This window comes from Arachis stenosperma, chromosome 9, assembly GCF_014773155.1.
Source record: "Arachis stenosperma cultivar V10309 chromosome 9, arast.V10309.gnm1.PFL2, whole genome shotgun sequence".
NCBI lineage: Eukaryota > Viridiplantae > Streptophyta > Magnoliopsida > Fabales > Fabaceae > Arachis > Arachis stenosperma.
In genome coordinates this window covers 159,051,272-159,123,360 of record NC_080385.1, presented here as the reverse complement: position 1 = coordinate 159,123,360, position 72,089 = coordinate 159,051,272, and the positions used below count along the sequence as shown (strand labels likewise).

The 72,089-nt window shown below is 32.8% G+C and overlaps 6 protein-coding genes and 1 pseudogene across 6 annotated transcripts; 5 read left to right on the top strand and 2 right to left on the bottom strand.

Moving 5' to 3' along the window:
• The first annotated feature begins 17,567 nt into the window (after positions 1–17,567).
• LOC130951193 (F-box/kelch-repeat protein At3g23880-like) lies at positions 17,568–18,796 on the top strand. Its single transcript, XM_057879830.1, has one exon. It carries the CDS (start codon positions 17,601–17,603, stop codon positions 18,762–18,764), a length of 1,164 nt encoding a protein of 387 aa, XP_057735813.1. The 5' UTR covers positions 17,568–17,600; the 3' UTR covers positions 18,765–18,796.
• A 5,558-nt stretch (positions 18,797–24,354) lies between these two features.
• Positions 24,355–44,224, top strand: LOC130947545 (helicase-like transcription factor CHR28). Its single transcript, XM_057876241.1, is given in 12 exon segments — positions 24,355–24,396; positions 25,115–25,192; positions 25,278–26,109; positions 26,217–26,347; positions 27,265–27,364; positions 27,737–27,766; positions 36,007–36,049; positions 41,650–41,692; positions 42,367–42,825; positions 42,827–42,964; positions 43,202–43,399; positions 43,863–44,224. Coding segments are annotated over 11 exon segments (2,079 nt in total). The 5' UTR covers positions 24,355–24,369; the 3' UTR covers positions 43,863–44,224.
• Positions 35,671–36,872, top strand: LOC130947546 (F-box/kelch-repeat protein At3g23880-like). The gene has a single exon (XM_057876242.1). The coding sequence runs from the start codon at positions 35,689–35,691 to the stop codon at positions 36,865–36,867; it is 1,179 nt and encodes a 392-aa protein (XP_057732225.1). The 5' UTR covers positions 35,671–35,688; the 3' UTR covers positions 36,868–36,872.
• LOC130947547 (F-box/kelch-repeat protein At3g23880-like) lies at positions 39,642–41,626 on the top strand. Its single transcript, XM_057876243.1, has 2 exons — positions 39,642–40,906; positions 41,306–41,626. The coding sequence occupies exon 1, from the start codon at positions 39,696–39,698 to the stop codon at positions 40,857–40,859; it is 1,164 nt and encodes a 387-aa protein (XP_057732226.1). The 5' UTR covers positions 39,642–39,695; the 3' UTR covers positions 40,860–40,906; positions 41,306–41,626.
• A 189-nt stretch (positions 44,225–44,413) lies between the features above and the next one.
• Positions 44,414–47,233, bottom strand: LOC130947544 (protein ASPARTIC PROTEASE IN GUARD CELL 2-like). Its single transcript, XM_057876240.1, has one exon. The coding sequence runs from the start codon at positions 47,014–47,016 to the stop codon at positions 45,541–45,543; it is 1,476 nt and encodes a 491-aa protein (XP_057732223.1). The 5' UTR covers positions 47,017–47,233; the 3' UTR covers positions 44,414–45,540.
• A 22,505-nt stretch (positions 47,234–69,738) lies between these two features.
• Positions 69,739–70,654, bottom strand: LOC130948729 (probable glutathione S-transferase). Its single transcript, XM_057877583.1, has 2 exons — positions 70,234–70,654; positions 69,739–70,137 (listed from the first exon to the last, which is right to left on the bottom strand). The coding sequence occupies exons 1-2, from the start codon at positions 70,540–70,542 to the stop codon at positions 69,784–69,786; spliced, it is 663 nt and encodes a 220-aa protein (XP_057733566.1). The 5' UTR covers positions 70,543–70,654; the 3' UTR covers positions 69,739–69,783.
• A 568-nt stretch (positions 70,655–71,222) lies between these two features.
• LOC130948728 (uncharacterized) overlaps positions 71,223–72,089 on the top strand; it is a 2,363-nt pseudogene continuing 1,496 nt past the window's right edge.

The window sequence follows — 72,089 nt, the reverse complement described above, 5'->3', positions numbered from 1 at the left end:
TATTATTATTAGAAATAGGAAGATTACATCTAGAAATGACATTCTTGATTACATTAGATGAAGCATGACCTAATCTATCATGCCAAAGAGAAAATGAGGGACAATTAGCACTGAAACTTCTAGGAACAAATTGAGAACTACATTGATTATCTCTAGGAAAATGAACTTGCTGGTTTGAGTCAGATTCATTAGAAGTAGATGAAGTAATATCAATTCTTTGAAATTTATATATGTCATGCTTAGGTATGCCCGTTTCCTGTGATTTAACACCACAAAAAGTGGAATGAAATTCAAAGAAACAGTGGATATCTTCTGCAAATTTTTGAACACTGTGACATATCAAGTGCATGAATGATATTTCTTAGAAAAAAATTACCGATTTGTATACAAAGAAATGAGATAAGTGTGGCCAGTGTGTGCAATGAGAGTATCTGTTCCATTACCCAACAAAATGTGGTCAGAACCATTAAAGGTGATATGGTGAGATGCACCCGTATCTGGAAACCAGGAATTATTTGAAAATTTTGCAGCAGAAAGATAAGCTCTTGGATTGTAGTATGATGCCGGTGGAGGAATTGGTGGTGGACCTGAGTTTGAACTCGAAGAAGGTGAAGATGCTTGATAATTTTGATATTAGCGATGGAAATAGGTCAAGGCATTCCCATTCTGCTACAGACTTGACATTGAACTCTTGAAGATTATGAAGATTGAAATTTGTCACCTCTACCAAATCCACATTCTTGTCCACGGCCTCTTTTGCCAGAAAAACCTCTATATAGGCATCCAAAATGTTTGGTCATTCTACTAAAAATTATGCATTGTTCGGGTCTATTTGGTGCTTCTGTGTGATGTACTGGTGTGTGAACATTTCTAATTGATACCAGTGTAATAGTAGCTTGCTATTTAGGAAGGCATTGTCAAAATCGAATTGCCTTAAGGGTCATTCAAATGACACTGCTATAGACAAAATCACACACAGTACTTGGTCTAACCACTGGGCTATATAGTTGTTCATAGCCAACTCCTTCAGTTTGGGGAAAACCTTTGCCTTCGGAATCTTCCCATATTGATCTCTTTTGATAGCAAAAATCCACTTGGTGCGAATTATGATAGTTACATTTTTACATCAATTCCTTGTCATCCATTTTTCCAATTTGTTTCTTGTTTGTCTTGCCTAGGTATATGCAGTTGATGCCGACACCGATATTGCCGGGCAGGTAATCATCCAAAATCACAATCTTATTCTTTAAGTTTAGCTTGTTTCTAGTTAATTTCCTGTTACAAAAAATTGTTAAGAACCAGCTCTGTTTAAAGCTTAAACTTTCACATAAGTGTAGCTTGTTTCTTGGCTTCCACTTACTTTTACCCTTCTACAAGCAGATGACAAATATTGTTGCCGTAAATGATCTTTCAGATGTTATCATTGTACTGAATGGGGGCGATTTGAGATAGTTACTATGAATAATAAGTTTTAAACTTCGAAAGAGTTTTTGTACTTTTCTACTTTAAATTATGGTCTATACTTGCATCTAGTAAGTAGAATGACCAAACATTTTGGATGTGCGGTCTGAATTTGATTTCACTTTTATTTTTTGAATTGGATAACTAAATCAAATTGTCACTGGCTAAATCTTAATTTAAACAATTAAGAAGACTTTTTGGTTGCAAAAATCATTTTGGTTTTTTCAACTCCTTAAAAGTATATAAAATTTTTATTGAATTTTACTTGCTTTATGTTGATGAGTAGGATGTTCAAATAGAAGAAGGTGGATGTGATGGTTTCTGACTGGATGGGCCAGATGCTTATTGACAAGGTACTTAGTTTGTATTCTTTTAGTTGAATGTTGAACACAGTATTGTAAAATCATAAAAAATTTTAAAATGTAAGATGTAGTTTGTTTATTAAAATTTAAGTAAAATGAAACTCTCTTCTTCAGGACATGTTTTCATATTTGATCACTGCCAAAGATAACTGGCTCAGATCCATAAGTCTAATCCTTCTTTCAAGTGCAGCAGTAAATTTTTTTTGCAAATATATAAATATCTACTCAAATTTTCTCATGAAAAGTTATTTTGTTAGGTTTACGAACTTTAATTTTATTTTTATTTTTTACTCAATTTTATTTTGTAAACTATATTTATGAATAATGATAAATCATAAGAGAATAAAACTGCTTGAATGCAATTAGAAATTCAGCAAGATAATACTGATTTCTTAATCTAGCATGTAGTTGTAGGTGCCTCCTTTCACCAATCCTGAACGATACGGTGAAAGAGTTGATTGTTGGCTAAATGTTTCCGGAGTTAACTAAACTTTTAGCCAACAATCAACTCCGGAAACATTTAGCTAACAATCAACTCTTTCACCGTATCGTTTAGGATTGGTGAAAGGAGCCACGTACAACTACATGCATAGATCAAGAAAGCAGTATTATCTTGTTGAGTTTCTAATTGCATTTAAGCAGTTTTATTCTCTTATAATTTATCATTATTCATAAATACAGTTTACAAAATAAAATTTAGTAAAAAATAAAGATAAAATTAAAGCTTGTAAGCCTAACAAAATAACTTTTCATGAGAAAATTTGAGTAGATATTTATATATTTGCAAAAAAAAAATTACTGCTGCATTTGAAAGAAGGATTAGATTGAGCCAACTATCTCCGTAATGATGAAATATGAAACATGTCCTAAAGAAGAGAGTTTCATTTTACTTGAATTTTAGTAAATAAAGAACTACATCTAAAAACTTTTTATATATGATTTTACACTACTGTGTTTAACGTTCACTAAAAGAATACATATTAAGTACTTTGTCAATAAGCATCTGGCCTATCTAGTCAGAAACCATCACATCCACCTTCTCTTCTATTTGAACATCCTACTCATCAACATAAAGCAAGTAAAATTCATTAAAAATTTTATATACTTTAAGGAGTTGAAGAAACCAAAATGATTTTCGCAACCAAAAGGTCTTCTTAATTGTTTAAATTAAGATTTAGTCAGTAACAATTTGACTTAGTTATCCAATTCAAAAAATAAAAGTGAAATCAAATTCAGATCGCACATCCAAAATGTTTGGTCATGCTACATGCTAGATGCAAGTCTAGACCATCGTAATTTAAAGTAGAAAAGTACAAAAACTCTTTCGAAGTTTAAAATTTATTGTTCATAGTAACCTACCTCAAATCGCCCATTCAGTACAACGATAACATCTGAAAGATCATCTGCCGCAACAATATTTGTCACCTGCTTGTAGAAGGGTAAAAGTAGGTGGAAACCAAGAACACAAGCTACACTTATGTGATAGTTTAAGCTTTAAAAAGAGTTGGTTCTTAGCATTTTTTGTGATAGGAAATTAACTAGACACAAGCTAAACTTAAGAATAAGATTATGATTTTGGATGATTACCTGTCTGGCAATATCGGTGCCGGCATCAACTGCATATACCTAGGCAAGACAAAAAAGAAACAAATTGAAAGAAATGAATGAATAAACAAGGGACTGACTTAAAAATATAACTATCATAATTCGCAGCAAGTGGATTTTTACTATCAATATCGGAAGATTCCGAGATACAAGAAGACTTGTGGGCAGAGGTTTTCACCAAAGTGAGCGAGTGGGCTATGAACAAATATATAGCCCAGTGTGATTTTATCTATAGCAATGTCATTTGGATGACCCTTAAGGCAATTCGATTTTGACAATGCCTTCCTAAATGGCAAGCTAACTGAAACTGTATATAGGATGCAGCCACAGGGTTATTTTGTTACACTGGTACCAATCAGAAATGTTCACACATCAGTACACCACTTTATCTATAGCAATGTCATTTGGATGACCCTTAAGGCAATTCGATTTTGACCATGCCTTCCTAAATGGCAAGCTAACTGAAACTGTATATAGGATGCAGCCACAGGGTTATTTTGTTACACTGGTACCAATCAGAAATGTTCACACATCAGTACACCACACAGGCACGAAATAGACCCGAACAGGGCACAATTTTTAGTAGAATGACCAAACATTTTGGATGTACATAAGCTAGCCTATATAGAGGTTTTTCTGGTAGAACAAGAGTTCAATGTCAAGTCTGTGGCAGAATGGGACATTCTGTCTTTGACCTGTTCCATCGCTACAATCAAAATTATCAAGCATCTCCACCTTCTTCGAGTTCAAACTCAGGCCCACCAATTCCTCCACCGGAATCATACCACAATCCAAGAGTTATCTTTCTACTATCGCAAAATTTTCAAACAATTCCTAGTTTTCAGATACTGGTGCATTTCACCATATCAATCAAATCTCTTAACAGCATCTGAATTTAATGGTTTTGACCACATTTTGTTAGGTAATGGAGCAGGTACTCCCATTACACACTGGTCATACTTATCTCATTTCTTTAGATACAAATTTCTAAAAAATATCATTCATGTCCTTGACAGAAGTTAGTGTTCAAAAATATGATTCATTGTTTTTTTGAATTTCATCCCACTTTTTGTGGTGTTAAATCACAGGAAACTCAGTAGATACTCCTCCGGAGCATACCTAAGCATGGCATATATGGATTTCAAAGAATTGCTGTTACTTCATCTACTTCTAATGAATCTGTATCAGACCAGCAAGTTCATTTTCCTAGAAATAATCAATGTAGTTCTCAATTTGTTCCTAGAAGTTTCCATGCTAAGTGTCCCTCATTTTCTCTTTGGCTTGATAGAGATCAGATCATACTTCGTCCAATGTAATCAAGAATGTCATTTCTAAATGTAGTCTTCCTGTTTCTAATAATAATACAACGAACAATAAGGTTTGTGAATACTGTTGCATGGCAAAGATGCATGCTCTTCTATTTCAATCTGATTCTTTTCAATTTCATGCACCTTTAGAGATGATTTATCCTGACGTTTAGGTCCAGCACCCATGTTATCTTATCATGGTTTTTGATATTATGTTTCTTTTGTGGATGCATTTAATAGACTTACTTCAATCTTTTTACTTCAAACAAAATCACAAGTTTTACAGGCATTTATGCAATTTAAAAATCAAATGGAGAACCACATAGGTTTCAAGATTAAGTCCCTGTTCTTTTCTAACTATGCATGGTATTTTTCATAGATTCTCATGCCCTCACACCTATCAACAAAATGGGAGGGCTAAAAGAAAACATAGGCACATTGTAGAGATTGGTATGGTCTCGTAAAAGATGTGTTACACAAATCTTGCGGATTGATGCTAAGTCAGTCCCAACACGTATGATTACTTGCATATTTAGACTAATTTACAACGAGAAAGAACTGCTGCCCCTGCCTTAGCACAAAAAATGGATAGGATGCCTGTACCGCATCCAAGAACTAAAACCGTCTGAAAATGCATGCAATTAATAACAAAAGATGAAAAGAACAATAAGAATGGAAAAAAAAGTTTATAATTAATTACCTTGTCACGAATTTTACTGATAGAAGATGGCCTCGTGATAAGTACGGTTCCTTACTTTGTCCTTTCGTGAGAAAGAAAAAATAAAGAAATGTATAATTGCATAATCTTGAAAAAACACCATTTCATATGATCTATGGAAGCCTATTTCAATGTCACAAAATGTCTAGTTTTCGGGTTTTACACCGAAAAGGTTTAAACAATATTTATAGCTAGATGATGGTGTGTAATATCAGTCAGCCATAAACCGCCGGTTACTAGATTTAATCCTCTACAAAAAGTAAGAAAATCTGGCGTATTTTAACCAATTCAAGGTGAAATTGAAACAAAAATATTATTTGATTCGCCGATCCTAAAAAAAGAAAAAATATTTTTTTCTTTGTTCACTTTGATTTGAGGAGGGTAGCGTCGCCCGTAGTAATGGTCTTCGTTAAGAAATTCAACCTGAGCTTGACCGTCAGGTACACGGTCTCATGGGATGTTGGTCAGCCATTGTTGGTGGTTATGAGCCTAAAAATTATCAGCAATCTAAGTACAATATCATAGGTTTACAAGAACCCACGGTAAACCTCTCTAACCCAATAATTTAATAATTTTAACAATAATTATTCAACCCAGTGAAGTAACAACAACAAAGTTCAGTAGTTCACAGCACTAACAATAATTATTCACAATTATTCAACAAACAACAAAGTTCAGTAGTCAAGCCAGTTCGAGCTCGACTCGTTAATAGTTCGATAAGCTAAACTCGTGAGCTGGTGAGTTAAGGTTGAGCTCATAAATTAAATGAGTCTAGCTTGAATTTAGATAAGCTCAACAAATAAAGGATTTCTCATATTACAAGCATTTATTTGAAGTTCTATCATGCCAAGTGACTAGTACGAGTGATGATGTTTTGCAGCCTTCATTTGACAAGAAAGCATGCATCTTCTATAAAGAGAGACAGAGCAAAAGAGCATGAAGAGTGTGTCAGGGGTTAACCACTACAACACACAACTTCTCCGGATTTTGGATGGGGGTAGCAGTGTCACAGGCTCACATGACGGATGCACAGTAACATTAATTTCACACTATATATATAGTTGTAAGGGGCATGATTCTGAGGTTCACTTGTATTAGTATACGTCTGAGGTTGACATGCAAAAACTATCATAAACCAAACACAAATAAACAATGACAAAATCATATCAGTGAGGGCCCAGAAGCAATTATGATACATCAATTTTTTGCAAAGTGGTTGCATCTTGGTATGTTCTTCAATGTTTGCATACTTCAATTCACTTAAGGAGATCGTTTTATTTATTTTTTTTCATTCAGTTGATGGAAAAGAAAAAAAGAGAAAAAAAATCTTTATTTACAAAATGGTAAAGATCTAAATGCATACACATATTTTATTGGTGCTGATTTTGGGTTGGTAGATAAGATCAACTTTCAAGGCTCCTATGTCTTGCTTATTGATGGTTGTATCTAGCTGTTTAAATTTCAAGTAATATTTATTTAGTTTAGAAATTTAATTTTAATACACTAATAAATTAGTTTTAGCATTTTATACATACATTTAAATAATTATATTTTTAATGAAAAATGCTAGAAGATCATTAAAATTTATTGTTTTTGGCTATCAATTAGTCATCAATATTTAAAAATATTGAAACAAAAGTATGTCGTTGACTAATTGAAAATAAAAAAGAATAAACAGCTAAAAATAATTGTCAAAAATATAAATTCTAATAGTTTTAATCATTTCTCTTATTTTATTAACTATGTAAAAATGATCATTCAAAAAGAACAAATAAAATTAAATAATTTTGTAAAATATTTTATTCGATAGATGCATCAAAATTAAATTCTTAACTTATAACTAACACTCTCTTTTTATCTTTAATTTTTAAATTTTTCAAAAATTCATTTTAAATAATGATAATTTAATCATTTAAAGTTATTTAAAAAAATTTTCGTTGCCAAATACTTTACCTTATATATTCTTATTTCCTTTAACTAATTTAAAATAATAACAACAACAACAACAACAATAATAATAATAATAATAACTATGATCCTGGCAAACGTTAACCTACATTAGACTTTAGTAGATCAAGGCAATTCTGCAGATATCCTGTTTAACCCCGCCTTTGATAAGCTTGGATTAGAGGAAAAGGATCTAAGGGCATACCCGGATAGCCTCTTTGGATTGGGAGATATCCCAATCCGACTTCTAGGTTACATCCCATTATACACCACCTTCGAAAAGGGAGCCAGGTCGAGGACACTAAGTATCGACTTCATTGTAGTCAACGAAAATTCAGCATACAATGTCCTAATAGGTCAGACAACCTTGAACTGACTTGCAGTCGTCGTTTCCACCCCACATCTTTGCATGAAGTTTTCCACTGCTAAAAGGAGATCAAAGGCTAACAAGAAAATGTTATAATGAGAGCCTCAGTTTGAAAAGCAGCTCAGAGGACAAAGAAGTCAATATAATTGAGTTAGGCGGAGTCTTAGTTTGAGAAGAACTACGACCCCAACCAGAAGGCAAAACAGAGGAGATACAAATCGGAGACCACCCCGACAAAACAACGAGTATAGGGGCGAACCTGAAAGAAAGGCTGAAGAAACAGCTCGTTGAATTATTAAGAAAAAACTCTTATCCCTTTGCCTGGAAAGCCTTTGACATGCTTGGTATAGATCCCGACTTGATGTGCCATAGGCTTGCTGTGTACCCAGGCTCCCGACCTGTTCAGCAAAAACGTAGAAAAATCGGACCAGAGCGAATACAAGTTGTCGAAGAACAAGTGCTGCTAGAAGCAGGATTCATAAGGGAGGTCAAGTATCTGCTTTGGCTGGCCAATGTGGTGTTGGTAAAAAAGAAAAACAGAAAATGGAGAATGTGAGTCGATTACACTGATCTCAATAAAGCTTGCTCTCAGGACCCTTATCCACTCCCTAGCATCGATGCTCTGGTCGACTCCACTTCAGGCTACAGATACTTGTCCTTTATGGACGCCTACTCAGGATACAATCAAATCCCGATGTATAAGCAGGATAAAAAAAAGACCTCAATTTTTAGTGGCTTTAACATGCATACATTTGTTTTGTGTCTCTACTTTGTAATTTTATTTCTATTGTAATTAGTTTATATTCAGCTTTCACTATACTTACTACTTAATGCCTTATTATTGTATTACCAATAAAACAACATTTTTCAGATTTTTACTATTTTATTTTATTTTATTTTACCAATAAAACTATTTTAGAACAAATTGTTCATCCACAACACACCTGATCTGCAGAATGAACCGAACATATTATTAAGGTAAAACAATTATATAGTACTAAATGAATGGAATATTATCCATTAAATAAAATCAAATTCAAAACAGCTTTCTGCAGAATGAACCAAACATGTTATTAAGGTGAAACAAGTGTATAGTACTAAATGAACGAAACATTATCCATTATATAAAATCAAATTCAAAACAGCTTTCAGCATAATGAACTGAAGACGTTATTAAGGTGAATCAACAGTATAGTACTAAATGAACGGAACATTATCCACTATATAAAATCAAATTCAAAACACTTATGTCTACAATTTAGATATTATCAATTCAATTCAATTCAAAACATTTGCGTACATTCAATTCAATTTAACAATTGTATTCTGTTCCGAGGGTTACCTGAAACCAGATGATGTTTGGGCTTGGAGGTGAGGCCCAAATGCTTGAGGGAGTGGTCTCTGACTTGTCCTGCGTCAGAGAGCCGCCGTCTGAGTTGCGTGTCTGAAAAGGTAGGGGGTGGTACCTGCAAGACACTCCAATGCCTAAGTCAGCAAGGGTTAAGCAGGTTTTTGATGTATTGGAACTTAAAGGTACCTGAGTGTGTCAGGGTATTTATAGGTGATGAACCAATAACCACCGTTAGAGTAGTTCCACTTCTGATGGTAGATAACCGTCCCTTTATCTTAGGACTGTTGAGATCTCCCTTCTAGAAGTAGGTGAGAGATTTAGGGAGGCAGTTACTTACGTGGGTAAGTATAAGCTGCCGTTTTTGTCGATTCCGACCTCCTTAAAGAGGTCGGATATATGGTAGAGGCAACTCTCTCAGTAGGGCCTTTTCAGCTTTATTGGGACTGGCTTATGTTTTGGGTCAGGGTATGAACAGTGCCCCTACTTGAGTTCGATCTTTTTACTTTGAGTCGGATTCAAGTATGAGTGAAGTCGGAGATATTTAGGTCGGTATCTTTTGTCAAGTCGAAAAACCAAAGTGATTTTGAATAAAAGTGACGTGATTTCAGGTTGCCAACCGTCGCGTCCTTTAGCTTTTCGCATTAACACGTGAGGGCAGTTATGTTGGTAACGACACACCCTTTAAATGAGTGGGACTTTTTACGGTTTTGCCCCTAGTGCCTTATAAATACTTTTCCCTTTTTTCTCTTCTTTTTCGTCTTCCCCTGTGAACTTTCTTTCTTGATTCCTTCGTCTTCCAGTGTTTGGTGCTTTAAAATGCTTGCTCTTTCTTTGTTGAGACTTCCTTCTCTTCGTTCTTCTCCAAAGAAAGGTTAATTCCTTATTGTTTTAACTTTTTTCTGGCTTTACGACGTTCTTTACTGTTTCTGTAATTTCTACCTGATGAACTAGGTGACTGTCAAGGGATTTTATGTGGTTTTACATGTCTTTATTGTCATCTTGTTGCTGTACTCGTTAGGAGCCTTCAAGACCTGTTGTGTTTAGCTTTTTCTTTAAAAGTTTATTTCTTTGTGGCTGTGGGTTGCTCTTTAAAAGAAAACTGCCCCTGTTTCGAACTTGTTTGTAATGATTCCCTTTTTTGTGCAATGTAGGTATACCATCCTATATGTCTCGGTTATTTGTTTCCAAAATATCTTCGAGGGTTCCTAAGGACTTGTTGAGATGGGTAGATACCTTAGTTCTTTGCGAAATTCCTTTAGTAGATAGTGTTTTTGTGGATGAGTTTCGAAAGCACCACAGGCTCTGCAGTTCTGAGGAGAATGAGGTGAATTACGAATTGGTTGCCCTTGATTCTGAGGATCGAGTCTATTTTGGTCGAGTTATAGATTCTGAACCTCACTTCATTTTCATGTATGATTGTTTTTTCACCCGGCTTGGGGTGACTTTTCCTTTTTCTGATTTTAAAATGAAAGTCCTGTCTTACTGCGGAGTTACTCCTTCCCAACAAATTCTTAAGGTTTCATGAAAATCTACCAGCTTGTCAGTCGTGAGCTTGGTTTTCCAATTTAAGATATTCTTCTTTCTATTTCATCTTACCAAACCCTTTAGCGCCACTTCTAATAAAAACAAACAGCAATGGGATTCCTTTCGAGCCATTCAAGGTCGGAAAGTCTTTTCCATTTTTGATGAATTCTTCCATGATTTCAAGAATTTCTTCTTCAAAGTCCGAGCCGTAGAGGGTCACCATCCCTTTTTCTAAGTGAGAATAATGAGCCTCACTTTCCACTATATTGGATAGAGGCAGCCTTCATTGAAAAATAAAATTTAGTAGATTTGGACAAAGTCGAAGAGGCTGTGGTCGAATTTCTCTGAGAGGCTTGGGGGCGGGCTTCAAATCTCGACACAAAAACGTTTCTTCTCGAAACTCCAAGTTATATTCGTACCAAGCTAGGTAGTTGTATACTTTTTATTTGTAGATTTTTTTTTGCTTTTTCGACCTATCTGCTTTTCCGACCTGTTTGCTAACGCCCTCAAGTTTCTTTTCCAGAAAAAATGAAGAGTGGATCTAAGGCGTACCTTAAGGTCCAGGAAGCAAAAAGGAACGCTCGCGCCCGTACTGCTCAATCGCAGGAGGGCGTAACGTCGGCGACACCTTCTCCTCAGAAGTCGGATTCGAGGACCTCCTCCTCCTCCTCTTCCTTTTTTACTTGCTACCCCACCTATCCCTCCCTTCTCGAAGCCAAGTTCCAAGAAGAGAAAAACCTTGGAGCCTGGTTTTTCCAATATTGGCGACGCTGGATTTGATGGAGTGAAATTTTGTGAGAAGCACATTCTGCCCCACAGTTCTATTTCTATGGATGATGCTTCAATCAGAAATCATCTCCAGGTTTTGATCTGTGGAGGGATAAGGACTATTGTGGTTTGCACTTCCCTCCTGAAAGAGCTAAATAGGACTCCTCTGAATGCCACTCAACGTTCTCTGGAGTCCCTTCAGGCCGAGGTGGCCACTATTCAGGGGGTAGAAAAGGAGCTGGAGGAGAAAAAGGCAACCCTCAAGGCCGAGCTCCAGAAAGCTCGGGAGGCAGAGAGACAATCTCTTGCTTCTCGTGCTATGACTGAGGGGTTGTTACAAAAGGCTGAACAAAGTTATGCGAGAATTTTTTGGGACAACCTGAATTTAAAGGAGCAAATGGAGTGGCTTAGAGAGGCTTATATGGACTTGAAGGAGTCTGTTGCTGAAGGTATCGAAGAGGTGTTTGAGATGCTTAAACAATAACTTCGGGTTCTTGCTCCGACTTGGATTTGTCACCTCTTTACCCTGATAAGGTCGTAATTGACGGAAAGATCATCTCTCCTCCTTGTGCTTCTACTGACTCCGAGCTGAAAACTGCTGGGCAATGCTTGATGGAATCTCCTCCCTGAGAAGTTGCTACCTCCTCGAAAGTCCTATCGAGTTCTTTGAGTCAGCCCGAGGTTGTTCCCTCTGAAGAGGTTCCTCTAATCCCTCCGACTTCTACTGCCGATCTGATCTCCTCTCCGGCTGATGACCCAAATCCTCTCCTTGGTCCTATTTAATGTTTCTGCTAAGGCCCGGCTTGTGGGACCTTTTTTATGAACACTTTATGTATATTTTGAATATTTTTTGTTTGTTTATTTCTGTCTCTGATCCTTCGGAAAGGATTTATAACAAACTATAAATGTTGATCCTTTATGATAGGGTCTTCATCAATCTTCTTGCTTGTAGATATTTTAAAAAGATCTTTCAACTACTGTCGAGCTTATTTTGGTGACTATTGATGAGGCTTTTCATGAAGCCTTTTAGCATTTTATCCTTTATTTTTAGGATTCTAGTAAGCTTGTTTTCATAACATAAATTGATTTATCTGTTACTTGAACTGTTTATGAGGCTTTGATGCAAGCCTTCATTAAGTATCCTAAATCTTTAGGACTTGAAGGAATAAGTTCTTCCATTATTTAGCACAAATGTTCAACTTGATTTGTTATTGAATCGTTTTCATAACTTAGGTTATTTTTGTGATGCATTTTGTTCTGCCCAGGGGCTCTCCGACTTATAAGTTATTGGCCATGTTAGTCCTGAGTTGTTATGATCGTCATTTATAATCTCTTTACACCGACTTATACATCGTCGCTTTATCTTGCCGACCATATAGGTCGGGCAACAGATTTTCGCATTTTTTTAGCTTAAGCCGGTTTGTATCGTAAAAAATGAAATTTAAAAGAAAAAATATTATCATTAATGAAATGTAACTTACAAAGATTCTTTCGCTACTAAGGGAGTAAAATTCTTGCCCCTAGTCCTCACTTTGATGCCTCGTTAAAACCTCTTTTCGAAAAATCATTTTTGGGAAAAAACCTTGAAGTCGAAAAAAGAGTACATCAGGGAGCGAGGTTCGCTTCTAGCTATAATATATATTTTTTAAATTGCAAGCATGCCATGACCTTGGGAGCTCGACTCCGTTCAAGTCGGACACATTGTAGTAACTTTTCCCCAAGACTTCCATTACCTTGAAAGGTCCCTTCTAATTCGCAGCAAGTTTCCCTTCGCCCAACTTATTTATTCCGATGTCATTTCATATCAGGACTAAGTCGCTTGTGGCGAAGCTTCTTCGAATGAATTTGTGATTGTATCTAGTTGTCATCCTTTGCTTTAACGCTGCTTGTCTTATTTGTGCTTGTTCGCGGGCTTATGGGAGTAGTTTCAGTTCTTCTTTTTGAGGTTGAATATTTCTGACTTCCTCATAAAATCTCACCTTTGGACTTTGCTCATTAATCTCTACTAGGATCATGACTTCTGTTCCATATGCAAGTCGAAAGGGTGTTTCTCCAGTCGTGAAGTGAGGTATTGTTCTATAAGTCCATAGCACTTGTGGGAGTTCTTCTACCCAAGTCCCTTTTGCTTCTTGCAACCTTTTCTTTAGTCTAGCTAATATGACTTTATGGGATACTTCTGCTTGTCCATTAGCTTGGGGATGTTTTACTGATGTGAATTGATATTTTATCTTTATGCTGGATACCAAGTTTCTGAATGTAGAGTCAGTAAATTGAGTACCATTATCTGTAGTGATGGAGTGTGAAACCCCGAACCGAGTAATTATATTTCTGTACATAAATTTTCGATTTCTTTGTGCTGTGATAGTACCTAATGGCTCTATCTCTATCCACTTAGTGAAGTAGTCTATTCCCACGATGAGGTATTTGACCTGTCCAGGCGCTTTGGGAAAAGGTCCAAGTAGGTCTAATCCCCATTTTGCAAAATGTCATAGAGAGGTTATACTAATGAGTTTTTCAGGGGGAGTGACATGGAAATCGGCATGCATTTGACATGGTTCACACTTTTTAACGAAGTCGGTGGCATCCTTTAGCAAGGTCAGCCAGAAGAATCCAATGAATCCTCCCGATATCATGTGAACGTGTCATTCTGGAGTCTGTGGGAGCGGACCTCATCGGTCGACTTCTTTGTCGTCTCTTTTTCTTTTTCTGTGATTGTCCGATCTTTCCATGAGATATCTGTCCAACCGACATTCCCTGGCCAGCTTTTCTATCATATTTTTTAGGTCGTAACAATCATTTGTTGAATGTTCGTACAGCTTGTGGTACTCACTGAAGTCTGAATTCTCACTGAAGTCGCAAGCAGTCTGAATTCTCACTGAAGTCGCCAAATAACATCCTAGACCCATTCAATTGAGCTTTACACCAACCTTTGTGTTTAAACTTTGAGCACACAACCATGTTGAACCTTGCTTGACAACTCCAACCATTAACCATCTTCCTCTTACTCTTAATGTCACAAAGAGCTCTAAGCTGACCATCTGTCTCAAGTAAAGCATATTCAAGTGAGCTAATTAAGCTTAGAGATGAGAGATTTACCCACTTGAATGAAGGAATGGATGGTGATGGCTTTGGGGGAGAGGTCTCCAACATCTTTGGCAAGGTGATTTCTAGCTCCATTCCCTTAAGCTCTTCTATAAATTTGTGAAGATGATCCCTACTCTCTTGTTCTATGTCAATAGCATAACTGGGATAATATTGCTTTTGGATTGATGGATGTGGGTGCTCTTCCATAGAGGGTGGTGATGGGATGGAAAGATCATTATGTAGTTGAAAAGGAAGTGCACTAGAGTTTGAGGGTTGAATATTAGAGGTAGAGGATTGGTTCATGCGGGATATAAGATTTTGGAGTGTAGAGGTGAGACCAATGATGTTAGAGATGCGTGTGTTGTTATCTAATGGAGGTTGGGGTGGATAAGAGGGTTCATTTGTTGGGAGAGAGGGCTCATAATACGGAGGTGGTTCTTCTTGATAAGGATATGGAGATGGTGAATATTGAGGTGGTGGTTCTGGGTGTGGCTCATATGGTGGTTGGTGTGGTGGATAAGGATTAGGGTCATATGGGGGTGTTTGGTGGTAAGGGGCTTGTAAGTATGGTGGTTCAAAGCTATGTTGAGGAGGGGGTTCATAGGCATATGGTGGTGGTTGTTGATAATCAAAAGAGTGCTCACCATAGCCGTCATCTTGGTATGCCTCTTGGAAGGGCTCTTGGTTATAGTATGTTGGTGGAGGTTGTTGCTAAGAGGGTTGATCAAATCCTTGTGGCTCCTCCCATCTTTGGTTGTCCCATCCTTGATACATGTTCTATCTCCTCTTCCTGCAACATAATTGTAACCAAACTCATAGCCAAAGTTGTGAGAGTTCATGGTAGCTAAAGAAAATAAAAACTAATAAAAATTAATGAAAATAAACTCTTAAAACTAGAAATACTAACAACAATATAAGATAAAAAATTTGAAAAGGTTTAAATTTTGAAAAGGTTTGATTTTAAAAATTTTAAATTTAAATTTTAAAATTTTAATTTTGAATTTTAGAATTTAAATATTGAAATTTGAAATTTTGATTTTGAAATAAGATAAGATAAGATTTTGAAAAAGATATTATTTTTGAAAAAAAATGAATTTTGAAATTTAAAACTAAGATAAGATAAGATAAGATAAAAATTTTAAAATAAAACTCTGAAATTTTTTTATGTAATTTTCAAAAAATTCAGTTAAAATAAAGAGAAAAGATATTTTTTGAATTTAATGAGGAAAGAGAAAAAAATAATAAAATGACACCAAACTTAGAATTTTTAGATCAAAGCGAAGAAAACAAACAAGAAAAATATTTACAATAACCAATAATAAGGCACACGTTTGCAATTTCCCGGCAACGGCGCCATTTTTGACAAACTGAATTTCTGCGTGGTCTAGAATTTTGACAAAATAAATCTTCGTTGCAAGTATAGCTTTTAAACCGGCAAGGAATCCCTTTCGTACAAAAGCTTGGTTGTCACAAGTAACAAAACCCAATAAAATTGATAACCAAAATATTCAAATATCGGGTCGTCTTCTCAAGGAATTGGAGGGAGGTGTTCTTATTATTGGTTATGGAAAAATTATCTTTTTGGGGTTTTAAAATAGGTTGAACAAGAAAAGTAAATTGCAAGAAATTAAATTAATAACTAATAAAGCTCTTGGCAAGGTATGAGAAATTGAAGTCATATCCTAGTTATCCTTATCAGATGTGATGAGAATTGGACTCTGCTCCCACTTTAGTTAGCCTTTACTAAATAAGGGAAAGTCAAGCGGACTAATTAATTTGATCCTCAAGTTCTAATCAATTCCTATGAAAAAACTAGAGTTATTGGAGTACAAATTAATCAGCAAAGAATTCCAATTTCAATCAATAGCTGAGTTTGATAACTCAAGTGTTACTAATTACTCAACCAAAGCTAAGAGTGTAAAAAGCTAAATTAAAATCATAAATATGAAATACCTCAAATTGAATTAATAAAGATATCAAATGTAACATGGAAAAGTTCATAAGCCAATTTGGCAACATAAGTCATTAATAAATAAAAGCATTAAAGTATCTAAAAGTAGAAGAGAAGTCAAAATAAAGGAATATTAAACCTGGTATGAAGAAACAATCTTAATGACTAAAAGAAATCCTAATCCTAAAACCTAAGAGAGAGGAGAGAACCTCTCTCTCTAAAAACTACATCTAATCCTAAAATTATGAATTATGAGTGAATGATCTGTATGAATTAAGTCTCTGCATGTTTCCTGGCTTTATTTTGTGTTTCTGGGCCGAAAACTGGGTCAAAACGCAGCCCGAACTTGCCCCCAGCGTTTCCTGAATTTTCTGTAGATCGCGCATGTCACGCGTACGCGTCGGTCACGCGTACACGTCGTTTGACGATTTTCCTCTCCACGTGTGCGCGTCAGGCACGCGCTCGCGTCATTTGCGCGAACTCCAACCCACGCGTACGCGCGTCGCTATGATTTTGTCCAAATCGCGCGCACGCGTCAGCCATGCGTGCGCGTTGCTGTTTGCTTATTGTCTCTTTTATTTCTTGTGCTCCTTTCCTTTTTGCAAGCTTCCTCTCCATTCTCTAAGTCATTCCTGCCCTATGAAGCCTGAAACACTTAACACATGGATCACGGCATCGAATGGTATAAAGGAGAATTAAAATACGTAATTAAAAGATTTCTAAGAAGCAAGTTTTCAACCATAGAACTAAACTAGGAAAGAATTGTAAAATCATGCAAATCATATGAATAAGTGGGCAATAATTTGATAAAAATCACTCAATTAAATACAATATAAACCGTAAAATAGTGGTTCGAGTTGTGTGTTTGAAAAGGTGGAGGGTGGTACCTGCAAGACACTCCAATTCCTAAGTCAGTAAGAGATTAAGCAGGTTTCTTCTGATGTATTGAAACTTAAAGGTACCTAAGTATAAGGTATTTATAGATGATGAAAAAACCACCATTAGAGTAGTTCCACTTCTGGTGATAGATAACTATCCATTTATCTTATGGCTATTGAGATCTCCCTTCTAAAAGTGGGTGAAAGATTTAGGGAGGCAATTAATTACGGGTGTATGAAAATATGTTCGACCGAGTCCAAAGTTACAGGTATAAAAATGCCAAATCCAAACACCATATTAACTACTGTTAATGTTACAATGCGGGGAAACCTTCTCGGAACCACTGACAAGCGGCCGAAACCCCTCTCTCCAACGAAGGCGCCACCCATCCTTCCGAGCGAGGTGATCGAGGAGATCCTGGTGAGGGTTCCGGCGAGTACCCTTGTGAAATTGAAGATTGTGTGCAAATCATGGAATGCACTAATCTCCAACCCCGAATTCGCCAGAGACCACCTTCACTGGTCAAGAGCAGATCCAAGCACCCGCCCACGACTGATATATAGCTTTTCAGATGATCGCAAAATCCGATTTTCGAACCCATCCTCCCCTCTTAACGAAGATGGGTTCTTCGAGATGGATGTTGGTCTGGATATCTTGGGTTCCTGCAATGGCTTGATCTGCCTCCGCTGGATGACCGGTTATCTGCGGCAATCCATCAGATTGTGGAATCCCTGTACCAGATCAGCATCCGATTGGTTGAAAATTGAGTCGCAACCGGGTAACATGTATGGTTTTGGCTATGATCGTGTGCATCATAATTACAAGTTTCTATATGGCCACAAAATTCACACTTTCGGTTTGAATTCTCGGACAACCATCGTGCAAGATCCCCCATCTTACGACCCCAAGCCGGCGATAGGGACCTTTGTGTATGGCACTCTAAATTGGGCAGCTCAGGCTCGTAGCAACTTTCTCGAATGGGTGATCCTTTCCTTTGACTTAGCCAACGAGAATTTTTGCCCATTGTCTCTGCCTGATATGGATAATAGTGACGAGCGTTATGTTCCTGCCGTGGGTGCGTTGAGGGACAGGCTTTGTGTTTGTTTGAAGGAAAAGTATGGTCGTTGGATCTTCTGGGTGATGGAGGATTATGGAGTCCAAGAGTCTTGGACTAAGTTCATCACCATCTTTAGTAAGCGGGATCAAGAAACTCTATCGTGTTATTCATTTAAAGCCATGTACATGACGGAAAATGATGACGTTCTGGCTGTTTTCTTCAGTCCGTATAATAATGTATCTTTCAATTTAGTTATTATTGAAGCAAATGATGGCCGAAAATCGCAACGAAATCTTTACATGGCAGGTCATCAGGACTGCTATGTTTACCATGAAAGCTTGGTATCGCCCTCCCATTTAGGTCTTCCAAGTTTTCACTACTGATTAAATCAAGTCACTCCATGTTTATTGCTTAATGACTTTCTGTTTTATTTTGTTGTTTACCTCAACTTGGTGACTCTACTTTTTGTCCATATGATTATCCCCAATGGCTATCTCTATCATTACTGCATAATCTAATGCATACTGTTGGAAAACATAATCTAATGCATAATATTGGATTCCTAAATCATGGATTCATGACAATTAATCAAAAGCAAAGGTCCTAGGTATGCAGGCACTTACTCTTTTTGCCACCACCTTCCATAAAATTTCCAGTCATAAAGTACAAACTAAATATAAGATGTAGCTTCAACATGAGAACTCTGTTTTGTGTTTCAAAAATTGGTGAGCACAAGGAAAACTTTCAAGTAAATATATTCAGCAAGAGAAGCTCTCATTAACATTTAAAATAATGGTATGACTTGAATATATTTATAGTTATATATACAACATAGGTGACAATCTACTAGAACATCAAAGATAATATCAGCCACTGACTAAGGTTTTTAAACATTCTTCAACAGATGCACTTATTAGATTTTAAACCTTTAATCACTTTGATCCACTCTTCAATTCTGTTTTCTATTTGCTGTTAAATTTGTCTATTTTGGAGCCCTTAAAGGGCATTTTTGTCCTCAGAACATCTATATAGCATCAAGCTGCTTGGAAATATCCTAATTGCATTTATATTTATGGAAATGCTACCTTACAATTTTATTGTTCAGGTGGACGTTGTGCTTTATGTTATTGCTTCCAATTCTTATTCGAAAACAACAAATTCAAATTAATTAAACATTTTCCTTAATTCGAAATAAGTTTTATAAAAAGGGAAACACGTCATAGCCCAAATTTATTATAATTATATTCAAAAAGAGATCAAGAAGTTATTTGCAATGATTTCAAATTTCATTACTTAGCACCACTCTATAATGAAAGCAAATGGTATCATAAATTAATCTACAACAACAAACATTGTGTCTTATTATGTTGTATTATGTCTCAGCCATGTGTCTTATTATGTTGTATTATGTCTCAGCCATATTATTAATACGTAGATTGTTTTTTTTAAGTTTTTTTATTATTTGTCGTCTGTCACTTTTCATTTTATTTATCCTCTTAACGGAATATTTTGCTAATTTTCTTTTCACATATCTAAATAATCGATAAAATTTTACCATCTTACTTATAATAGGTGTTATGTCAATTTTCTCTCTTATATCTTTGTTTTTTATTTTTCCTATACATGTGTGGCCGTTCATTTATTTCAGTCTTTTTTTTTTCATTCATACTTAATTTATATTTATATATTCACCTTTTACCATCTAATACTCTGATTCACATAATATAGCCGGTCTAAGAGCATAATTCTATAAAAAAAAATTATAAGAGGATAAAGTTTCAATCTATAATTAAATTAAATAATAGAAGACACTAAAACATGATAAGAGGATAGAAAATAAGGTAGAAAGTATGCACAAATTGATAATAAATTAAAAAAAATTTCATCCTTTATAATATTCAATTTAGGAACACCTCATATGCTATTAGTCTATTACCAACCCTACAAAATCTTGAACCAAAGTAAATATGCAAAAGTATCTGGGCTAACCAACCTATAATGTGCAATATTATTCACATTTAGCTTCACCTAGAAAAAAGAAATGATCTCCTAAGCAAGTAAGAAAGTATATTCAACAATTCAACAATTTACATTTACTGGTTAGTAATAATAACTTAATAAATATGTTTGGATATACAAAATCGTATTTGACAGAGGAGATATAGATAGAGATAATATGTTCAAAGACACTGAATTAGTGTATTTTGTGTCCATTCTAATAGGAAAGACACAGAAACATTAATAAAAAACACAACTTATTTTTTATTTTTTCTTTTATTATTCTTGTTAATTTTTCATAATTTTTATTTTTTATTATTATATTTTTTCTCAAATTTTTTTAATAAAAAAATAAGAATAAATTAGATTTTCATAATTTGTTCTAATTTATCACTAAACAGAATACAAGAATATAAAATTTTGTATTTCAGTCATTTATGTCTTTTTCTTAGTGTTTTGTCTTGTCATGTTTTTAAAAACAAACACAACCTAGTAAATCAAGATGACATTAACTTTTCCAAAAACTATCTTTTTTTAGACTTTTGCAAGAAGAGATAAATACCAAATCGGTACTCGAAAGATTTTGTCGCTGACAAAATGGTACATAACTTTTATTATTGACAAAATAGTTCTCGAAAGATTTTAAAATTTGACAAAATCACCCCTAACATGAAAAGATGACGTCACAGTGAACGAAAAATACTAATGTGACCGTCGGAAGAGAGCTCCGAGGATGGCAGAGAGCTCCGACGACATTAAAAAGCACCACCAACCCTCCTCCTTCCTACCACCAACCCATTCTTCTTCTTCTTTTCAGCGCCGAGGAGGAAGGATGCACACGAAGAAAGGGCCGAAGAGCTGGTCGAGCCGGCACCTTCTTAACCACGATGCTGGAGAGTGTGGGGTGCGAGGTAGCAGAGGCGGAGGCTTTGGGGTCTTCGTAGATTCAAGCGATACCGCATATTTCACGTGATTTTTTGTCGTCATCGAAAAAGGAGAAGAGAGACAAGTGTTGGTGCTGTTATGACTTGAAAATTGGAAAGTTGTGGTTGTCGAAGCCAACAGCACGTGTTGTGGTAGTGGCAGTGGGTTTAGAGAGGGTTTTGTTGTGGAAGAGAGGGAAAGAAGAGGGTTTGGAGATATAGTTGGTGGTGGTGGAGATGGCGCGGCAATTGATGTAAGAGGAGAACAGAGATTAAAAAGTAAAGCAGCAGCGGCCATGAAAAAACGTGTCGCTCTCCTCCATTACGCCACAGTGGGTTGTACTCTCTTGCGTCGCCGTCGCATGTGTCCTGCCTCGCTCCCAGCACCGGAGAAGGAGAAGAAGAATGATTAGGAGTTGGAGGAGGGATTGGTGGTGGTTTTAACGTTGCCGGAGCTCTTTTTCGAGTATTTTTCGTTCACTGTGACATCATCTTTTTATGTAGGGATGATTTTGTCAAATTTTAAAATTTTTCAGGGACTATTTTGTCAATAACAAAAGTCAAGTACTATTTTATCAGCGTCAGAATCTTTCGGATACCGATTTAGTATTTACCTTTTTGCAAGAATAACATAAAATTACCCATTAAAATCAGCTTTTAAGATCATATACTAATATATTTGTATATAAATATATATGGTTTAATTTATTTTTAATATATATTTATATTTTAGTATGTATTTTTATACTAATAACTAACTTTAATAGCTGATTTTAGTGTACACATAATATAATTCATTTTTTATTAATGTTATATAATTGAATATAGTGTAAATTTTTTTAAATTAACAGTACGTTAAAATTAAAATTTTAATTTGTTAAGAATAATATTACATAACTAATTAAAATTAAAATTTATTATTCTAGACTAACACTTAATAATAAATATATTTTTATACGATACAATATTTGCTAAACCTTATTCTCAAGGTTAGATAAAAAACTTCATTAAACTTCTTTTAAAAAAAAGAATTTAAAACATAAATACTTATATTAAAAATTTAGTAACCTATAAATAAATTATTTTATATTTATTTTTTAATATTATTTAAAAAAATAATAAAAAAATTTGTATTACAAAAAAAATTATTTTTTAATTTATTCATAAATACTTAAATAATTTTTAAAAAAATTATCATTTATTTAATTTTAAAAACTATGCCAAACAATAATATTAATACTGTGACTTTTCGTATATCCCGTAACTTTTCATATATCCCGCCAACAAAAGAAAAAAAAAAACTAATGAGATAAAAAGCAATGAGGTTACAGCCGCAGGGGAGAGTTAGTTACGCAATTTGGTGACTGTTAATGTGTGAAGGAGTGACGTTCGAACTGTAGCAATAACCAATGGCGGTTTCGTTCGCAGCAGTTAACCTTCGGAGAATGGCACTCCAATCATCATGGAAAGCTTCTCCGTTTTCTCATGCAACGCTCCCCTCACTAGAAAGGTAACTCCCCATTTTCCCCAATCGCTTCAACCGTTTTTCAACCTGCAATGCTTTAACACTCTGAAATGCTTTGTTTTTTTTTTTTTAATACAGAAATAGGAATCGTCCCCATGGAGTAAGAAAGGCCTACAATCGTGGCTCTTTTATGAGGAGGAGGGTTCATCCTCCATGTTTGATGCATGGCAAGTTTGCTTTTTTCAGAGAACCTGCGTTCCGCTATGGTGCAGGTGATGATGAGAGACCAATTTATGAGGCCATTATGGAGGTATACATCCTACTTATGCTTAATTCCATTGATGTTCTAAGGCCAAACTTAAGGGGTTGAGGCTGATGCTCTTGCTTCTGGTTTCTGTGGTACGAATAAATTTTCTTAAGTTTTATGGATGGAAAACTAAGAAGCGTGTATTCTTAGCATGTATTTTTTAAATAAATTTAAAAATAAAAAAATAATATATATTATTATTTATTAAAGTAATTTTTTTAAATATTTTATATAATTTAAAGAAAATATTAAAAATAGTTAAAATTTTATTTAATATTTTTATATTTATAAAATATCAAAATATTATTATAATTTATCTAAAAAAATTTATATTTTATATAATTATATCGTATTTCCGTATCTTATAAGATTTTAAAATTTTTGTGTCTGCATCTCATGTCTGGCCAGTATCATAGATGAAAAATTTAAAATTAAATAAAATAACAACTTATAATAACAATAATAATTTCTAAGATTTAGTTTGGTAAAACTTTTTAAAAAGGTGCTTGTACTTTTTAAAAATTCAAGCTAATCGGATTACTTTTGAAAACACCTAAAATAAAGTTTTTTTAAAGTTGGTTTATGTTTTTTAAAATTTAAAAGTCTGATATAAGCTCATATGCTAACTAATTTTTAAATTTGATGCTTATATTTATATCTATTATAATATTTTTAAAATTTAAAAATTATTTTACTAAACTCAATTCATATTGCTTGTGTTTATTAAAAGTTATTTTTGATTTGATTTAAAAGTTAATTTTATAAGTTACTTTTAAAGAGTAAAAATTTTACTAAACTAAGACTAAGTCTATAAGGCTAAGTCTATTCTATGGTGCCTAAATTTTGTCTAACTTACCTTTTGTAGTAAGTTTTGTTTTTTTTAAAATTATTTATTGTTATATCTTTTAAATTAAATATTATTTTTTAACCTTTTTTAGTAAATAGACAACATCTTTTAGGCACCATAACATTCACCTATTCAAAAAACACAAGTAGCAAGATTTTATGCTTTATTGGTGTACTTGTAAGTATGTCCTACATCATCATCATTTGAAAAATTTTTTAAATATATCGATATATCGGTATTTCATTAATTTTTAATGGTCGATCTTAATTATAAAAAATATATATAATATATATAATTAAAATTAATGATTAAAAATGACTAAAATATTAATGTACGGATATATTTGAAACTTTTTTATAATTTGTGGAAGATGTTTCAAAAGAATATATTTTGTTTCTTGCAGGATCTCAGTCAGACTAGAACAGAAGCTAATGTATCCGATGGTCTAATGTATGTTTCTCTTCTGAGACATCAGGTATTATAGGTTTTTTTTGAGTAAATTTCTAAAAAAAAAATATTTTTGAGTTATTTTTTAAAAAAATCTTATAAAAAAATAAAAGTAATTTTATGTTTGGATATTTTGTATAAAATTTTTTTTAATTTATCAATTATGTTTGGGTATAACGATATAAAAATACTTATTTATTTATTTATTTATTTATTTATTTATCATTTTTCAAAAAAAGATGTTTTTTTATTTTTCTAATATTTTTAACTTTTAGTTTTTAGTACTAAAAATTTGTTAAATACGCTAAAAAAACTTTTTTATTAAAAAAATATTTTTTTATCAAAATAATACACCCAAACAAGCACTATGGCTTGTCTATTTGTAATAAACATTTGGGGAGTCATTCCGCCTTTTTATTTTTTTTGAAATAAAAAGTTCAACCCAATAAGGTGGAGTATCAACGTCTCAACAGAAAAGTATTAAATAGATAAAATAAACTATTTTTTAATTATCTTCGACAAAAGCCATCAATAACTTAAAAAATCAAATATCACTCAACTTTTTGTAACTCTTAATCGACCTGTTAACTATTTCTGCAATACTTGATTCTTGATTTCCAAAAAATTTGGTATTTCTTTTCAACCAAATACTTCAAATGATAATAATAAAACCAAACTCACCAATGTTCTATTAATTTGACTGCACGATTGGTTGCCCGTTCATTTGATATAACTCTATATTGCAGAAAATTGCATTGGATTGGATGCTTCAGAAGGAAACCAGAAGTTTGCATTGCCTTGGGGGTATTTTGGCTGATGATCAGGTCATCTTTTATGTATCTAATCAATGGCCCTCGATATTTTACATCTTATTGCTTTTAATTGAACACCAAACCCTTGTTCTAACAGGGCCTTGGCAAGACAGTTTCAATGATTGCCCTCATCCTAATGCAGAGGTTACTGCACTCAAAATCTAAAACAGACGATGCATCCAATCATAAAACTGAAGCTTTGAATTTGGATGATGAAGATGATCGTGTTACTGTTGATGTGGAAAAGCTTGAAAATAAAGAAGAATCTGATGATGTAGAAGCTATTACAGAACCTAGGAAACGGCCAGCTGCTGGTACACTTGTTGTTTGCCCGGCAAGTGTTCTTCGACAATGGGCCAGAGAGTTTAAAGAAAAAGTTGTTGAAGAGCAGAAACTTACTGTTTTGGTTTATCATGGGGGCAGCAGGACAAAGGATCCTACTGAACTTGCAAGATATGATGTGGTCCTCACAACATAAGCTGTTGTGACTAATGAAGTTCCAAAGCAGCCATTGGTTGAGGAGGATGATATTGATGAAAAAATAGGGGAAATATTTGGAAGTAAGAAAACTAAAAAGGGTAGAAAGGGATTAGACGATTCTTCGATTGAATGTGCTTCTGGTCCTCTTGCAGAAGTACGTTGGTTTAGGGTTATTCTAGATGAAGCTCAAACAATAAAGAACCATAGAACTCAGGTAGCTAGAGCTTGCTGCAGTCTTAGGACCAAAAGAAGGTGGTGCTTATCTGGAACACCTATTCAAAATACTATCGATGATCTTTATAGCTACTTTAGGTTCCTGAAGTATGATCCTTATGGTGTATATAAATCGTTCTACAATACAATAAAAGTTCCAATATCCAGAAATTCTATAGAAGGGTACAAGAAGCTTCAAGCAATTTTGTCGACTATTATGCTTCGCCGTACAAAAGGTACTTTTCCTTTGGTGCATATATTGTTTGCATGTACTTTTTCCTATCACTTCTGCTGTTCTTTTAATTTAACTTAGTCAATCGGTCAAATTCTTGCATTTTTTTAGGAACTATGATCGATGGGAAGCCAATAATCAATTTACCTCCTAAAACAATTGAGCTGACTAAGGTGGATTTCTCCACTGAGGAACGGGCCTTCTATATGCAGTTGGAAGATGATTCCCGTTCCCAATTTAAGGTTTATTTGCTTTGCATGTTTATATAATTTATAATTTATATAGCATTCGGTAATTGTCCTTTCGCTATTGAGATTTTAAATAAGGTGGATTGGAGTTTTGACTTAGGTGAAAACTCAGGTGCAGTCGATTTCACGTGAAGTTGATAACTGAGAATAGTTAGATGATTTGACTGATTTGACTAAAATTTTTTCTATCGGCTTTTAGCTATCAACTTCACGTGAAGTCGACTACAGCAGTTTCCACCTTTGACTTATTGCAGGCAGAAATTAGATTTAGTATAAATTGTAATCTTGGTAGCCTGCAGAATATATTCAACCTTGTGGCCTATATTCTGAGTTTTGTTTTTCAGATTAGTTGATATTGGTGTTTTGTATAATGATCAATAAAAGAGACAGTAGGCCCTCTATAGTATTACATGATTTGATATGGTCTATTTAGGATACGGAGCAGTAACGACAGTTTGTGGTATGAATTTGGTCAAGTACCAAGTACCAAATCCTCTGGTTATTTTATTTATTTATTTCTGATAAAAACATCCCTTTAGTGCACTAATGCCACTAAAAAATGATAAAAATTAGGAAATTGAAACATTATTAATTTAAGCAACAAATTTAAGATTGTTCATTAATTAACAACTAGATGCCTGATTGAGTCTAAAATATTTTCTTAAGATCTTCTTAGATATTTTTCAAATATTCTCACACATATTGAGCATATTCTTAGATGCTTTCTAGATATTGCAACAGATTTGTTAGTGTGTGGTGCTATTTGGACCTATCAACTTGGCGACTTTGAAGAAGGGAAATAATTTGTAGAATCGTCTGCGGTGTGATTTAGCTTTTAATTTAGTTAGAGATCATTACTGCTAAGTACTGCATCAGTTTAAAATCAATAGCATATACTTTGCACTTTGCAGGCATATGCTGCTGTTGGCACTGTGAATAAAAACTATGCAAATATTCTTTCAATGCTTTCCCGTCTTCGTCTAGCTTGTGATCACCCGCATCTTGTTAAAGGTGACTATTGTCATTCACTAGTGCAGCAGAGTGAGTACACCTCATCTAAAATCAAAGCTGTCCTTGAGATTCTGCATTCAAATTGTAAACTGAATAGTCCTAGCTCTGGTTTACTAAATTCTGCTGGAAGCCGTAGAGGTTCACCATCTTCTGATGATTCATATATTGAAGATTGCGACTCAGATGCCAGGATTATGAAACAAACAAGAAAATATACAGAGTCAACAACTGTAGGACCAATAAAGGCTATAGTTTTTTCCCAATGGACTAGAATGTTGGACTTAGTTGAGGCATCATTGCAACAATCCCGTATACAATACAGGAGACTTGATGGGACGATGTCTCTGATTGCTAGAGACAGATCTGTTAAAGATTTTAATACTGATCCCAAGGTTTGGTCTTGTGTCTTCCCTGACATTGTCAAAGCTGATAATTGTTTTATGCAAATCTTAAAATATGATAGGAAGTAGTATGAGGACCTTTTTGGTGGTAGCTGAACTGCTAAAGTAATGTGAAATTTAATCCTATTTCTTTACCATTCTGTTCCAAGTGCATTCTACCTAATAGCCTGTTGGTGTCTGACAACTGAAATTCCTTCCAGGTAACTGTTATGCTGATGTCGCTAAAAGCAGGAAATCTTGGTTTGAATATGGTTGCTGCGTGTCATGTTATTCTTTTGGATCCGTGGTGGAATCCAACAACTGAAGATCAAGCTATTGATCGAGCTCATAGAATTGGACAGACTCGTCCTGTTACAGTGACACGGCTCACTATAAAAGATACAGTTGAAGACAGAATACTGGCTCTTCAGGTAATGCTACTGTCTATTTAAAAGTCCTGAATTTTCTGCCCTTTATATTTTCCCTTTTTTAATACTGTTTTAAATTTTTTGAACAGAATGGTACAAGTTGATAGATGACATCTTTTAAATTTGTATTTATCTTTTGCCTTTTTCAAGTTGTAAAAAGTAACAGACTAATAGTATAACCTGCTACAAGGGCCTAATGGGAAATGGAGAGAAGTAAGTGTGTGTTTGTCAATGGTAAGCTGATGTTGTCTTGTGTTGGAACTATGTCTGGCAGGAAGAGAAGAGGAAAATGGTTGCATGCACTTTTGGTGAAGACCATGCCGGCAGCTCTGAGACTCGCCTTTCAGTGGATGATCTGAAATATCTTTTCGGTGTAGATTCTTAGATTATTGCCTTCTTGTTCCGGCCATGAATGGTTAATGGTGATAGTTACCTAAAGTTTTTGCCTTTGGAGGGTTAGGTTTGGAGTTAAAGATAGTTCTGAAGGGATGGGTGGCTTCTTTTTTTGGGTGCCTGCTGACATCTGTTGCTCAAGTTGACTGGTGAGGTTGGCTAATTTGTTTAGCACAAAGCTGCCTGTGAATATTCTGGGTTAAATTTATATATATGGGAATGCTACCTTGTACAACTCTATTGTTCAGGTGCACACTGTGCTGTAGGCAGCGTTTGTTTAGGCGGTGTTTGTTTGTTGAAAAATACTAATTGTTAGATCCGGTAGTATATATTTATTATTTGTTTATTGAGACATAAATTTAGATGAATATATATAAAATACGTGTATTTAGTATTTTTTTTAAATTAAGATACGAAGACATAATGTATAGGAAACAAAATTTGATCATTTTATTCTTAATTTTTGAAATTAATAATGCATAAGACACAATGCATAAACAGAATAAAATTGACATTTAATTTATACACATGTGTCTTGTAGACTTGTACATTATTAACAAACATATTATAAAATTTGTATATCTTTATGTTTATATTTCTTTGTGTATTTGTGTATGTTAATCAAAGATACTAACCAAACGCATTAGTTAGTGACACAAGATTATGTTTCACAAAATATACAAAAAAATTAGGAAACAAAACTTTTCACTTTGTCCTTTCACCATCACCTTGTTCTCTCTTCCTCCTTCCTTCTTCATCCACCTTATCCACTGCCTTCCTCATTCACACATCAAGCCGCCGCCCTCCTTTCTTCTCTTTTCCTTCCTCCCATCCTCTTTCTGAATTTTCTCGCATTTTATCCCCTCTCAATTAATCACTTTTAGAGCTTAATCTCCATAATTTCTTCTTCCAAATCACAATCTTCTGTCGCAGTCACTGTTGTCATCATTGCTATTCACTGTCGCACCTCCTTTCCGTTCCCAGATCTGCCATTGTCTATGCTTCAAGTTGCGTTTGTCCTTATTTTTGGTGTTGCTAGTTTTTAGATATGTTTTTCTCTTTCCTCTGAATACCTCAATCAAATGTAGACTACTCATTGCTTCAATTCTTATTCTTAAACAACAAATTCAAATTATTAAACATTTTCGTTAATTTTAAATAAATTTTATAAAAAAAGTGAAACACAAGTATATCTCAAAAATTGAGAACAAATTATTAGTGATGATTTTTAAGTTTTAACTCTTATCTATATTTTTAAGACTAACTATTTAATAAAATAAATTTTAATATATCTCATTGTCTTTTTAGTTCGTGTTCCAACTGTTCTAATCATCTTTGGTGCCTATAGACGAGCCCCATGAGCTTTGTAGAATTACTATATTAAGAATTTCCAGGTTGATGGACTCCTGACCATATCCTCCTTCCTTTAGAGTTGTTTTTGTTCTCGTCTGCGCCTCCTCTCCCTTCAGGACGTGGGGGTATAACAATTGCATGATCATATTTAGTTTGGTACTCCTTCTAGGTTTTGATTCTGAAGCAGTATGTTCATTTTCAGGATATTTATTCGTCATTGTCAAGGATTGAGCTCTAAATCCCCGACAACGGCGCCAATTTTTCGAAGATTATATGAAACAGACTATTTGGATGTGAATTTGAGGTCCAGACTCTTATAAATGATATGTCCCAGGTCTTTTTCGAACAGAGGTAAGTGTCTGATGTCTTCGGGCGAAATAGGAGTGGTACCTGCAAGATGTAATGACCCACATTTTTTTAAAATATAAATATAAATAAGTTATAATTTATTTTATAAATTGAAATTTCTCATTTTAGAAATTATTTTATTATAAGTAATTAAATTAATTTTATAACTATTTGAATTCAATCAAATTTATATTTTTATATATATTTATGATGAAATATTTACATAATTAACACTATAATTATAGTAATTTATAAGTAATAAAAATTATACGTATATTTTAATTTGATTAATTGATATTTTTAATTTAAAAATAGAGTTTAGTTAATAATATTATTATCGAGCTCAATATCTGCCGATATGAGTAAATATCGGTACTCTTCGATGAACTTAGCTTTGTTAATGCTTTATCGTATATATTTTATTATTATATTACTGATGTCATTTATATTAGTAACTCATATATATTATTAGTTGTGTTTTAATATATCCAACTTTTATAATTATCCGTTTAAGATATTTATAATTTGAATCACTGACTCAGTAGCTTGATTTTGTGACACCTAACCCTTTCCATTTAATATTATGACACATAGCCATCAAACCACTAATTATCATCCTCATTCCATCTTCATTCAGCCGAAAGCTTTTGGAGAAAGAAAAGAAAGAAAATAGAGAGAGAACGTGAATTTCATGAAAACAAAAATCTTTTGGCTTTGATTTCTTGTGATTTGTAACTTCAATAAAAAATTTAATCTGGTAAAAGTGTTCGTATCTTCCTCTTTTACACATTGGCGTTATTTTTGTTCGGTAGAAATTGACAATGACGTAGTTCCCCTTTCTCTTAAATTCGGTCAATTGGAGTTCTAGGAGGCACAAATAATTTCTGGTGTTTTCTTCTTCAGCAACTCGATCAAAAAGCTTCTCCAGAGTTTCCATTCTTTTCATTTCGTACAGAGGTAAGGTTTGGTAATTTTATAATAATTAAATGTGAATTTGATAAGTGAATGTTAGTTTGATTGCTTATTAGGGGATTTAGGGGTGTGCATGGCCCGGTCCGGTCCGAAGATCCGGCCCGGTCTCGAACACTTTAGGGGCTAATTTGGTGTGATTTCATCGGGTTTAGGGTCGGGTAAGGGTCTCAAAAATAGACCCTGTCATTATTTTGGGTCGGGTCCGGGCCATAGCTTGGGTCACCCGAAATCGGCCCGGTGGCTTAGTCATCATACACAATTAATTTTTTGTGTTATTAGTGATGGATGATGCCTATTATTATGTGAAATTTAAGTATTGTAAACTTTAAAATTTTGTGTTATTAGTCATTATATATAAGACTATAAGTTAATGTTTTATATTTAAAATGCATAAGACTTTAGACTAATGCATAATATTGTGTTATTTGTATTGATTTAAATATTTGATGTTATTAGACAATATTAGTATTGATTATGGTTATGCTTTAATTTTAGAGAATAGTTGATTCTTGTTATATTTTTCTAAGTGAATTTGACCATGTCAAATAATGGTTGGAGTATTGGAAATTTGGATATTTTTACATGCTAACTTACAAGAAGGTATCAAGGTAATGTAATGTTAACGACCCGGTTTTCATCCGATTTTTACCCGATATAATCGTGGCAAAAAAATGTATAGGTTTCATCGGGTTTAGGGTCGGGTTCGGGTCTAACAAATAGACCCGGTTTATATTTCGGGTCGGGTCTGAGTCTCATCAAACCCCGTTTCATCCGACCCATGCACACCCCTATTGCTTATTGTTTGAGTTTGATTAATTAAGTTTATGATGGAATTTTGTTGAATTATTATTGTTACTTGTGATTTGTTGGTTTGGCTCTAAGGAACAGCTCAGCTGTAATTGTTTTGATGATTTTGGAAGTATTATGATGCGTATTTTGAGAAAATTGATGAGATTTGGTGGTTGAAAAATTGAATGAAAAACTGTGAAAACTCGATAACTGTAAAACTCAAAAACAGACTTAAAAATTAAGCAAAAAATTTGAAGAATTTGGGAAATAGGGTTCGTTCCTTTGATAAAACTATAATAATGGAAGCAAAATTTATCTTTGAGATTGAAATAGTAATTTAATAAAAACTTGAAATTAGTTTCGTAATTATATACGTTTTGGGGTATTTTGGATAATAATTAAGTTCAGGGGTAAAATAGGTATTTTATAAAAGATACAATATTATTTTTGTAATTATATTATATGTAAGAATATTTTAGTAAACTATAAAATATGTTGGGATAAAAATATAAATATTTTAGAAAATTCAAAGATATAGAATAATTTAGAAAAGCTTAATAATAAAGTTTAAGTTAATAAGTTTTGAGTAATAAAATTATTTAAAGTTTTAATTAATAAGTTTTGTGCAATAAAAAATTACTGTTATTGTTATTAATTTATTAAGATTATTATCATTATATATTAGTAATTTATACTATAACAGAATAAAAAAATTAAATAGTAACCTACCTAAAAATTGTAGAAAGATGAACTTAAGTTGAGAATCTTATCATTCACGCTTCATAAAATATCTAGGATAGATGATAGAAGAGTGTGAAAACTATTTATGGTATTAAAATAAGAAAAAGAAAAAAAGAATAAAAGAAAAAATTAAAAAAATCTAAAGAATCTAGCAGAGAGCATGAATAAAAGAATGTATTAATTAAAGGGATCTCTGCTACACAAGAGTAGAGAGTAGTGACTGAGAAGATTTTAATGAATGTCTGCCAGAGTAGAGCAAATAAAAAAGAATGTATTAATTACAGGGATCTCTGCCGCAGTAGAGTAGAGAGAAAAGATTAAAAAGAAATTGAGTGCTCTTTGGGCCTTAGTGCCAAGTGTCTAGTGGAGATGGCGATACGTAATGTTCATTGGAGACCGAAAGGAAGGTTTCTCCCACAGAGACGGCGATGCGTAACGCTCATGGGGAGATGTTGGCTAAGATAGAGACGGCGATACAAAATGCTTATCTCAGGATCAGTGTCGGAAATCGGGCGACAAACCGACACATGAGCTCATAGCCTGTATAGGACTAGACATGCATCATACTTGTTTGCGCATACTTTTATGTGATATGTGTTCTTTGTGATTGTGTGTGTGCTTCTTGACTTGTGATTTTCACTGTATCTCTGGCTTGTTAAAGTTGTTTGTATTATGAAGTTTGTTGCTATTGGCCACCTATTGAAGATTCTAAGCAGGCTGTTGTGAACTTCTCGTGTAATGAATAATAAAAGGAGTATGACTATACACCCCAACTCTACTGAGAACTCTCCAGTTCTTACCTCCCTATTTCCACCCTCTTTCAATTATAGGTGCAAAGGTTTAGTGCAGAGCTACATGAGTATAGAAGATTATATTTACGAGTTAAGTCGTTAGAATTTATTTTCCCCTCACCTTATTAGTTAGAGTTTTATTCAGAGGGATAGGTTTTGTAATTGCTTTTGTATGTAATACTATAATGTATTATTAATATTAAGTATATGAATAGGCGATATTTGTTCTTATTGAAAAAGTTTTAAGATTTTAGTAAAATCATCAATAGATTTATGCGTAAAGACTCATATCTTATTATTTACCATATGAGTGTCGTCATAATACCCCGCTAACAGAGTGGCGCACCCGTAAGCGTGACATTCTAATAGTAAGGATGTTACACAAGGGACTCCGATGTTTACGTTAATATGGGTTTAAAGCAGGTTTTCGTAGAATTGAGTTCTAAAGATACCTGAGTACATCTGTGTATTTATAGGTATAGATGTGGGATCAATAACTACTTTTGGAGTGGTTTTACCTTTAATAGTAGACTATTGCTTCTTTTTATATAGAAATTTTATTGAGATCTCCCTTCTAAACGAGGAAAGATATAGGTGGTGGTTTGAATCCACCCATTCTAGAAGAAACCACATTGGATTGACGTTGCCAACCCGACCTCCCAGAGGTCGGGTAGCACATTAGATTAGTGTGGGACTTAGGGCCAGTTTGAATAGGTTCATAGGTAACTTTTCTTTAACTTGTAACTTATGAAAACTTTATTAATGTTTTGTACAATTTTTAAAACTAAATTGTAACTTTTTAAAAAGTTATTTAAGTGCTTGTGGAGAAATTAAAAAAATGATTTCTCTTAGAATAATTTTTTTTATCATTTTTTTTAAATAAGTACTTTTAATATAGATATTTATTATTTAAACTCTTTTTTCAAAAGGAGTTTAATTAAACTATTTATCTAATACTGAGTCTTATTATAAATTGGGCTTGTGGTCCTTCTTGGGCTCGACTTTTGTAGTCTAGGGTAAGACCAGGGTCTATTTTAAAGGTTTAAATCTAATTCTAAATTAATCTGAAAAAACGGAGTTAGATCGAGTCGAGTCGATATATAATTAGTATGTAAGATTTTGTAAATTTTATATAATAAAATAACAAAACTTTACATTTGTATATTCAATGTAATAAATGTATTTTAAAATAAAGAGTAAAATATATTTTTTATTTTTGAAGTTTGGCAAAAATTTTAAAAATACTCTTAAATTTTATTTTGTTTTAATTTTGTCCAAAAAATTTTCAATTTGTATTAAATATTTCTCTAGCGGGTGGCAGCTAATTTTTTAAAAATTTAGAACCAATTAAACAACAACTAATAAAAACAGCCTTCAACATAAGCAAATTAAACATAATTGTCATGAATTATTATTGTATTGGTATTAAATTTTTTAAAATTTAACTATCGAAGATATATTTGAAGCAAATAAAAAATTTTTAGGACAAAATTGAAATAAAATAAAATTTATGAATATTTTTAAAACTTTTAATAAATTTTGGGGATAAAGAATATATTTTATCCTAAAATAAATTATTTAAATAAAAAATAATATCATATAATATAAAAAAATAATTAAAATAAAAAACATAATATTTTATTAATTTTATGGTAAAAATATATATTGTAATTATAATGTTAGAAATAAGAGACTAAAGTAGAGAAAGAATTTGTGTATTATTATTGAGTTGTATTCAAATTGTTTAGAATGATACAATATATAACGGTATTTATAGGTGTTAAGAGAATCGAAATAATAAAAACGTAATATCTTATAGTAAATAGTCAAATATGCTAAATAATGCTAATTGATCCTAATTGATTTTAATTATATTCTAACATATAAAATAGTGATTGTTATAGTATCTAAAAGTATTTGCCTAACTTATTAAAAAAATTAAAAATTAATATTTAATTTTAAAAATATAAAATTAAATAATTATTAAATATTTAAAATTTATAATAAAAAATAGATAAAAATTAGATATCAAATAATAGACGCAGTAAAATTCACCTCAAAATATCCTGGGATCCAATCGGGTCTATGCAAATATGTTCCAAACCCAGTCCAAAGTTACAGTTATAAAAATGCCAAATCCAAACACCATATTGACTACTGTTACTGTTACTCATCGCGCCGCCCCGCCCCCTTGTTCCTCCACAATGCGGCCGAAACCCCTCTCTCCAACGAAGGCGCCACCCATCCTTCCGGAGGAGCTGATCGAGGAGATTCTGGTGAGGGTTCCGGCGAGTACCCTTGTGAAATTGAAGATTGTGTGCAAATCATGGAATGCACTCATCTCCAATCCCGAATTCACCGGCGACAACGTTCACCGGTCAATAGCAGATCCAAGACTGGTATATCGCTCTCGAAGTAAATGCAAAATCCACTTTTCGTCGGTGCAGTCTCTGTTCAAGAACTCATCCGCCCTTCTTACCAAAGATTGCTGCTTCGAGATGGATGATGATCTGCATATCTTGGGTTCCTGCAATGGCTTGATCTGCCTTGGCTTGATGAGCGGTCCTTTTCACTTGAGATCCATCCGATTGTGGAACCCCTGTACCAGATCGGCATCGGATTGGTTGAAAATTCGGGCGATAGATGGTGACATGTATGGTTTTGGCTATGATCATGTGCATGATAATTACAAGTTTCTTGAGTGTTGTTGGAGATACGGCCACAAAATTCACACCTTCGGTTCGAATTATTCGACAACCATCGTTCAAGATCCCCCATCTTACCACCCCAAGCTGCGGATAGGGACGTTTGTGTATGGCACTCTGAATTGGGCAGCTCAGGCTCGTAGCAACTCTCTCGAATGGGTGATCCTTTCCTTTGACTTAGCCAACGAGAATTTTTCCCCATTGTCTCTGCCTGATATGAATAATAGGGACGAGCATTATGATCCTGCGGTGGGTGTGTTGAGGGACAGGCTTTGTGTTTGTTTGAAGGAAAACTATGGTGGTTGGATTTTTTGGGTGATGGAGGAGTATGGGGTTCAAGAGTCTTGGACTCAGTTGCTGACTGTATTTAGTAATGAGCACGTATATCCACCCATATTTTATTCATTTAAAGCCATGTACATGACGGAAAACGATGACGTTCTGGCTGTTTCCTCTCAATTTTTGAAATTACTTATTATTAAAGCAAATGATGTCCGTACATCGCAACGAAATTTTGTCGACGCAGATCATCGGAATTGCTATGTTTACCATGAAAGCTTGGTTTCGCCCTCCCATTTAGGTCTTCCAAGTTTCTACTACTGATAAAATAAAATCAGTCCATGTTTATTGCTTAATGACTTTCTGTTATTGTAAGTGTTACTCTCATTCATCAATGCAGTTTATTTTGCTGTTTACCTCAACTTGGTGACTCTACTGTTTGTCCATATGATTACCCAGTGGCTATCTTTGTCAGTACTGCATAATCTAATGCATAAGGTGCAGCAGGCACCATCAATTCATGCTTGACTGAGACCTGCTAGGTTTCAAGTAAATATATTCATCAAGAGAACCTCTCTTAACATTTAAAACAGAGGTAAATACCAAATCGCAACTCAAAAAATTTTTACGCCGATAAAATGGTACTTCATCTTTGTTATTGACAAAATGATCTCTGACAGATTTTAAAATTTGACAAAAGTGACCAACTACTAATTAAATTACTTAAAATTAAGGTTTAAGAATGACGTGTTAGTTAACAATTATCATATACAAGGGTGACTTAATGCATGAGGTTGAGGACATAAATTATGTGTCTTGGATTTTGAACCTCCGAGCCCTAGGGAGCAAGGCAACAACCTGACCATTGTATCATGTCTAGCTATTAGGAACTAAAAATGTAATTAAGGGAACTAATTCTCTATCCATGGCTAAACCACTCATTTATGTATGCCACATTCTGATGCATGCATGTTTTCATCATTTTTCGGGTTACTTCGTTTTATGTTTTCAAATGGTACACGTCTTCTTATTTTGTCTCTACATGGGAGGGATCATGTATTACTTGGAATATGAACCAAAAACCATGGCCCCTTTTTTTAGGGAAACAAAAAACTAGAAACAAATCTACACTATCATAAACAAATTCAGAGAATATTTAGGGATGACTTTTAAGTTCTAACTCTTATTTATATTTTTAAGACTAGCTATTCAATAAAATAAACTTTAATATATTCTATTGTCTTTCTAGTTCGTGCTCCAATTGTTCTAATCGCTCTTGGTGTCCATAAACAAGTCCCATGTACTCTATAAAATCACAGTCTTCAAAATCTTCAGGTTGATAGACTCCTGACCTTATCCTCCTTCCTTTAGGGTTGTGTTTGTTCTCGTCTGCGCCTCCTCTCCCTTCAGAATGTAGGGGGTTACAACAATTGCATGATCATATTTAGTTTGGTCCTCTTTTTGGAGTTCTGATTCTGAAGCATTGTGTTCATTTTCAAGATATTCATTCGCTATTGTCAAAGGTTGAGTTCCAGGGTGTCAATCTTCTAAGAATTATATGAAACAGATTATTTAGGTGTGAACGTGAGGTCCAAACTCTTATAAATGATATGTTTGAGGTCTTCTCTGAACAGAGGTAGGTGTCCGATGTCTTCGAGCGAGATGAGAGTGGTATCTACAAGGGACTCCGATGGTTACGATAGTATGAGTTTAAAGCAGGTTTTCGTAGAATTGGGTTCTAAAGATACCTGAGTGCATCTGTGTATTTATAGGTGTAGATGTGGGATCAATAACCACTTTTGGAGTGGTTCCACCTTTAATAGTAGGCTGTTGCTTCCTTTTATACAGGTAGTTTATTGAGATCTCTCTTCTAAATGAGGAGAGATTGTAGGTGGTAGTTTGGATTCACCCATTATAGACGAAACCACACTAGGTTGACGTTGCCAAGTCCGACCTCTGGAAGGTCGGGTAGCGCATTAGAGTAGCGTGGGAGTTAGGGCCAGTTTGAATAGGTCCATAGATAACTCTTTTAAACTTTTAACTTATGAAAAGTTTATTAATGTTTTGTACAATTTTTAAAATAAAATTATAACCTTCTAAAAAACTATTTAAGTGCTTGAAGTTAAAATAATAATTTCTCTTATAATAAAAAGTTTTTTTTTTATCATTTTTCTTTTAAAATAAACACTTTTAATATAAATATTTATTGTTTAAACTCTTTTTTCAAAAGGAGTTTAATTAAACTATTTAGCCAAAACTGGGTCTTATTATAGATTGGGCTTGTGGTCCTTCTTGGACCCGGCTTTAGTAGTCTAGGGTGAGACAAGGGTCTATTTTAAAGGTCTAAACCTAATTATAAATTAATCTGAAATAAACAAAGATAGATAGAGTCGAGTCGATATATAATTAGTATGTACGATTTTGTAAATTTTATATAATAAAATAGCAAAATTTTACTTTTTTATTTTTAGAAATATTCTTAAATTTTATTTTATTTTAATTTTGTCCAAAAATTTTCGATTTGTGTTAAATATATCCTTAGTGGGTGGCGGCTAATTTTATAAAAATTTAGAACCAATTCAACGACAACTAATAAAAACAACTAATAAAAACAACATTCAATATAAGCAAATTAAACATAATTGTCATGAATTATGGTTGAATTGGTCTTAAATTTTTAAAAATTTAACTGTTGGAGATATATTTGAAATAAATTAAAAATTTTTAGGACAAAATTAACATAAAATAAAATTTATTAATATTTTTAAAATTTTTGACAAATTTAAAGAACAAAGAATATATTTTATCTTAAAATAAATTATTTAAAAATGAAATAATATCATATAATATAAAAAATTATTAAAATAAAAAACATAATATTTTATTAATTTTACAGCAAAATATATATTGTAATTATAAAATAATAATAATTATAATATTTAAAAATATTTGTCTAATTTATAAAAAAAATTAAAAATTCATATTTAATTTTAAAAATATAAAATTAAATAATTATAAAATATTCAAAATTTATAATAAAAAATAAAATAGATAAAAGTTACACTTATAAAAATGCCAAATCCAAGCACCATGTTAACTACTGTTACTGTTACTCATCGCGCCGCCCCGCCCCGCCCCCTTGTTCCTCCACAATGCGGGGAAACCTTCTCGGAACCACCGACAAGCGGCCGAAACCCCTGTCTCCAACAAAGGCGCCACCCATCCTTCCGGGCGAGGTGATCGAGGAGATCCTGGTGAGGGTTCCGGCGAGTACCCTTGTGAAATTGAAGATTGTGTGCAAATCATGGAATGCACTAATCTCCAACCCCGAATTCGTCAGCGACAACGTTCACCGGTCAAGAGCAGATCCAAGACTGGTATATCGCTTTCGAGATAGTCGCAAAATCCACTTTTCGTCGGTGCAGTCTCTGTTCAAGAACCCATCCGCCCTTCTTACCAAAGATGGCTGCTTCGAGATGGATGGTGATCTGCATATCTTGGGTTCCTGCAATGGCTTGATCTGCCTCGGCATGATGAACAGTCGTTTTCACTTGGGATCCATCCGATTGTGGAACCCCTGTACCAGATCGGCATCGGATTGGTTGAAAATTCGGGCGATAAAGGGTGACATGTATGGTTTTGGCTATGATCATGTGCATGATAATTACAAGTTTCTCGAGGGTTGTTCGATATACGGCCACAAAATCCACACCTTCGGTTCGAATTATTGGACAACCATCGTTCAAGATCCCCGATTTTACCACCCCAAGCTGGGGATAGGGACGTTTGTGTATGGCTCTCTGAATTGGGCAGCTCAGGCTCATAGCAACTTTCTCGAATGGGTGATCATTTCCTTTGACTTAGCCAACGAGAATTTTGCCCCATTGTCTCTGCCTGATATGAATAATAGGGACGAGCATTATGATCCTGCGGTGGGTGTGTTGAGGGACAGGCTTTGTGTTTGTTTGAAGGAAAACTATGGTGGTTGGATTTTGTGGGTGATGAAGGAGTATGGGGTTCAAGAGTCTTGGACTAAGTTCATCACCGTATTTAGTAATGAGCGGGTATATCCACCCATGTTTTATTCACTTAAAGCCATGTACATGGCGGAAAATGATGACGTTGTGGCTGTTTCCCTTAGTTCCAGTGATTCTAGAATTTTCAAATTAGTTATTATTAATTCAAATGATGCCCGCAGATCGTATCGAATTTTCGGCCAACGAACTTTAGTCGACGCAGATCATCAGAATTGCTATGTTTACCAAGAAAGCTTGGTTTCGCCCTCCCATTTAGGCCTTCCAAGTTTCCGCTACTGATAAAATAAAATCAGTCCATGTTTATTGCTTAATGACTTTCTGTTATTGTAAGTGTTACTCTCATTCATCAATGCATTTTATTTTGTTGTTTACCTCAACTTGGTGACTCTACTTTTTGTCCATATGATTATCCCTCAGTGGCTATCTCTGTCAGTACTTCATAATCTAATGCATAAGGTGCAGCAGGCACCATCAATTCATGCTTGACTTTGAGACCTGCTAGGTTTCAAGTAAATATATTCAGCGGTTAACATTTAAAATAATGGTATGACTTGAATATATTTATAGTTGTATATACAACATAGGTGACAATCAACTAGAACATCAAAGATAATGCTACCATTTCATGCTATCAACCACAGACTAAGATCTTAAACATTCTTCACCAGATGCACTTGTTAGATTTTTAACCCTGTAACCAAAACATGTTTTCATTATGTTCTTAGAGACAACAAACCCAGTCCTAGTTTCAAACTGGAAGCAAGTCCACTATATTCAACAATACAAAGTTGAAGTTTTCAAAATTCCACCAAAACTAAACAAGCCAAGAAAATCCCTCATCTAAGAATATTCTAGAACAAAATGCGACTCACAAGTCGAGCGAAGGGCTCTCCATCCTTGAAGATGATGAAGGTTGGCAGGGCCTCGATCCTTTATTTGTTGGCAATTGCAGTGTACTTCTCTGTCAATCTTGACTACCTATGGAGATATTCTTTCAATGCTTTTGCTTCTTCGACTAGCTTGTGATCACCCGCATCTCGTTAAAAATGATTCTTCTGATCCTCTTGAGAAATAATTTGGAAACAACCTCTGCTATATGCTGTGCTTGCAAGGTCAGTTAATTTCTAACATGATGTATTCAGACAGTTGTTTTTTGTTGTTAATATGAGCTCTAAGAACATGATGGAATATATCCTTTTATTATAACATGGAAGTTTAATTCTATGTATGGTATATGTAATGATTTTGGGTTAAAAATATAGTATCTTATAGGTAAACTTTCAATGTTAAGTTATACTGTTGTTGAGAAATACAGCCCCAAGCACATGTCTACAAAGTGGATAATTGGAACAAAATGAGTGACTAGATGGAAATTAGATCTTATACCATGGGGAACTGTGGTTGACTGGTTGTGAGCTTTCAGTAAAACACAAATGTTTACCATCCCAGCTTTAATAAGAAAAAGAAAATATGGGGGATGCTGTAGGATAATGTCCAAAACCATCACTTTCAATTGAGTGTATTCCTGATCTAACTAATTTTTTCTGCTTTAATCTCCTGAAGCTTACAGTTGTAACCCTGCTTATGAATATTTGTTTTCTAGAAAACAATTTCCTGTTCTGATGCTATGATCTATTGATTGATTACTTAATTGTTTACTAATCACTGGTTGATTTTTTAGGTTTTGATTTCTCAGTTTGTCTTCTGGGCGTATAGCTGAGTAGTAAATCAATAGCAATACGTTGTTGAATAAGGGCTTTAGTTGATGCATACTTTTTTTCAATAGGATCCACCTGAAGACCCTGTTGTTACAATGTGTGGCCATGTCTTCTGTTATCAATGTGTATCAGATTACTTGAATGGTGATGGTAATACATGCTCTGCTCCTGGTTGTAAAGCAGCACTTGCAGAAGATGCTGTTTTCTCCAAGGCTACGTTGAAGAGTTGCTTGTGTGATGAACTTTGTGGTAGTAATTCCATAAAAGTGCATGATTTTGCTCATTCACTAGTGCAGCAGAGTGAGTACACTTCATATAAAATCAAAGCTGTCCTTGAGACTCTGCATTCAAATTGTAAACTGAATAGTCGTAGCTCTGGTTTACTAAATTCTGCTGAAAGCCATAGAGGTTCACTACTATCTTCTGATGATTCATATATTGAAGATTGCGACTTAGATGCTAAGATTATGAAACACACAAGAAAATATTCACAGTTGACAACCGTAGGACCAATAAATGCTATAGTTTTTTTCCCAATGGACTAGAATGTTGGACTTAGTTGAGGCATCATTGCAACAATCCCCTATACAATACAGGAGACTTGATGCGACGATGTCTCTGATTGCTAGAGACATATCTGTTAAAGATTTCAATACTGATCCCGAGGTGTGGTCTTCTGTCTTCCCTGACATTGTCAAAGCTGATAATTGTTTTATACAAATCTATAAATATGATAGGAAGCAGTATGAGGACCTAATTGGTGGTAGCTGAAGTAATGTGAAATTTAATCCTCTTTCTTTATCATTCTGTTGATGCATTGATTTTATTATGGGAATTATTTACTGTTCCAAGTGCATTCAACCTGATAGCCTGTTGGTGTTTGACAAATGAAATTCCTTCCAGGTAACTGTTATGCTGATGTCGCTGAAAGCAGGAAATCTTGGTTTGAATATTGTTGCTGTGTGTCATGTTATTCTTTTGGATCCGTGGTGGAATCCAACAAATGAAGATCGAGCTCATAGAATTGGACAGATTCGTCCTGTTACAGTGACACGGCTCACTATAAAAGATACAGTTGAAGACAGAATACTGGTTCTTTAGGTAATTCTACTGTCTATTTAACAAGTTTTGTTTCATGAATCAAAACATGGCGATACATTAGGAATAATTAAATTTAGGGCCACCAAAGTGGGGCTTTGCTGCTTGTGAATATGAGACCCCAACTTCAAAATTCCTGATTTTTCTCCCCTTTATATTTTCCCCTTTTAATACTGTTTTAAATTTTTTGAACAGAATGGTACAAGTTGATAGATGACATTTTTAGGCCAACATTTTTCCTTTTTAAACTTCTAAAAAGTAACAGACTAATAGTATAACTTGCTACAAGGGCCGAATGGTATCAGCATGAGTTATCTTGTGGTCCAAGGGAAAGTTGATCTCATAAATTCCCATACCATTTAATTTGTGTGGTTGCTTGCTTTCATAATGGAGAGAAGTAAGTGTGTGTGTGTGTGTGTGTCATTGATAAGCTGATGTTGTCTTATGTTGGAACTATGTCTGGCAGGAAGAGGAGGAAAATGGTTGCATCCACTTTTGGCGATGACAATTCCGACTCTCGCCTTTCAGTGGATGATCTGAAATATCTTTTTGGTGTAGATTCTTAGATTATTGCCTACTTGTTCCCGCCATGAATGGTTAATGCTTATAGTTAAGTTTTGCCTTTGGAGGGTTAGGTTTGGAGTTCAAGATAGTTCAAGGGATGGATGGCTTCTTTTTTGTTGGTGCCTGCTGACATGTGTTGCTCAAGTTGACTGGTGAGGTTGGCTAATTTGTGTAGCACAAAGCTGCCTGTAAATATTCTAATTAAATTTATATATATGGAAATGCTACCTTGTACAATTCTATTGTTCAGGTGCACACTGTGCTACATGTTATTGCTTCCAATTCTTATTTCTAAACAACAAATTCAAATTATTAAACATTTTCATTAATTTGAAATAAATTTTATAAAAAGTGAAACACAGTCATAGCCCGAAAATTGGGAACAAGTGATCAGTGATGGCTTCTAAGTTCTAACTCTTACCCATGTTTTTAAGACTAACTATTCAATAAAATAAACTTTAATACATCTCATTTCAAAGTAGAGTACAAGAAAATGCTGGGTCTAGAAACCCAACAGTTAGTCTAACAATTATTGGTTTAGTTGAGTTAACATGTTGGTACAATCAGAGCATTCAAGGTTTGTAAAATTGTGGCCAGATTTGAAAGTGATAATAGTGAATACGTAAAATGACGGTTTTGCCAAATGCAGTTTTGGATGAGTACGATAATTGTAATTAGTACATCGAATTCCTGCATGATTCGTAATCTCTGACCAAAGGAATGGGTGTTGTGGTACATTGCTTCTTGATTCCTCTTCTTTCACCATTTTTCACTAACAAAGTCTTAACTTTTGGTGGGGCCTAAAAGGTGCTTTCAAAACCATATGGGCAATCAAAACATCATTTTCATCCACTCTAATTAACCACATATATCAGATAACATGTGAGTGGGACATCTAAGTGTATATGTCGTCCTGCTAATGATCATCCACATTTTAATAAAAGGAAAAAAAAAAGTGTAAAAGTGATTTATTTTCCCCTCTCATCCCTCTCATGAATCTGAGGTCTCTCTCTAAAGAGGAAAAAGCAATGGCTTTTGCCTTTGTAAAAGTCATTACTTGAATGAATGAATGCACACTCCCAACAAAGGTAGAGAGCAGAGCCTAATAGTGATGGTGGCTCCCCTTTCCTCATCATTCAATTTCTGTAGCAGCTTTGAGCTTTCACATACAAAGGAAAGAGAAAGAAAAAGGTGTCAGGGTTATGTCTAGAGAGAGAGAGAGACTGAATCATTTATAACTCTTCCTATGTCTTGGATCCTCCTTATGACTAAGCACAACATAAACCCAATGGTGCAATTAACCTTTTGACTATGTTCGTTGTTAGCCCCTTGGCAATGTTTATGTTTGACCACTCATTATAACATATTAGATATGTTCCTCCCTACACACTATTGCACACTACATAAAAATTGCTTTTAGCACCTAATAAAAAGTGGAGCTTATATGATTACAATAATACAATATAGCTAAGTATAATATAATAATATATATGATATGATATAGTACAATAGTGAATATGTAACATTACTTACTAAGACTAACAAAAATTCAGATGGTTGGTGTACATGTACATGCTTATTCAACAAACATTGGGTCCAAATCCCACATACCCATTAGCTCCATCAACTGAAATTTCAATCCCTTCTTGTTGGATGTTACCTATGATGGAAAGCCCCGAAGGAGAAGGAGCAAATGCAAAGCAGAATGTTCCAACATCATCAACAGGAATTAAGAAATTCCTAGCTGGCAGGGTCAAAATTGGCCCACCCGAGAAGTAAAACGATACGGTCGGGACCCGAACCGACATAAACCCGTATAAATCATAGCACGTGTCAAAAATGGATACTCCGGATGCCCGGGGCAAGTTTGTGGTTTGCCCGATAAAAGCATCCCGGAATGCATTATACGCCACTGTCGGCAGCCTAGTCACGGCCGTGCCCGTGTCCATCACCACTCCTCCATCCCCTGTTTCCGTTAACCTGAAAATATCTTCGGGTATGGATACCTTAATGCCCCCAACCCCAAGACCCGAGAGCCCAATATAGTAGAAACTCGGGGCCCGCAGGTTATGGATCAGGGAGACCCATGAAGCACCCACGGGCATGGATTCAAGCCCGAATTCAAGTGACCCGAACGACCCGATGCCCCGACTCACCAAACAATAACTAAATGCACCGCCAGTCTGGCCACCAAGCTGGCCCACAAAAGACATGGGCCCACCACCAAGGCCCAAAAGCCCAGCAGCCCCAACAAACATTCCTTGGTTGCTGTGCCCGCACCCGATCGCCACGTTTCGGATCACGGTTCGCCCGAACGTGAGAGTCTCAAGGGCAAGTGTCCCTTTCGTGTAGGACCCGTCGCCGTAGGAAACCTCGTACCGGCACCGCCCCTCGTGGCAGCCGGCATTCTCCAGGCGGCTGCATACGTTGGAGCCACAAGAAACGCCGGAGTAAGAAGAAGACTCTGACGGGTTAAAAACCGGGTCGGATTGACGGTAACATTTATTGCAGGGTTGGCATTGGACCCAGACGATGTCGCTGCCGGAATCGATGACAACGTATTGGTTCCTCGGTGGGCTTCCAACTCCGATTCTGACGAAGTATTCGCCGCTGCCTTGCTCCATACCCGAAACTACGTCCGACCCGAATTCCTCTGCTTCGTAGTAGCTGGTTTTTCCGGCTGCGGCAGAGAGACGGCGGAGGAGGGCGGAGACCCTTTTGGCGTCTCTTTGCATTCGTGCATTGAAACGAGTGCGGTGATCTTGGGTGGCGTTAAAGGTGGTGACTTTGTCTCTGTGAAGTAGGTTGAGCTTCCATTTTGCTGATCCTTCATGTTTGGTGGTATTGTGTTTTTGGTGTGTTTTTGGGATTAGGGTTGGGTTCAGTTTGGTATCTGCCATTGTTTGTTTGACGTTGAGCTCCTGGAAATGAGGGTGGTTGAGCTTGTTGGAAGGTGATGATAGAGTGGAAGCGGTAATGGTAATGGTGGTGGTTAGAAGGATCAAGAGCAGCAGAAGCATTGTGCCCTGCAAAGGTGCAAGCTTTGTGGGTGACATAATTGATGGCTGTTGTCGTTGTTGTTGTTGTTGTTGTTGTGTGTGTTAGTCAATTGGATTTTCAGTTGGGAGTGCGAAGTGTGTTGTGGAATGGAGGGTGGGGAGGGGATTTATTTGGTTTGGTTTTGGGTGTATGTGTAGTGTAGAGTGTAGACTGTTGATGATTTCTACTGTTGAAATAATTGAATTGGTGGAAGTTTCTGTTTTTGTAGTTTAGTATTTTGTTATGATTTTAAATCATGGTATGATATGAGAGGGTGAGTTGAGTAGAGAGGCCACTATTACTATATTACATCTGTTTTGTGTAGTTAATATTCCTGATATTGGTGAATGGATATATGAATATTTCCACCAAAGGGTAGTTGATGGAGTTGTGGTGATTTCCAGCAGGATGGAAAGAAAGAAAGAAAGGTAGTTGGGTGCCACATCAATTTTGTTATCACTTACAAGAGATTGATTTTGTTAAATCATCTTAGTTTACTTTTGATTTTGTCATTTACCTAGTTTGTTGCTTTTACTTTCTGGCTTGTTAGATATGGTTTATAATCTGCTCCTAGAATTTTACAAGATTTCAAATTACTTGTTTGTGGCATGGCTTTAAGGAAAAATCTTGGAGGGAAAGAAGGGGAGATCTATCAACATCAAATTTATGATTTTAGTGTACTAGGAGAGTTGCAAGAAAAATTAAAACTTCTGTTTTTGTGGGGAATAAGTTAAAGGGAGTAGATTCAACCTTGTTACATATGATATTACTGATTGTATTTAATGACCTTGATATGATCAAATAACAAGAAATTTCCCTTTCAGGCCAAAAAGGAAGGGGGAAGAAAAGGGTAAGCAGCATGGACTTGTTGACATAGTCAGCAAATAAATTACCAAAAAAAAATTCCATTATTAACTCCTCTTTTCTTGTTTATCTTCTCTTTTATCTCCATGTAATTTACTGCACTTTTAATTGAATTGGCACTACATGAATTTGAAACTGACTATCAAAATATTGCTGTCTGGATTTTGGAGGGGTTTCTTGGTATATATAAATGAGAAACATGAATTATAAGTTGCTGAACTTTTCTTTTTTTTTTGAAAAAAATGAGCTCAACACAATAGAGTGGAGCAAAGTTAATAAGAAACAGACAAACAACACCTAGATCGGACGCAATAGAAGAAGCTCTCCATTGTCATCTACAGCATAGCTATCAACAACACGAAGATCTCTCACCTTCCCACTCTTTAACACTAAGCATGGACATCTCTATGACATCTTCAACACCTTTGCTTTCATTCTGAAAAATCCTCCTATTTCTTTCCAGCCAAATGTTCCAGATGACTGCACAGAAGCATCTCAATCGCTGCTTGCGTTCCACCTTTCTACGCGGCTCTTCTGTCCAACTTAGAAAGTGGTCCTTCATCAATTCCTGGAGAGACCATAGGCGGCCCAACGCAAGTATCCAAGCATTCCGCACCTGCCAGGCAAACCCGCAACCAAGAAACAAGTGATCGACCTGCTCCACCTCCCTATTACAAAAGACACACCTCATATCCTCCTGATTGAGAATCCCAAATCGATTCAGTCTTTCCTTCGTGTTCACCCTACCTATCAATACAAACCAGGTAAATAGCTCTACTTTCGGAGGAACTAAACCTTTCCAAATGGATTTAGTAAAACTATAGCTGGTGATCTCCTCTCCAAGCATTCCCTCTTGCAGTACCTGCACAAAAGAGTTAGTTGAAAAAACACCAAGTCTATCATACTTCCACACCACTCTATCCTCTTTATTATTTTCTAGCCTCACAGGTCGCAGAGTCTCATGCAACTGACCCAACAGTCCCAACTCCCACTGGAAGAGCTCTCGCCTCCATATGAAGTTCCACACCCATTCTAATCCATCCCAAAACCCACAATCCCCAATAAAAGCACCACACTGGTTTGAGACAGAGAAGAGGCGGGGGAACTGATCTTTCAGAGAACCACAATGTAACCATACGTCCTCCCAGAACCGAGTCCGACGACCATCACCAACCTCCATGGACAAACCTGTAATCAGTCTCTCCCTTAAATGTTGATCTGTAATCTGCAGCTGGCAAATATCCTTCCAAGGGCCTCCTCTGGTGGGTAGCACCTGGTTAGCCAGTAACTCATTCGGTTTCAGATTATTACATGAGCAAACCACCTTTTTCCACAAAGGACATTCTTCCTTCGCAAACCTCCACCACCACTTAAACAGAAGAGCGGTGTTTCGAATCATAGCATCTCCAACTCCCAATCCACCGAACTTCTTTGGGGCCTGCACCAACTCCCAACGAACTAGCGCCATACCGTTCCTGCCATCCTCCTTACTCCATAGAAACCTTCTCTGCAAGGAAATTAATTTCTTCGCAACCGCCTTTGGCATCCTATACAAGCTCAAGTAGTACACTGGCAAGCTATTCAACACTGATTTTATAAGCACCAACTTTCCGGCTTTATTTAGCACCTTAGCTTTCCAGAGACTTAGTTTCTCTTCTACCTTGTCAATTACAGGCTTCCATGTCTTAACCAACTTCGGGTTAGCACCCAAGGGAACTCCAAGGTATCTAACAGGGAGAGTACCTTTTTTACAACCCCACAAGCTACACATCCGCTGTACCCATTGTTCTTCGCAGTTGATCGGAATCAGGCTAGTCTTATCAAAATTAATACTAAGTCCAGACATCAACTCAAACCACCGTAGCAGCCGCTTGTAGTTCTTCATGGTCTCATCTTCTGGTGGACAAAACAGGATAGTGTCATCTGCAAACTGAAGGTGTGATAACTCCACCCTGTCTCTACCAACCACTAGGGGAGATATACGCCCGTTCCTCACTGCAAGGCCAACCATCCTATGTAGAACATCCACAACTAGCACAAACAGAAAAGGAGAGAGCGGGTCACCTTGTCTCATACCCCTTTCCATCTTGAACGATTTACAAGGTGAGCCATTAATCAAAATCGACATGGAAGCTGTAGTCACACACTCCATAACCCAATTCCTCCATCTGCATCCAAACCCCATCTTCTGCAGCACCATATCCACAAAACTCCACTTAACTCTGTCATAGGCTTTTTGGAAGTCAAGCTTGATTATGGCTGCCTCCTTATGCCTTCACTTCAGCCAATGAACTTTTCTATCAATATTGATTTTCATAAAGTAGAACCAAATTGTAGATTCCACATGAATCATAAATCATTTTAATATGTTGTCATCTATAAAGCACGGACATTTCGCTGAGTTGTCGTATTCGCGTGTCGGACACATTTCGGACACGATACTTATCGACACTCGTTTGACATAAACGTTTGTTGTGTCCAATCGTGTCTTAATAAAAAATAAAAAATTGTTTTCCGATTACGTTTGGACACACCTAAATACTAAATACTATCACGTGTCAACGTGTCTAATTTTATTCTTAACGCATATTTTTGAAACAAATTTAGATATAGTATATATTATTATTTATTAAAACAAAAAAAATTAAATACTTGATATATAATTAAAATAAGATATTAAAAAATAATAAAAAATAATTTATATTTTAATACAATAAAATATTAAAATAACATTACAATTTATTTAAAAAATACTTTATATTTTATATGTTTATATATCTCTATATCTTATAAAATTTTAAAATTTACGTGTGTTGTTTGTGGTGTCCTATGTCAATATGAGTTTGTATGCATCATAAGTTGTCATGCAATTTCTCTAATATGCTGGTTTCTTTTCATTCTTTATCTCATTAGTAAGATAGAATTGCTCAAAGAATGAACTTAATTATTTATTGACTAAAGGTGAAGTTCCCCCACCTTTTCTATTCTTTCTCTCACACGCACACAATCTCCTCTAATCTTAATACAATAGGTGGTTGTGGTTCCTTGAAAAGGCGTGGAGCTATATCAAAACTCAAAAGTGATCATCTTTAGTGAGAATATTATGGAATATTAATTTTATAATCTTAGCCTTTCTAATAGGAATCTTTTATCTCCTTTGGCCACTCACATTAAACAAGTAATTTATACTTTTAGTCTCTGAAAATTTTAATTTTTGACAATAATATTTAAAAATTATATTATTTTCGCCATTTAAAGATCATTTTTATTCGACAAACTATAATATTTTTTCATATCTTTCAAAAGTGGTAAAAATCTAATGTATTTGACTCAATTTTTTATAAAAACATTTGTACAATTACTTAAAAGGCATATATAGTTAACATGAAAATACTAAGTTAGAAATATTGTATTTTCCTAAATAAACTTTAAAAAAAAAGTCATGTGCAATTTGATTTTTAGAGTAATTTTAAAATGTGTCTTCTCATCTTTGGTGTATTTTATTAGTAGAGATAATTTTCTTAAGGATATTAATGTCATTTATTTCTTTTAGACTTTATTATCAAAATTAATTTTTTTAGGACTGGCACTTAATTTTTTTATTTTCTTTTAGTTACTGAACTGTCACAACTTTTGTTATTGTTATTATCATAGACTTTTAATATCTACTATAAACTATGAAGTTGCTCTGTTTGTATTTTTCTAATTTTCTAGCTGGTGAATTCTGATAATTCCTTTGGATGCATACACCATCTATATGCAATGGCAGTATACCTAATGAATTAATGATAGAAGCAAATATTGGTGATGATGTTGTTGTTGTTAAAGACACGCACGCCTCATGTGAATGGCAGTTACCCATATTTATGTACCAACAACATTACCCTATTATATGATTGTCTATATATGCATGTCCAAATATATATATACATACAATACAATAGTTGTTGGACAACATTATCTTTTGAGTCTCCTCGTATTTATCCGGGGAACCATATTTATATATAAAAATTAGAATTGGCAATACTAATTTTATTTATGAGTATTCAATCCGATTTAACTTATTCGAATAAGATTAATAATCTGATCTGCATGGATTGAATTGAGAACAAAATAGGTTGAACTACAAATAAGATTGAATACGAATTTAAACTTAATCCTATACCATTAATTTGTACTTTTGACATATTTTAGTATATAATTAAAAATTATTATATATATACATATAATTAAATTGATGAAAATTGAATTTATATTCTCTCTTTTTTATTATAATTTTATTATTTTTTATTTTAATAAAGACTTTATTTTATTTTATTTTTATTTTATTAGTATATTTATATATTATGAAATAATTAAATATTGAGTTTAATTTAAAAAAATGATTTGTTGTAGGTCGATTCGGATAGGATCAGGTGTATACTTTAGTATGTGGGTAAGATTAGAATTGAAAAATTTTTAACTGATGAATAAGATAGAATTGGATTTTAGAAAAAATTTAAACTTATAAGTAGAATTATTGTAAAGTCTAAATTAATAAATAATTATTGTAAAGTCTAAACTAATAAATAATTTTATTCTATTCTATTTATTGCTAACTCTAATAAAAATATTACATATATATACTAAAATCAAACATTATATAATTGTATATAAATATATGTATTATTTAATTAATATGTAATACGTATTTTATATTTGAACTTGGTAGTTAATTTTAATAGTTAAGTTTAATGTACTTCTGTCACGCTTATATTTAGGTATATTCATTTGAAATCTAGGATTTTTTATTTTAATAAATAAAATAAATGTAATATTTACTAAAATAATATTTTTACGAGAATTTATCGATTTAAATTCTCTTGTCATATCTCGTTTACAATGGCAAGTCAGGGTGACACGTATATATCTCGTTTATATTGTAAACAAGATAATAAAAGACAAATATTCAGCATCTATAAAAGGATGTGTAACCCTTATTATTCTTCACACACATTTCATATCCTTTCTCTGTCTCTGTCGGAGGGTCTCGGAATCGTCTGTTAAGGACATCTGGTGGATACGATCCCGTAGCCACACAAGCTTCAGCGTGAAGGACTTCTTCCTCTGCGCTGCCTGCTGTGCTGCCACGGGAGGTCTGGCGCCGAGGAGCTGCTCCACCAACACTCACGTTTCCGTATGGTACCACCTACCAAAGTCACGGAGGCAGTCCCGACGGGGTTATCATGTGCACGTAAGCCTAGGTGGTATGCCACGTGTTGCAGGGTGATAGTGACATCACCCCACGGAAGATGAAACGTGTGCGTCTCTGGACGTCATCGCTCCACGAGTGCCAAAATCAGGAAATTGTCAAAAGTAAAATCCCTAAGGGGCACCGTATCGCCAAATCCGACCTCAACCAGATACGGGACGATGACATTCGGTAGATGTAAAGTATGGCTCACTCGTCGGGGCAATAGGAGACGAGGCCTCTGAAGCATGGAAAAAAATTTAGCCGCCTTACGAATACAATATTTGAACTTTCTAACCTACACATGTCTCTATATTACATATTCGAAAATAGGCAAATCCTAACTACAGCGTCATAAATACTAACAACATAGCACAAATATTACAGAATTTCAAACTAATAATTATGTCATACCAACCTAGTACAAGCGAATAGAGTTCTAAATTCGCCTTAACAATGACCACATCCTTAAATTTAACAACCATAACGAAACTAACTTCAAAGTTGGCCGCCCCGTAATGTGTCGTCTCGTTCAGCCTGTTGATGTTCCCGTCATTTCCTGCTTGGCGCGCCATCACCGCTTCGGTCAAAGGTATAGTCAGAAAAGGTTAAAAGAGGGGAGAAAGATGTTGACAAAGTCAAACTGGAGCCCGGAACTAAGCTGTAAACAACTTCTATATATAGGCGCAGACGGACCATATCTCATATCTCGTTTACACTGTAAACAAGATATAACAAAAAAATTAAATCGATAAATTTTCATAAAAATATTTATTTTATTTATTAAAATAAAAAATTTCTGAAATTCAATAATCGCCATTGAGTGGGAAAAATAGTACCATTATCTTATGACAATATAATACTTTTGAAATTAAATGGATGTCTATTGCATTATATTTAATTTACTAAAAAAATAAAATAATATTTAATAAATTTTAAATATTTTATTTTTTATTTTAAAAAAATTAAACAATTTAAACACCAGTGTTTCAGTGGACTTGTGGGGCTGACTTCTTGTACTACAAGCCTTACACTTGTTAGTTGTTACACCTATTAATTACCTACATACATTTTTCTTCCCATATATTAAACTATATAAATTCCGTATCATTCATAAAAAACAGAGAGAGAAATTAAAATATAAGTATATATATACTATGATCATAACTAGAATAATGGGACATACTTGAATGGATAGTAGTGCTAGAAATGAGAAAAATTATGTTTGGATTGTGTTTTTATTTTATTTTCTAATTTTTTTATTTTTTAAATTTTGTAAAAGGAAATTAGTGAAAATAGTAAATTTACGTTTTCTTTTTATTTTTTTCATAAAATTCTAAAGATACAAAATATCAAAAATAAAAAATATTTAATTATTCTATTAGTTCTTATAATTATATCAAATTTTTTAATTACATTTGATAGTTAAAAATTTGTAATTGAATCATTTTACTAAATTAAAACTTTCAATTAATTAGGTTATTTCTAGCTATTTTAGGATTGTGATTTTTTGAAAAATAATAATTAATAAAAATATAATTACAAACTTTTATCTAATATAAAGATCTAATCACAATATCTTAAACCAGAAAGAAATAATTTAAATTTGATAAAATAATAAGAATTAACAAAATCATTAAATTAAAAAAAAAACACAAAAATACAAACCAAATAAAACGTAACATAAATTATTAGTGTTACTTTTTTTGAGTCATAGATTGTCCTGGATTATTTGTTTATTTATTTATTTACTTTTATAATTGCTTGGCCATTTGTAAGGTATTGACAAGTTATTTTACATTCATTAAGGCTAGAAACTAGAGAGATAATATCTAAAATTATTTTATATAATATAATATTTATAATTTTATATATATAATAATTTTAATTATATATTTATTATATTTAAAGTTATATAATTATTTTAATAATAATTAATAAATATTAAATAAAATAATTTTAAATTATTTAAATTAATTTTTTTAATTATTTCTCAAACATTATGTTTACAGTATATACGTTGGTTGAAAAAGTGATGTATCTTTTGCTCGTCTAAACAGATTTTCCAATTGGGAGCCACTTAATAAATAAAGAGTATTAAAACGTTTTTTTAAATATTTTTTAACAATTAAGATTTAATATATCTAATCAATTAAATTATGTTATTTCTGTCATAATTAGATTGGACAAATTGATTTAATCGAAAAATTAATAAATCAAATTTTAAATCGATCTAAATTAATATTTTTTTTAGAAAATGACTAAAATACTCTATATTATATATATATATATATATATATATATATAATATATATATATATATATATATATTAATTTTGAAAATCCTAAATCTTAACCCTATGATGACATAGAAAGAAGAGAAGGTTAAAGATTTAGGATTTTCAAAATTTTATATATATATATATATATATATATATATATATTAAAAATATTTTAGCTATTTTCTATAATAAGAATATTGTAGTCATTTTTTATTAAAAATATTAATTTAGATCGGTTTAAGATTTAATTTATTAATTTTTTGGTCAAATCAATTTTTCTAATTTAATTTTGACAAAAATAATATAATTTAATCAATTATATATATTAAATTTTAATTACTAAAAAAACAATTTAAAAAAAAGACGTCTTTGACGCGTTTATCTGATTAGCTCTCTTATAATTTTCCCCCTTAATTCATTAAATATATGTTAAAATACATTAAACTTCACATCACCTTTTCCCCCTTAATAAGTGGATTGTTAGTTTAAAAGTAGAGTATTTTCTTTTAATTTGCATAATTAATTAAAATGGCGGCTGACCTCATCCAATTCCATGACATGTTGGTTATCTATAAGGCTAGGGCTAACCCTTCTCTGTATAATAATTCTCAAAATCTTTATTGGTAAATAAGTTAGGTTAATGAAGCATATAAAAATTTATTTAAGCTATTAATTAAGAAAGAATTATATGTGTGTTGTGCTCTCTTGCATGAATGCATTTTTTCAAAAAATAAAAATAAAATAAAAATAAAAATGAATTGAATCAAGATTTCAGCCTTCGGTGGTTGTCATTCACGTACACAGCATTAAATTAAAGCTCAAACTATGAAACATACCATACATATTTAATTAAAAATGGGGTCCATCATAACATCTAATGCTTACTCCTATTGGATTATTGGATAAAGTCATAGTATTAAGAAAAACATGTTTTCCACTTGTTTATTCGAACTTGATTATTGTCATACAAGTTTGGTCATCCAATTATATATGATGATTAATCAAATATATGTAAACGTGTTAATGCTCATTAATACGACAAGACCAACCATGAACGATGATATTATTTGATAAACTAGAAAGAAGAATAGTGGGGTTGTCACGAACACATTCAATAGAAAATTAGAGCTAAAATTGCATAAGGACATGCACGATTTCTCAATAATTGAGCCATTATTACTACCTAAAAGTTGCAATTATTTTAAGAGAATCTGAAGGAATAATTTCTCTCTTTTTGTGCCTCCATTTTCCATCTCTTTTTCACACATGCACTAACTACTCTAGGCATGCCTTAGCTTGTATCTAAATGCATGAAATATATAGAATAGTTGGTACGTATTTTGGAGATAAAGTAACTTTGGCTAATAAAATGCAAATAACCTTCAACTTAATTGGCTTTAATTTAGATCTAGATAGCTAAATCTTGCCTTAGATTCTGCTACTTATATTATTATATATCTTCAATGTCTTGTAATAACTAATAAGGACCAATCTTAGTTTCTAGAAGGGAGGAGCTGGTAAAAGAGACTAATATCTCTTTATAATTTGTCTATTATAATAAGTAGTCATTATCTAAAATCTTCTATGATATATTGCTATATTAGTGTCCAAAAAGTTTGTTTAGTATATGCTTTAATAATATTCATTAGAGGATAATCTATTAAAGTTCAAGTCCCGCCTTATACTAATCTATTGACCAGTAATAAATTTTTATATAAAATTCGTATTTACAACGAATTAGTCATTAATTTATTGAGTTAAAAAATATTATGAAAAAAAGAAATATATATCGCGATGGACATATATAGTTAAGACCATTTACATGATTGTATATATGATGAATTCATGATAGGATATGTATCCAAAATTATCATTAAAAATTGAATCATTATTATTCAATTTCTTCCTTACCATCATGAAATGGAAGTCACTAGCATAATACACATGAATCACATATATATCTATCCTTAATGCTAGACACTATTTTTTAATTTATCAGATAATATGGGTACGGCAAGCTACTATATCCCATTATTTTCTATTTCATTTTGGTTGGCAAAATTATGCGAGGCATTATTGTTCTCACAATTTGCAAGAGAATTAGAGCATTCACGGTTATTTTTTCCCAAGGAAAAATTAAGAATTATTAAATAATCAGTATATATTAATAGAACTATTAAGGAATAAGAATAAGAAAAGATGAAAAAAATTTTATTAATTATTAATTGATTAAATTGAATTAAATTATGAAAGTAAAATTAAATATATATAGAATATTGGCCTAAGAAAGATAAAAACAAATAAAAATAAGATAAGAACAGTTAAAGATAAAATAAGATAAATTAATAAAGACTAAAATTATAATTAAATTTATGTATTCTATTGAGTTAAATTTATGGACTATAAGACTTCTTTATTGTTGTCATAGATTAAGGTGAAATAATAGTTTAATATACATCCTTAATAACTGTTAGTAGTACATCAGTACATCAGGGTCGCATTATTTCATAAAAGCATACTATACAGATAACTATTTAATTGGTTTAAGTTCTTTTTTTTTTTTGTCAATAGCGAAAATAATTCTTAAAAGATTACTCATGCATTAATTTAGTTATAGAGAGATCATATATATATTTTTATAAAAATATTATTCACACACTAAAATCAATCAGTAATGATTTATATATAAATACATGTATAATTTAATTTATTTTAAATATATATTTATATATATTTTAATATGTATTTTATACTGGTAACTGATTTTGGTGATTGACTTTGGTGATTGATTTTAATGTACATGTAGTCATACTTTTATAATAGTGAATTAATAAATTATTATATCTTTCAAAAATCAATTTAGAGAATTTAATATTACGTTAACTAAATTAACGAACACTTAATCGTTTGAAAATTATTTTGATTATTAACCCTTCTTTCTCTGTTCAGATGCGAATTCCAGAAGTGAGAAATTAGAAAATAACTCCAAGAATTACATATATATGAATCTTTATTAGTAGCTAGATATTGCGGGTTTGAATTGAAGGGCCACAACTTCCACAATAGACAAACTAGACTATTAGCTTTAGGTTCAACGACTCCTTTGTATCCATATTGAAATGGAAATTTCAATTTGGGTTATTAGAATGTGTGCATATAATATATTATATATACCTATCAATTATATTGCATGTAATATATATAGATCATGGATTATTATATATTGTTAATTCAAAACCATAATGTTATTATAGCTCATCTTAATCAGTGCCTCAAGGTATCTAATCGTCCCAATAATTTAATTGATTGATTTCTCTTTTGCCGTAAATTTACGAGTACATATAGAATTATTTATTTACCATGATTTCTCATTAATTACATAACATATATAGACTACCAAAAAATAAATAAAAATGATAGTATTATTATTATTACAGAAATGTTTGATAATAACAAATTATTTTATTTAATATTTATTATAATAATTAATAAATACTAAATAGAATAAATTTTGTTTTTTTTTTTTTTTGTCCCTCTAACTTTATCGTTATTATTATTGTTAGGTGTAAAAAAGTGCATGCGTGATGTTCTTTTAATGCAGTTTGAACTTGGCAATTGTGATTACCACGATTTGCAACTATATATATTTTAAAGCAATAATGGTGATGAAGATCTATATCTGATCTCTAGTGTGTTACGTTGTGAATGTTATAAAAGTTGCAATCATGGTGGATGGTGGACCCTCGAGATCGTGCCATGACAATATTCAAATCAAATGTATGGTTCTAGTGACAAAATTAAATGTGTTTAGAACTTTAGATTATTCAATTTTCAAGCAGGAGCATGCAGTAATAATGTTTCGTCCTCCAATCAAATGTTCAAGAATTAATTTAAGAAAAACAAAAAACAATATGGGTTGTTGGTAATATATATGGTGAAAACTCAGGTGAAGTCGACTTTAAAGTTGATACCTAAGAACCGTTAAATAATTTGATTGATTTGACTAAATTTTCATCCAACGACTCTCAGGTATCAACTTCATGTAAAGTCGATTTCACCTGAGTTTTCACCAATATATATAGTAATTTGATTATTAATTTATTATCACATTTAATATGAGTATAGATACCAAAAAATTTTATCGAAATGGTTCTATTTTTTTAGATCGTTATATATAGACTTGATCTAAAATTAAGGAGAAAGGATTTAATTTGTGAATTATTTCTTTTATTTCTTTTATTTTTTTTATTATAAAGGATAGAGAAAATTTTACTTCTTTCTCCTGCGAAATGATAAAATGACAGTTTCCTCTCTTCTATTTTATAAATGTATATTTTTCTTTCTTCTAATTTTTAAAAAAACCTCCTCTTTAATCTATTTTAATTTTTTTATGTTAACTAATATTAACTTTATCCATTTTAAAAAAAAATAAATTATTTTTTGAAAAAAATATCTATTAACAAAAATTTTATTTTTTATTATTAAATTTTACTTATCAAAATATCCTTTAATAAATTATTTTTTATTAATTGAATTGTATTTTTATTATAATACTTTAAAAAAATTAATAATTAAATTATTTTGTTAAGATTCTTACCTTTTAATAATTTTTTAATTATTAAATTATAATTTTACCAAAATTTTTGTTAACAATTATTTTTATATTTTATTATTAATTTTTTGATATTAAAATATATTATTTTAATATTAAATAAAAAAATCTTACTATCGTTAATATATATAACAATTAATATATTAATATTGAAAAATAATTTTACTAAAATTTTTTGTTTAACGTTAAAATAATATATATAGATATCAAAAAATAAAGAGTAAAATATAAAAAAATTGTTAACAAAAATTTTTGTAAAATTATAATATAATAATTAAAAAATTATTAAAAGATATTTAAAAAATTATATAATTATTAAATTTTTAAAAAAAATACAATTTAATCAATAAAAAGAATAATTTATTAAAGGATATTTTGATAAGTAAAATTTAATGATAAAAAATAAAATTTTTACTAATGAGTATTTTTTAAAAAATAATTTATTTTTTTTAAAATGGATAAAGTTAACATTAGTTAACACAAAAAGTTTAAAATGGATTAAAGATGAGATTTTTTAAAAGTTAGAAAGGAGAAAAATGTACATTTATAAAATAGAGGAGAGAAGAGTGTTATTTTAGCATCTTACAGAAAAAAGAATATAATTTTCTCTAAATGATAAATACAAATTAAACAAAATACACATTATAATAAAATAATCTAACCAAAACATAATAACAGAGCCTTAAACAAATAAATTAAAATTATATGACAAAACGTAGATAAGTTTCTACTTATATATTGTTGAGTACTTTAAATATTGTGTTTGTCTTTGTTTTAATTTTTTTTTAAATGATTTCACCATGCTAACTACTCATATTATTTTAATTTTACAGTTTCAACTCATTCATTCCACATTCATTATCATGCACTTTATATTTATGTGATTCACTTTACTCAATACTCTAATAGACAATAATTATTATTTGTCATAACCACACTCTTTTATTCTTTTTTTGCTTTAAAATTATTGGTGTTTCTAAATTTGATCCCAATATTTTATTTCATGAATTTTATTTTTTAGGTTCCATTGTTTATAGGACATACTTTTTTTTCCATTTAGCCATCCTACTATATTCTTATTATCAATAAAAATCATAATGTTTTTTCTTTAATTTCTCTCGTAAAAAATAAAACACTAATTTTATACTTGTAATAATAACGTCATTCTCAACTTTTTTTTTTTCTATGAACATTCTTTTTCATAGAACACTTTATCATCCTATAAAAATTTTTAAGATATCTACTAACAACAAAATTATAATAAATAAGAATATATATTTTACATACCCACCAAAATTACTTTCTGAAGTATATATAATCATTCTCTATGTTCTGAAATTAAATAAAGGGTGTGGTGTTGATACAATGATATCAAAATAAATTATACACTATTATTGGATATGATAACACATCCATGCTCCTTTGACAGTCATAAGAACATTTATTTTTGAAAAAGATTTATGCTAACATAAACATCACAAGATTATAAAATCACATTGCCACATATCTTGCAAAAACAAACAAATATAATAGACAAAGAATGTGCACTTGTACGTTAAAACAATTGAATTATATTGCAACAGAAATCCAACTCTTTCGTTAAGATTATACGACTGCAGCATCAAATCAAAATGCAAAATCATTGACACATAAAAATAAACACAAGAAAATTAATATCAATAAATTGTAAAATATACAAAATAAAAAAACATTTAAAGGAAGTAGAATTATTTAGTAAAACAGATAAAGAACACAACTTTTAAAGATGCATAATAAACATATAAAGAGAAAGTTTCAAAAATATTATAAAATTGAAAGATAGACAAAAAAAAAAAAAGAGTTACTTGCTTCATATTGTTGTTTGAATAGATGTTGTTACAAACGCCATAACAGGAATGGTAATAGTATGACAGTTGATATGTTTCACCTGTAATGGTAAATAATAAACTTACTAAAAAATAACCAAGGATTATTGGCATGAAAAAAAATGAAAGACTACAACACCCAACATCAAGGTAAATATGTGAATACACACATACAACTAGTGGATTTTGTTATTTGTCAGAGACATTGGACAATTTTTTTACATTATTTGTTGTCCTTGTTTTATTTTGTATGATTTGTCTTGTTTTGAAGAATTTCTTATCCTTCTTCTAGTTGCACTCATTTTTCCTTTTCTGTCTTTTTACCATACAATAAAAATTCTGGTACAAGTCATATTTTAAGAAAATTAGTCAAAAGAATAGCTGTACAAGCCCCCAGGCATTTGAAATCTAGTTTTATCCATTGAAACATGTAGCACCAACAATGAACACATCAAGAACTTGCTGCCCCATAGGAGCTAGTGCACTCACAATGGTTTCATGGTTAAAGAAGAGCCTCTATATATATATATATATATACTTTGGTGGCTATACATACTCAAAGTAGCATATATATTCTCTGATACCTTCATGTTTAGCCTATATATACCCATTTGAAATATTAAAAGCCCAGTCCTTTATAGTAGCTTCCAATATGTATTTATTTTCTTTTTTGACCACCTCACTAAATATTGGTCTTTAGATATGAATACTATTTCATCTAATAGTCCTAACTCCTCTTAAAAAATAAGTTGTGTCACTGATTCCGCACCAAGTACAGCTGCACCCGCGTTACATTCTACACCCACAAATTCACACAAAAAAGCAACCACATTGTTATTATTATGATTCAAGAGATAACTACCCACTATAGTCATATATTTTTCATGAATATACTCTACATAATCACCAACTCTTTTTTTCTCTCATGCTGCTTCCTATCATCTATTCCTTCCCTCCTTTTAAGAATGATTGCTCTCAACTCCTCATGAGGGGTCCAAGCATTCAAATTTTTCCATTCACTCCAATTGTGCTTTATTACTTCCCAAGTTTCCTCCTGCTGAAATTCTTTATTTTCAAAGAATTTAAGATTTTCAATTCTCTATATTATCCACACTATAGCCAAAAAAATGTTTTTGGATATACCGGCCTAACTTATCTAATTCTTTTCTTATGCAATGCTTTTTTTTTTACTGTTTTTTCGTGAATAAAAAAAGGTGATTTCCATCTTCAGCAGCTTCTTAAAGCATATTTTGCTTCATTTAAACTTTAGGTGTTTTTACTAGCCTCATCTTTGTATTAAACTTGCCAATAATAATAAACCATGTTTTTACTAGCCTCATCTTTGTATTAAACTTGCCAATAATAACAAACCATGCTATCATTTTCACCTTTAGAAAAACTAATCCTCTCCAGATATGCCTAATTTTTCTTCCCAAACTGATGCAGAAAATCAAATCCAAACAACTTATTACGAGGGGAAAAAAAACAATAAAGAATCACATCCGGTTCAACAAAACCCAAAACAAAACCATCCGATTTTTTCCATTTTCCAAAACCCTACAAAATCGAGTTCTGTTCATTAATTGAAAAAAATAAATTAATAAATAAGGTGACTGATTTAAAAATATAACTATTTGAGTAGAAAGTGCTTACCTTCTTTCGACCAACTAGCAAAAAAAATTAAGAAAGGCCACATCTTTGGAGACTAAGTAAATAATGACTATAGGTGGCTATCAGTTGACTTGCAAATGAACAAGTGACATTTGTTATGTGAAAGTTTAACTAGATTTTTATATTTAATCTAACTTAAGTAGCTTACACATTTTTAAAGCATAGATAAAAATTGAAATTAAAGAAAAATGAAAGGATATTAGTAATAATTTGCAATTGTTTGAATAAATCCATTGTTGTCAGCTCCTTCATGCTCTGACGCTCGCTGCTGTCTGTCTTTGCCGGTGGCTGTTTGATTCTGTCTTTGCCGGTCGCTGTTTGATCCCAAGCGCTTGTTTCCTCCACTGCGTTGTGCACCTGCCTCCACCACCACTACTTGGAGGTTATTTCGCTGACTAGCCGCTGTGTGTTCGCCGCCAAGTTCCGAAGACGAGTCTAGCATCTTAGTTGCCTATAGGTAATGCTTCAGGTGTTGCTGTTTTGGTTGGGATAGACAAAACTCGACCAAAAAATTTATTATTTATTTATTTATTTATTTATTTTAATAAAAACGATTAAAAAAAGAGAAGATTACCGTGCCTCTTTAACAAAGTTATTGTGCCTTCATTGTGTCAAAACCGGGTCAATGAACTTTCTTCTTTCCATGTGTTAATGTCTAATAAGTATAATGCCACATCTCTCGTGGCCAGGCCACATCTCTCGTAACCTTATTGTTGGTGGCTACAAATGGCTATAAGCTGACCCTACAATGGCATTATGACACGTGAATTGTGCATTCATATCATTAAGAGTAAACTACCATTTATACTCACGAAAGTTAAAAATCCTGACATATTTACTCATAAAAGAAAGAAATTATCATTTGTATCCATGAAATATGGGTTCTGCACGACAAAATTATCCAAACACTCAAAAATCACTTAAAAATCCCTAAATTACCTTTATCTTCACCACCATTTTTCTAATCTCAAATCCCACCACTACCCAAACTCTTCTTCACCACCAATACCACCATCACCGTCACCACCACCGCCATCACTACCTCTACTACTCCCGAACTGGTTCCCAATCTTCATCTATTAGCTCAAAACTCCATCCCATCATGAACCACCCAATTCAGCCAACTTAAACATATTCTAGAGTTTGAATACACAAAACTCAGAGATTAGAGTTAGAATTCACATCCTCAATTAGTGTAACAATGGTGGAGATATCCAATTTTCCATTAAATCCAAAGTCCGTAGAAGAAGAAACTCTGCAATCTCAGATGCAGAAATCTATTCTCAACCATAAGACCGTACGAACAACCAAACCCGATTTTAAGTGCCTCATCCTCAATCTCACAGTTCTCTTTTCATTCATTCTAGGTTTTCCGTTCCTATGAAAATCCATCGAAATCTACCGCGCTCCACTCCCCTTTGACCGAATCGAATTCTTCTTGCTCCTTGCAACTGGAGTCTAATCCCTTACTTCCCCTGCTGATTTCGAGCCATATTCGTCGGTATCTAAGACTTGGTCGGATCCTGACGGCGAACATGAGAATAAATAGCGAAGTGGCTGATGAGAGAATCAAAGAGGGCAGTTTATGTGGGAACGAAGCGAAGCATCAATGCAATCATAAATCAACATGGAAGGTTTGTGAGCAAAGAGGCAAAGTTTGAATATCATCATCTTCTTCGAATTCGAAGCAGCAAAGGCACTGTCGCGGCGTGAAGATAAACGACGAGAAGTGTCGTTGAGTTCGCTGGTGTATAGGGCAGCATAAAAAGGAGAAAGGGATGATTTTGATGGTGATAACATTAGTGGTAGTGGTGGTTGGGAATGAGAGTGGCGGTGAGAAAGGATTTGGGTGAGAATGGTACTGTGGAGTAAAAAGAGAAGTTAGAGTTAGGTTATATCAAAGGGTATTTTGGAAATTTCAAATAATTTTTTACGATTCGGGTAGTTTTGTTAGCAAAAATCCATTTTTCATGGATAGAAATGATAATTTTGCTTATTCGTGAGTAAATTTATCAGCATTCTAAACTTTTATAAGTAGAAATGGTAGTTTACTCTATCATTAAAGTGTGACTAACACATTAAGCGCAGTAAATTATTTTTTGGTTACTGCAGGAGTTGTGTTGGATATACATGATATGCTAGGGATATGAATGTCAATTGGTGCAATCAGTTTGGGAGGAAATTGGGTGGGTTTTGTGCCGGTCGGCGATACGTCCGAATTTAACCTCCATTGACGCAGTCGGTTCAAAGTGGAGAAAGCATAACATTGGTTATGTTTTGGAATGGTGTGGATGTCTTCGGGTGTGTTTGTGAAACACGTTAGAGAGAATAAAAGTGTGTTTCAATGTTTTAAACGCTGTTTTTTTATGTTTGGCAATTTTTTTTTCTCTGAACGACAACGTGATTCTGCATCCCAAAAGCTGGTTTACTAGAAGTAAAAAATTATAGCTTTTGTGTTTACTCAACCTACGTTTAGGTTTGTTGCTAGTTATTGTTGGTTTTTCCATAATTTTTTCTAAATAAATATTGAGAATTTTAAAATAATTATTCTAATTTTTATACACTGTTTACTATTTTAATTTTTTATAATATGTATTATTGTTCCTATTAGAAATAATAAATTAAATAAAAAATTAATTATAAATAATAATAAAAATATAACTTGTAAAAAATTAAAACCTAAAATAATAATAAAAATAATATTATTAACAGTACTTAAAAAGAGTATTAAAATATGTTATTATATATATATTATTTTTAATTTAATAAATAAATATTAATTTTTACTATAAAAAATACTTTAAAAGTTGTCAATTTTTAATTTATATGTTATTTTTAATTTTATAAATAAATATTAATTTTTATTATAATAATAAAAAATTATAATATACTAAAATAAAATATTATAAAAAATATTATATAAAAAATATTAAAAATATATAAAAAAATTAAATATACTTAAAAAATATTATAATTTAATATTATATTTTTTTAGTAATTAATTATTTATTTATTTAAAAGTAATTTTAATTAATATTATCTAAATAATATTTATTTTTATCAAAATCAATTTTAGTAAAAATTGCCAAACATAAATTATTGACACAAACTCACTTCTACCCAAAATCAATTCTACAAAATCAATTCCATTCAAACTCCAATCTAATATGATGTTCATCCTTTGGGTATGGAGGAAAAGAAGGTCAGATTAAATCCGTGTACAACAGGCATTAGTTCTTAGTCTGCGTCCATAGAGTTTTTGTTGTGTGTGTTAATATCCCAAGCAGTAGGAAGTCGTAGTTGCAGGTGGCGTTGGTGCGAGGTTTCAGGTTGTGGCAATGGCACGAAGAGGTTGAAGATGAGTATGTTGGGCTAAGATTCTTATATTTTTGCACAAGTTTAATTGAATGTTTATATTAAGTGAAGACGGTTAAACAGGGATGAAGAAGGTTAAAGGTAGCGGCGGAGCTCCAGTGAAATAGTGAACGGGAAGTGTTAGAATGGAGAATGAAAAATCATTACTTTATTCTTTGTTATTTTTGTTAGTAGTAAGCTTGTTTTTGAAAATAAGAATTATATATTTAGATCCACGTCTTCTTGTTTGAATTCATTAGTCAAGTTCTGTACCAAAAGAAACTTAGAAATACACCACAAGAGAAAGAGAAAAGCGTGGTACGGCAGGCGGCGGAAGAGAATTTGACGGAGGAATCCGATTGAAATCCTTGTGACTTGACCCATTCTCGAGCATATTCATTAGAGCAGAAGTGGTCTCATTGTTCTGATTAGCGCCATTGGAGGGAATATCACTAGCAATTCTCATAAGGTGTGACAGCCATGGAGTTTGTTAGCAGTTCTTCGCTGGTCAGGGGTACCTAGCAGCAATGTAGGATCTGGTAGGAATGGGTTTGGGGAGGGCGGGTCTTAGTGGGTTTTTGGTAGGGTTCAAATGCATAGTCCAAAACAAAAATAAAAAACAACAAAAAAACTAAATGCACACACTCATAATTACCATCTTGATTAGAAGAGTTACCGTTGGTTTACCATTTACCAATGAAAAAAAGTTATTGTCCTTCAAATTCGGAGTCATGTGATTGAATTTGATAGTCAACCTGCTACATGTTACATTATTACAGGCCAAACACGTAGGTAGTGTTTGTTTTGAGGTAGTGAGATAGAGATCGAGAGACTGAAACTCAGTATCATGTTTGTTGGTACTAAATTTTTTGTTTTTGTCCTCAAAATTTCAGTATTTTAGTATTTTCAAAAAGTAGGGACATAGAAGACTAAAATTTTTAGAGATAGATATTGAAATTTTAATAACATTTTATATCTAAAATATCCCCATTTCATCTAACTAATTCTAATTTTACCTTTTGTTCAAATTAAATTAGAGTTTCATTCTTATTTCAATTTCTGTCTTTCACTCTGCACCAAATATAATACGAGATTTATTTCAATCTCGATCTCTTAGTCTTTGTCTTTCAGTCTCAGACTCTCAGTCTTTCTATTTCTGTTTTTCACCAAATGCTACTTTATAGTCACGCTAGCCACTGATACATTTGGTCATCACAGACAACACCTAAGTATAATCACCTTAGCCACTAAACTTACTATGCCACCAGAGACAGCACCAGAAAAAATTTCTGTATCGCATCCAACATTAAGTACAACCTAAATGCATGAAAGTTACAATCACTTTTTAGTAAAAAGAGATTAAAGGAAATAAGAAAAAAAATAATGTAAATGATTTATCTTAATTAATTACCTTGCCATTATATTAGGTCATGATACGTGATTGCATTCTTATAAGTATTGGTCCACACGATATCTTTATAAGATTTAAAAAAAAAAGAAATAATATCAGCATTACAGTCCAATTGTATTAATCTCAAAAATCTTTTGAAACACCGAAAAGAAAATAGTTAGAGATTAATATTTAATTATTTAGTTTATTTTGTAGTTATGATATTATAATTCTACTAATAAAAATAATTGAATGAACTAAATTAGGCTAATTTAGCAGTTAGTTTATTAGTTTTTTAAGTAAATGTCGAAGTTCAAATTATGCTTTATGTATACAGCAACCTATAATCAGTAGCATATTTCTTAAATAGAGCTCAGTACCGTGCGTAGGATTAATCCTTGATCTGTCGAACTGAGAGATACTGTAGAAAACCAAAAATAAAAAATTAATAGAGATGTGCCTTATTTTCAATTTTAATTTTGAAGGCTCTAAAATTACCATGATTAACATTGATTGTTAATTGTTATGATGTAATTGTTAATTCCTAATTAATTGTCAATGTTAGTGTGATTAGAATTAGATAATAGGTTTGGTTAGAATTGATTAATTAATTGTTAATTGCTTAATTGATTAATTGTTAATAGGTTCCATTATTACAGTGTGATTGTTAATTGTTTAATTAGAATTGATTGTTAATTGCTTAATTAATTATCATTATTATTGTGTCAAATTAAGATATTATTGTAATATTGATTAATTTTATATTTATTTTTGTATTAATTATTTTAAAAATTGAGATTTGATTGTGACTCTAAGTATTGATGAAGATATATTTTCAAAATTTAATTTAAATTTTTTATTATTTTATATTTGAGGAAGCGTAGGGAGCCAATAGAGTATTTGTATAATGTGTATAATGGGGGTTTAGAAATGTTCGATTAAGTAGAATATCATATGTTTATTATCTTTGGTACCCGGATAGTTATTCTGAATAGTATGGGTGTATTGTATTTGAGAAATTAGTAATATTTTATTATGGATATTCATTTTTTAATTCATATTGAGTTAAATAAATAGCTCATTGTACACATTGTACAAATACTCCATTAATTCCTAACAGGATTCTTTATATTTTTATTTAAATAGGACTAAATTAGCCGATTCAACCAATAATTTACTAACTAAATCTCAGTGACCTAATAGTCTAATCGATTCGATTATTTGATTTTCACAACTACAGTATTAAATCTTATATCAGTCTAAGACAAAATAGTAAAGAAGTGCCCTGTTTTCTTTCAGAATGTTGAAACATACATGAACACTTCCTCTATATCCTTGATCACTTTATTAGGTCTAAGTATAGACCAGCTTTAGATATATACCTTATAGCTAGTTATATGACATTTTTTTTGAAATAAATGAAGTTCGACATATAAAAGTGGGGCATAAAACAGACAGATACAAAAGCAAATTAAAACACAAGGTTAACAATCATATGACATTGTTATTTTTAATGTTACATGTATTGCTGTCTACGCCATTGAAGATGGACCAAGAGTTTTTCATAATCAGGAAGGTTTTCCTTAATCAGAGGAACTTGCTTGAAATTTTGAGTCCATGCATGCAACCGAGGGAATTGGCTTGGATCAATTAGTTTCAACCCTGTAATTTCCTCCAACCCTTCTAACCAATGACAAAGCAATCCATAAGCTATGTCCACCATTCCAATATTGTTGCCTCCAAAGAACTTCTTGTCCCCTAGTCCTTTCTCTTCCATTACCTTCAGAATTTCTTTTGCTTTCTCAATTGCAATTGCCCTCTCTTCTTCATTCTTTGAGGGTCTCATAAACAGATCAGTAATAGAAGCTGTCTACAAAACCAACTCAATAATTTCAATTAAGAAAACTAATTTTGATTTAACACAGTATTGGAAAGAGAGAATAGATGAAGATTGAGTAAAGATTACCGAATCTTCTCCAAATTTGATCCAAAATCTGGCTAAGGCTCTCTCATAGGGATCTTGAGGAAGCAAGGGATTGTGAGGCCAGGTATCTTCAATATATTGAAGAATGACCATGGATTCTGCAATGGATTTGCCTCCATGAATAAGAACAGGGACCTTATTGTAAACAGGATTGGATTGGAGCAATAGTTGACTTTTGCCATGCCTCTCCACTTCTATGTACTCATAGCTGATGCCCTTCAGCTTCAGAGCCCATATCACTCGGTGGACATAAGGGCTTGACCAGAACCCTAGCACCTTAATGTCTTCCATTCTTCGTTACTAATTCAGAACAAGGGCTATGCTTTTTTCTATATATATATGAATATTTTCCGTGGTTCTCAATCGGCTAGTTTAATCCAGAATCAATTATCAAGTTTGTCCAAACTAGTAAAACATTGGAAAAATCGTCAAATTTTAATCAAACTTTTTAGTGGTTTATATATATATATGTTCAAAATAATGAAATAAAAAAAAATAAATTAGAGAATTAACCTCTTAAACTCATATCATTCAAGAGAACAGTTGTGAGTACACCAAAATTGTACTCATTAACTAATTCAAATTAAATTTTATATATAAATATATTTTATTATTTCCAATTCAATTTTAATGAAACTTTTAATTTTAACATAATTTCTTGCGGCAAATTCTTGTCTGAATGAGTGGTGGTCGCAGCTCGCACGGCAATACCAAAGTTTCCTTTGCGAATATTCGGGATTATTTAGAAGATAGAAGTATAGAACATATTAAGTGGCATTTCTTTCCCTTTTTTTTTTGGTAGATAAGGGACATTTCTTTTAACAAATTATATCTATTGGGCTTAAGGGACATTTCTTTTAACAAATTATATCTATTTATTTGGTTCGGGCTCTTATTGGGCTTCCTAATCAGTTTAGGTTTTTTTGGAGCCCATCTGTTGGCTTTCACTTTTTGTTTGGGTTGTTTTCTTTCTTCGTGTTCGTGTAATCGTGCACATTTTGCTCTTCTTCTCTGGTTCTCTTGGGCAGAGATTTGGAGCGAAACGCAGATTGATACAAATTCCACTGGTTAGGTGATTCTTTGAATCTGCGTCTGAAGAATCATAGCAAAGAAAAGTGGTGAAGCGCAAAGGCACAAAGCTCATGATAGTTGAACTCGCAAGACACAGCCCTAAGGTAAGGTAATTAAACTTCTACTTTCTGTCTCTGCTTCAATTTGAAGTGCTGGCTATCTTTCTCTGCTTTGTTTTGAACCCTATTTCCCAAATTCTCTTCTCCATTTTCCATTGTTGATTGACTTGTTCGTCTTACTTGTCTTTGGTAGCTACAGGAACTCGTCTTTATTTGTTCTTCGAGTAATATCAGCTGCTTTTCTTTTTTAAAAACATTGTTTCGTGTAAATTGTGGTGATTAAAGCCTTATGGATTGATACAAATTAATTTGGATTCATTAAAATAGTGTTTTCTTTGCTTTGTGTTCAAACAGAGGCAAATAAGGTAGGTGAAATGAGCAAGTACGGCTTAAACCTTAGGCCTGCAAAACAGAAGCAGCAGCAAAAAAGTTCTCCCCTTGCAGCACCTTTTGGACTCAATGTTGATGAAGGGAATGATGTCGAGAGAGAAATCGCTCTCCAAGCTAGCAAGAAAAAGACTCTTATGGACGTAAGTTGATGCTTCTCTAGTATAATAGAACTTGTGAATTTACATGGTTATTATATTTTTTAGTTTATTTGTTGAAGTAAATATAATCTCACATCCTTGTGTGTGTGGGTGTTGTTTGGTTGAGGAGCAGCAAAAGAAAGCCTTAGAAGAAGATCCAACTGTATTTGATTACGATGGA

Bases quoted from the DNA above. Each gene is read 5' to 3' on its own strand.
- LOC130947544 (XM_057876240.1), bottom strand. From the start codon at position 47,016: ATGTCACCCACAAAGCTTGCACCTTTGCAGGGCACAATGCTTCTGCTG.
- LOC130951193 (XM_057879830.1), top strand. From the start codon at position 17,601: ATGCCAAATCCAAACACCATATTAACTACTGTTAATGTTACAATGCGG.
- LOC130948729 (XM_057877583.1), bottom strand. From the start codon at position 70,542: ATGGAAGACATTAAGGTGCTAGGGTTCTGGTCAAGCCCTTATGTCCAC. The intron at 70,138-70,233 runs GTAATCTTTACT...TTGGTTTTGTAG, and splicing joins TCAAATTTGGAGAAGATTCG to ACAGCTTCTATTACTGATCT.
- LOC130947546 (XM_057876242.1), top strand. From the start codon at position 35,689: ATGCCAAATCCAAACACCATATTGACTACTGTTACTGTTACTCATCGC.
- LOC130947547 (XM_057876243.1), top strand. From the start codon at position 39,696: ATGCGGGGAAACCTTCTCGGAACCACCGACAAGCGGCCGAAACCCCTG.